General features: G+C 48.8%; 2 protein-coding genes across 2 annotated transcripts in view; one reads left to right on the forward strand and one right to left on the reverse strand.

Annotated features, from left to right (window-relative positions):
• Nucleotides 1–23932: 23932 nt before the first annotated feature.
• MUC4 (mucin 4, cell surface associated) lies at nucleotides 23933–55292 on the forward strand. Its single transcript, XM_057306667.1, has 28 exons — nucleotides 23933–26810; nucleotides 27591–29090; nucleotides 29306–29546; nucleotides 29871–29977; nucleotides 30216–31595; nucleotides 31939–32091; nucleotides 33381–33514; nucleotides 34419–34583; nucleotides 34838–34993; nucleotides 35990–36120; nucleotides 37737–37825; nucleotides 39575–39754; nucleotides 39937–40062; nucleotides 40858–40977; nucleotides 41333–41541; nucleotides 41983–42073; nucleotides 42494–42661; nucleotides 43214–43315; nucleotides 43731–43961; nucleotides 45206–45343; nucleotides 46774–46955; nucleotides 48674–48833; nucleotides 49765–49944; nucleotides 50375–50448; nucleotides 51845–51909; nucleotides 51993–52231; nucleotides 54087–54249; nucleotides 55097–55292. Exons 1-28 carry the CDS (start codon nucleotides 23957–23959, stop codon nucleotides 55290–55292), a joined length of 9534 nt encoding a protein of 3177 aa, XP_057162650.1. The 5' UTR covers nucleotides 23933–23956.
• Nucleotides 55293–64852: 9560 nt separating this feature from the next.
• The window catches only part of MUC20 (mucin 20, cell surface associated), an 8651-nt gene continuing 7662 nt past the window's right edge, over nucleotides 64853–65841 (reverse strand). The window contains exon 4 of the mRNA XM_057306687.1: nucleotides 64853–65097. Within this exon, the coding sequence (XP_057162670.1) occupies nucleotides 65029–65097 (69 nt within the window). The 3' untranslated portion in view covers nucleotides 64853–65028. The remainder of the gene's footprint in view (nucleotides 65098–65841) is intronic.

The following is a 65841-nucleotide window of genomic DNA, read 5'->3' on the forward strand; positions in this document are numbered from 1 at the left end:
CAACAGGTATAAGCTCACAACCTTTGAGTCAGGTGTTACTTGACAAAGATTCTTGGCTTGATTAGATCTTAAGCTCCTGAAACTTCTTCGAGGCCCATCTATGCTCTTCCTTGTAAAGTCCAGTTCGAGCAAGAACCCTGCTAATTCAGGTCAGCAACAGTGCTCCATCCTCAATATCTGATCACCTAAATGTCTGATCTGGTTCTTCACCCCCACCTCCCTCAGGTGACGTCTGCTCACCTGGCCTATCTTTAGCAAGAGCCCAGTTAGGTTGGTTTAGCCAGAATCCCACTTACCCCTGATGTGTTCTCTTTATAGTTTTCCATCCACGAACCCCCTTTGCACCCCGCTCCTTGGCTCTAAGTTTCCACTTATCCATATGCTGTATTTGGAGTTGAGCCTGGTTTTATCCTGAAGTCCTTTCCCCTGCTTCAAGAGTCCTGAAGAAAATCTGCTTTTGATGCTTTAACTACTGTCCAGCTCTGGTTTTTCTTTGTCATATTATCTCTGTTTCATAGATGAGGAAAACAAGGTTTAAGAGGCTGGGACTTACCTTGGGTGGCAGAGCTGGATTCAGGCCCAGGTGTCCGAATGCCCAGTGGAATCCCAGCCACCACGGTGGCCTCTGAAGAACCCTCTGTGCCTCTGGTCTTTCTTGTGTTGGAAAGTGGGAGGTTATCTGTGAGGTCAGGTCAACAATATGTTCAACTCTTCCTTTGGTCTAACCTGTAATGCTTTTTTCTACTCTGTAGATGGACAGTGTAGTCCAGAGTGTCACCAAACAAAACACACAGCAAGTTAATGGGAAAACTTGTGAGCAAGACCTGACACGGAAAAATGATTAAGAAGGCCAAGTTGGGCCTTGATGTCTATGTAAATTCTCTTCAGTGATCTCCTCCTCCTATTCTGTCTAGGTACTCTATGCCTGAAATCCTCCTTTACCTTCATGAGTTTCCTGCTCCCAGGAGAGAATGGGATCAACTCATCCATACAGAGGTAGAAGGATTGATGGGGACACCATGCTACTTTTCTGCAGTATCCGTATTATAACTGGAAAGTCTGGCCTTTGTGCTTTGGCTGTAATTGGACTTTTAGCTTCAGCAAGCAAGAAGCCAACAGGGTGGTGAGGCCTTCATGGTCCTCCGAGATGGCATCACGGTGTCAGCCATTTACTCCTCTTTGGATATGGCTCGCTCCACCTGGTAATGTAGAAATGCTAATTCCTCTTCCTGGGCTGTACGGTGTCTGAGAGCCTGAGTTCCCTGCTTTGGGACCAATCACTCCACAGATCCCCATACTCAGGGAAGAAAGTCTTGAGGAACCAGAAGCCCAGGTTCATGCTGTGGCAAGGGGTGGGGAAGATCTCCACTGTTGTCCTTTGTGGAGCTACACCAACTATGTTCCCTTCAGAAATGGGCTCGGCACACTGTCTGGAGTTCCTGCCCCTTCTTGGTTGTGGGCAAGTCCCAATAAGTAAAAATGGGGTGACCTGAGCCCTAAGATCTCCAGGAGAATCCTGCAATTCTTGTGGGGGCACTATGACTTCTCCCCAGGTTTTACCCTCAACCCCACTACCCATCCCAGATCCCTGAAGCCACTTTACCAGGTTGCCTTGGGCTCTCTGGACCTTGGCTCTGTGCTCCCTCTTGTAGAAAGAAGAGACCCACCATTTGGTGAGAATCTACCATGTGCCTGGTGCTGAGCAGATATTCTGAGCCTGACACCCCTTTCCAAAACTTTCATACAGGGCCTTTCTTTTCTTTCTTCTTTTTTTCTTTCTTTCTTTCTTTCTTTCTTTCTTTCTTTCTTTCTTTCTTTCTTTCTTTCTTTCTTTCTTCTTCTTCTTTTTTTTTATATTTTATCTATTTATTTGAGAGAGAGAGAGCGCATGCATGGGGGAGCAGAGAGGGAGGGAGAGAGAGAGGGAAAGAATCTCAAGCAGACTCTGTGCTGAGCACAGGGCTCGAAGTGAGGCTTGATGTGGGGCTCTATCTCATGACCCTGAGATCATGACCCTGAAATCATGACCTGAGCTGAAACCAAGAGTTGGAAGCTTAACCATAGAGCTACCCAGGACCCCTGCATACAGGGTATTCCTACCTCTCATCCCACATTGTTCCCGTCACTCCCCGTGTTTCTTAGGGTCTTCTCAAATCTCACTCTTCTCCAATTCGCATAGCCCCAGACTCACTCCCTCTTGGCCCCTTTGTTCTCCTTTCTCCCCTCCCCTTTCTTCTGAAACCACCAGCTGCCTCCCACTGTAGCAGTCTAAACCTCTGGCAGGACAGGGCAGTCTTTGGGGAGGGGGAGGGGAGGGCCCACTATTCCAGGCAGAAGGGTGGGCCACTCATTCCCAGTGTGCCCTGGTTTCTATCCCCCACATCCCCCTTCCATCCCTCCCCCTAACTGGCTCAGTCTGACCAGGCAGAGCAATAGGTGTATCAGTGTTTTCTTCTTTTCCTGGTGGGGGAAAGAGGTGGAGATTGAGGAAAGAAAAGACGGGGCAAGTATGATTGGCATGGGGCCCCGCCTTCTTTTGTCCTACTCCCTTGGTACTCTGGCCCCTCAGGGAAATACACCTGTTTCAGGCCAGCAGCCGGTGGGGACAAGTTCACCTCTATTCCTCACACCGCTGCTTCTGTGCTGAGGAGCTTTCCTGGGGGAGCCTGAGGGACTCTTTCTGGAGCCATGAGGAAGGCCTGGTGGAGAAGGGTCCCCTGGGTGTTCCTGAGCTGCTTATGCTCCTGCCTCCTTCGGCCAACGGTTCTGGGTAAGTGAGGCACCTGGGGCAGCCTTCTGGGGCAGGAAAAGGCTGACTTCAGGGAGTTGGGACTGTCATGGAGAGAGGCCGAGAGAGGTGAGGGGAGGGAGAAAGGGAAGGAGAATGAGCGAGGGAGAGAGAGGGAGGGAGGGAGAGGGAAGAGAGAGAACTGATGGGACAAAATGGGGGAGAGAGGTCGGAGAACACTAGAGAGAGAAAAGAGGAGAATGAGACAGTGCAAAGCAAAGAGGTGCATAGGGGGCATGATTTGGGGAAGGCCTGGTTTGGGGAAACCCATGGCGGGAAACGGGAGAAAGAGACAGGTAGGTGGGACTGCAGAAAGAGGGAGAGAGAGTTGAGGAGAGGGGCTGACAGAGAAAACAGAAAAGCTGGGTGACAGGACCTGAAGGAAAACTGACATAAAGATGCAGAGTCAGAGGAAAAGAGAGGTGAGAAGCAGATGAATCAAAGTGAGCGAGAGAGAGCAAGAGAGAGAGAGAGAGAGAATGGGGAAAAGGAGAAACTGAGGAGACACGAAGCCCTGACAGGGAGGAAGAGGAGACACAGACTGGCTTAGAAACAGGCAGGGACCTGAGGGCAGCTGAGGTGCCAGGCTCTTGGCTTCTTGCCCCTGGCCTGGGGTTGAAAAGCCTCCTCTTGGGCTAATGCTCTCAGGGCAGGGCTCGTAAGCCTGGGGTTGGCCTCGGCCTCCTCCACACAAACGCACTTCCCTTCTATGACTGGAGCTGGTGTGGGAGTGGAAGCAAGGCCTGTTGGAGAAGTCTGCCCTGCATCCCACAGGCCTCCACTGTCCAAACTGCCCCTCTCTGGCTCCAAGACCGGATATTATTCTCTATTTCTGGGTGTCTGCGTCTTCTGAGAGGCTCTGGGGGCCAGGAGAGGATGAAGGGTCCGAAGCCCAAACCAAAGAAATAATCACAGTTCTTTCCCCTGCTCGACGGGCCTGGGGAAGCTTTCAGCCAAGGGATCATTTCTTGGGAGTGGGTCAGAAGGAATATACTCTCTTATAGATAGTAAGAGACCCAGTACTGGTAAAGTGGAATGTTCTGCCTTCCTTGAAATGTGTACGGGCTTGGCTAAGAGCAAATGAAACAACTACCACCTCCCCAGCTCTCCAACCCTCCCACCACACACCCCCTTCACCCCCACAACATACTCATCACATAGTAAGGACACGGAGGACAGAAGGACCTCTAAAGCCTGCAGTGGCTGGTGACTTAGGAGTAAAAGAGAGGGATGTGGAAAAAAGGAGTGTCTGTGGGAGTCATGACTGTAGGCAATGGGGAGGAGGTGGCTTGGATTTAGGGGCCCTGGGGCCCAGAGTTGGCTTTGCCACTAACTGATCTGGTCACTATGTCCAGGTCCTCTTGTCCTCTCTCTCTCCAGGCCTCGGTTCCCCTATATAAAAGGTGGGGTAACGAATTGCATGACCTCTGGATTCCCAAGTTCTGAAGTTTTGATATTCTGTGATATAAAGTCAACAGATAAAGTGTTCAGTACCAGCTCTGCACCTAGCCCTACCTTAGGCGCCTCTTGCTCGGGGGAGTCAGGGAGTGTGTGGAGAAGAGCCCAGAGGGTGGGGGTGGGCAGGAAAAGCCATGGGAAGCCACGGGGTTTGAGCAAGAGAAGGAGGAAAGGACCATGAAGGTGAAGGCCTGGAAGAAGTACAGGGGTGTCCTGGAGTGCTGGGGTCTGTGCATTGTTGAGGGGACAAGATGGAGGCGGGCCTGAAAAGGAGGTGGGTGTGGGGTGGGAAGTGGTGCCCCAACCATCTGACTGAGCATTCAGAGGACATGGGAGGGAGAGACGGTCTCCACAGGACAGGTAGTTAGACCCCCAACATGTGCCTCAGGGAGCTTCTGGGCAAGCAGAAATGGGTCAGTCCCATTCCCTTGCATCGTTGAGGGTGACTGATGGGTGACCTGCCTGACAGAATCTAGGGCCCGTTTCCACACTTGCTGCCAGCACCCTCCCCCAGGGAGAGCCTCTGCGCCTGGCTGGAGGGAAAGCCCTGGGGTTTCCATGAAGGTGCTGTAGTAAGGGTTTCCTTAAGGAAAAGCTCTGGCTGTCAAAAGTCAAAGGGGAAAAGGAAGGTGGACAGAGGTGGGCTGGACAGGCAGCCAATGGAAGTAGGAGGTGATCAGTGGCTCCCGGCAAGAATGACTCAGAAAGAAGCCTGGCACCCCTGCTCCTATGCCCTACGGCAAGGAAACTGGGTTAGAATCAAACCCAGTCTCCAATCCTATCAATGTCCCAGTAATCGAGGGGCTGCCGCCCTGCCTGGGGCCACCATGGGGAGGTTACAGGCTGCCGCGAGTGCAGGCCAGAGGAGACCGTGTCACAGAAGGCCCCAGAGGGCTGGTCTCCTGCTCTTTCTCTCTCAGAGAACCTCCAGTTTGTCTGGGAGAGGCCTACCCAACTCGCCACCAAGGCCACAGGCCATCTGCTCCCACCCCCATGCCCTGCCTCTCGCTATGCCTGGGGACACGCAAAAGGAGAGAACCCCTGAACAAGAGGTCCTAACAAGAAAATAGATCAAATTTAGGCCGGTGGCTCAGCCAAAATGTACAGCAAAGAAAAGGAACTTCACGTCGGAAAACCTTGAGTGAATGTTGCCTCTTAGCCAGCCCCGGGGACATGAGAGGTGTCGCTCAAGCTTGGTGTCTCTATTGGCAGAATGAGTTAAATGTGAAGGGACTATTTCGCAGGGTTGTGGTGAGGATAAAATGAGGTTGTCTCTGGTATAAAGTAGAAGAGCCATAAAATTTTGTTTGAGGGAAGGGACTGCTCCCTTTTAGAGCTCGGGAGATTGGGGGTGAGGAGGGTGAAGCTGGGAATGGAATGGACATTGCTGTCGGTGCAGGCATTTCCATTCATCCAGGCATTTTTGAGCCTCTGAAAGGCCACCTCATCCTTTCTGTGGTTCGCAAGGGCTGGCTTGGCTCATTTAGAATCGGGCAAAGTCCCGACTAGAGCTGAGCCCACGGCTTCTCGGGGCCTTGCCCAGAGATCTCCCCACCCTTGATTTCTGGGCTTGGCTCTGGAGGCCGAGGCTGTCCTGGCACTGTCTGACGTGCGAGTGATTTATGCCTTTGTGACCAGGGGAGGCCAAGATGCAGTTGGCTCTTCATGTGCTCCAGCAAGTGGTTTTGCTGTCTATTCCCTGGTTTCGTGGCACCCCTAAATGCTTCGGACAGGCAACTACTGCAGCTCTCAGGGCCGCTTCTTCAAAGGCCAAGACTAAAGACTTTATAGGTATCTCTCCTCCTACTTCCAAACTTTCTCCTAGAATGTTCGTCTTTCCTTCTACTAGGCTGAATTCATGGCAAGCAGACCCTTGTCATCATTGTATGCCTATTCCCCAGCACAGTGCTGAGGAGTGGAGTTGAAATGAACTCAGTTTGTTATGCACTTTGTAGAGGTCCAAGTACTCAGCATCCTCCTTGAGACTCTGAAGAGGCCCCAGGAGCTGGGTGTCTGTGCTCGTGCATGAGGCCTCTGCAATCATGGCCCTGCTCAGACGGAGGGCACTGGCTTATGCTGTAGGCAGCTCAGTGTGCATTTTTAAGGTCTGCATCAATATCTATTCCCTACATAAATGCCCCCAACTAAAATAGCAACTTGAGTCCCAAAAGGCCTGTTGGCAATGGGCTTTGGGGACTTCAGGGTAGGAAAGAGCTTGGAGTTATTCATTCACTTGTTGAACTTCTACTCATGCCGACGACGCTAGACACAAAGATGAGTAAGTCATGTGTGGTTCCTGCCTGCAAAACTTTTTAAAGGTCACACAGCCAGTAAGTAGGGCCGCTGGGACTAGAATCCAAATTTCCTGACTCCTCATTTACTGGGTTTGCACTGCATAACAAAACCTTTTACAAACGAATCTCCAAACCAGCTCAGCCCATCAATGAGGACGAACTGAAGCACTTACAATGCCTGTTGAGATATTCATTCATTCATTCATTCATTCATTCGTTCGTTCATTTGTTCATTCATCTGTTCATACATTCGTTAATTAAACAACTATTTAAGGAGTGCCTGACATTGTTCTAGGGCAGAACTGTGTGTACACAGTGAGAGAGGGGACAGACAGGACCCAGCCTCCTGGAGCAAAGATCTAGTACACAGAAAGAAATAAAATAATTACAGAAAAACCCCCAACTACCAATGCGGTGTTATGTTGAACAAGTGTTCCGACGAGAGTGAAATAGGGAGACTTCAGTTAGATTAGCAAGTCCAGGAAGGCCTCTCTGACCAAATGCTGCCCTTTGAGCTGAGACTGAGAAGGTGGAGTAGTAAGCCAGGTGGAGGCAGGGGGGTGGGGGGGAAAGAAGCACAAGCCAGGCAGGGGAAGACATGCAGAGGCAGGAAAGAGCTGACCGGGAAGGACTGGAAAGAGGTAGGCCTGGTCTAGATCATGCCGGACTTTGTGAGCCGTGAAATGGATTACAGATTTTAAGGAACTAGAAAGGGCAGACAGTGAGGGGTTTTAGGTAGCGGAGTGACATAGTCAAATTTGAACTTTGGAGTGATTACTCTGGATACAGTAGAGGAAAATGGATTGGAAGTGGACAAGGGTGAAATGGAGGACCGGTTAGTTGCTGGCTGCAGGAGTCTGGGCAGAAGGTGCTATGGCTTGCCTGATGGTAGCCTTGGCGATCTGGGAAGGGAATGGACAAGTGAAAACAGCAGCAGGCCGCAAGGACTGCTGCCTTCACCAGGATCTCAGAACTTTGTAATGACCAAGATAACAGGCAGCACAAAATGCCATTTATTGAGCTTAGCTATGGAGCTAAGCATTTCACATGTAATGGGTATTACTGGTGTCTACCATCATCCCACTTTTACAGATAAGGACCTTGAGCCTCAGAGAGTTCAAGTAACTTGTCCAAGCCACACAGTGAATTTTGGTCAGTTTGACTCTAGAACCCACGCTTTTAACCACTCTGTGGCCTTGTCAGATTCTGCTGTTAATTGTCCATGTTGGGCTCAGAAAGGACCTAGTTAGGGGGTCAGAAGCACAGTGTCTGTGAGGAATCACAGCTAAACCAACCAAGTGACCACTAAATCACAGTAGTTATTACAATCTTGCTTTCTCGCTTCAGTTCCTTTTTCCCCAAGTCAAAGACCAGCTGACCTGTGTTCTGAGGTAACTGAGATATTGAAAAAGCCACTGGCATCATTACAGCTTCTTCAAGCATCTCCTTCCTTTTCCTCATTAGTAAATGGAGCCACCTCCTTTGAGCTGATCTCAAACATTTAGGTCAATCACACTGGAACAAAATTTAGAATCTGCCCTTCACAGTTGGCTCTGAGGCAAGAACTTTATCTTTCCTTTCCAACTATACCCGTTGAAGTCACACCACAAACAATGTCTATCGACTAGGCTTTCCTCACCTTGGATACCGTCACAGGTCATTTGACCTAACTTCTGCCAGCATGTGGGTAGCAGCAGCAAGGTTACACTGGTGAAAACCCCAGAAGTCAAGAAGTGTCAAAATCCAGCTTCGACCAGATGTTCACAAGCACAGCTCCGACTTCCTTTTCCCCACCCCTTCCTCTCCTCAGAAGTTCGATCTCCAGCCTCCATCATTTGGTTTTGGAGCTCATCACTCCCTGGCTCCCATCTGAGGCAGGCACATCCTCCTAGCCTAGAGTTGCCCTCAGGAGTTTGGCTACTTTCTGCTACAGTGGTGGTCATACATCTCAGGCTGCCGCCATTGTGTTTGCCTCCTCCTGGCCCCTGGACCACTGAGACAGTGACAGGAGAAACAGGTGCAGCCTTACACTCTCTCCGAACCTCAGCTGAAGGAACCAAAGACCAGGAGATGGAGACACATGAATTTATTTATTCAACAGATATCTATGAAGGGATCCCTGTATCCCAACCACCATTCTAGGTGCTGAAGATATCACAAGATCGGTAATCCTAAGGACATTCTGAGTTAGCGTCTTTCCTCATCTTGAATTCTAGGAACAATGGAGGAAAAATACTCAATGGATACAATACTGGTCACAGTTCCTGTTTCCTCTAAGATGAAAGTAGAAACACAAACCATAGCTACCACCTCCATTGTCACCTGTCACAGTCCCTTCAGCCATGGCCCCAACAGCCATTGTATCTATAATTTCACACCAACATAAGGTCCCTAAGGGGCAGTTCTGGGAACTCTCCAGCTCCCAAACCCTAACCACAGAGGGGCAGAAGCCTGAAATCACCCATAACCCAGGAACTGTTCAGAAATTTCATTCTTTGGTCACCAAGAATTTCTGAGGGAATGACAGTCTTCAATCCTGAGAAGCACAGACCCAGCTATGTGTGAGCAACAGTTTCCATGACCCAGTTCTTCTTCTGTGAGAGGGGCTGAGGCAGCACACAAGCCCAATTACCAGCATGAGGGTGAGAGCTGTGCTGATTCTGAGGCTGACACACACACAGATGGCCCTTGGCTCCCAAATACGGAGGTAAGACAGGCAGTCCTGACTTCCTGTGGCAACCTCTTGATAGCTTTCAGGGCACCTGCTGCCCATACATGAGTCCATTTTCTCTTCAAGACCATCCTCACAGTTGGGTGCTTCCTTAGCTCCCTACAGCCCCAGGCACAGCCTGGCAAAGAGCCCCACCAATCAGGAAATAGCAGCAGAAAAGTGAAACTTTGTGGGTGATATGGCTCATGGGTTCCTCACCTCCAATTCCAGGAATAACTCAAGACAAACAGACCAGGTACTAAGAATAAATCTCTACCCACAAGCACACACGTAAGACATAGGCTTTGTTTCTCTTCAAGGAGTGATTCACCACGTTGTGGGAATGTTATCTTCCACCAGCATCACCACTGCAGCCACCACTCCTTCAGCTGAGTCAACAACACACCCTTCACCTCCTCATACCTGTGGAGTCACCAGAGTGCCACAAAAGAGAAACAATGCCTATCAACACCATCAACCTCTGCTGTCCCTGTAGCCCTGAGAGGACTTACAAGTGTTAGAAACCTCCCCGCAGACACAGTTTAATAACTGCCTTGCTGAGAGCTCTTTCACTGCAGTGATAGCCAAGAAACCCAGGGAGGGTTCCAGGACTCTAAGGGAGGAACGTCCCACCTCAGTGCCAGCCCTGGTGCCCTCACTGGCTCTTGATTCAGGCTCCTCCTCTGAGAGAACTTCTTTTAAACTATCTGTTTTAGACAATATCACACTTGTGTCTTCTGACAGTTTGTCACCCCAAGGGGTCAACAACCATTGTAACTCACTGACATCATCACAGAAAAAGGAGACACGAGGAAAACTGGCAGAAATAGCCTGGTTTCACATCATTTGCCCCTGAAAATGTGCTGAACTGCCCCCAGGGCTCAGAACACTCAGCTTGTGGCAGACTAAGAACTCAGGGACGGTCAGTCACCTTTTCTCCATCCCTTACTTCAGCTTTCCTGAGGAACGATTAGAAGAGCCCAAACTCTGGAGAGGCCGTGCCCTCAGTAACAGTTCCACAGCTGAACAATAGCTCACAATTTCCAAGCCTTGACTCTTACCTCTGAGCCTCCACCCTATCACTTACAAGGCATGTAGTGTTGGGCAAGTCACTCAGCCTCTCCAAATCTGTTTCCTCATCTATGAAATAAGGGTACTATTAACTAAAAGAAGCTATAAAGCACTATACAAATATGCAGTATCAACATTTTTACTATTTATAGAGTAAAAATGTACCTAGTGAGAGAGGTACAAAAGAAATCTCTATCCCAACTGTATGGACCAATTAACCACAAATCAGTTGACATTCAAGAACTCAAAGAGGAAACAATGTCTCCGACAGAAACATCTTGGTAATGGGCATTCCTTACAGAAACCACTCCGCAGTACAGACAGACCTACGGACAAGATTATTGAGCAGTCTTCTCAACCACAGGATCAGCCAGAACCAAATGGCTTCCCTCTAAGGACACATGCTTCAGGACCCTGATTTCCTTATCATAGCTGTGAGAGGATGACAGGAACAATTCCAGTCACCAGTCTCCATGACCCTGATAAGAACTAGACCCATGCCCTCAGGATCCAAACAACTGCTTTCCGTGGAGGGCAATACAGGCATTCTCTCAAAGATCCCTGCTAAGAAGGTGATGAGAAACTCTCCTTCCTGGTTCCCGTAGCTGAAGATCAAGCCAGCAGTGGCTCAAGGTGGGGAGTGGAGCAATCAGGAGGAGAAGTTAGAGACTGCTGTATTGGGGCGCCTGGGTAGCGCAGTTGTTAAGCGTCTGCCTTCCACTCAGGGTGTGATCCCGGTGTTCCGGGATCGAGTCCCACATCGGGCTCCTCCGCTGGGAGCCTGCTTCTTCCACTCCCACTCCCCTGCTGTGTTCCCTCTCTCGCTGGCTGTCTCTCTGTCACATAAATAAATAAAAAATCTTAAAAAAAAAAAGAGGCTGCTGTATTGGTCAGAGTAACGAGGTTAACACAGCCAGGTGAACAAGAGACCATGATGGGAGCAATAATTCAGAGGAATAATAGTTGGCACCAAACTGTGATATTGGGGACAAGGAAGAGGAAAGAATCAAAGATGACTCAGGGGGTTTCTGTCCTGAGTACCTGGGGGACTGATGTTACAATTAACATTAGGAAGATAGAAGAAACGGTTTAAGGAAAAATTTCGCTTGGACATGTTGCATTTGACAGACCAGCCAGGAAATCACTGGAATGGTGAGTCTGGAAAAAGGGGTGTGAACCAGAGTAGAATTATAGATTTGTAAGGTGTGAAAGTAGATGTAGGCGAGCCAGAAAGAAAGTGCAGAAAGGAAGGGAAACGCTGGAGATGACACCCAGAAGACTGACTTCATCTGGAAGGTGAGAAGAGAAGAGAAATGGCCCAGGGAGCAGAAGGAATGGGGAGCGTATTGGACGAGCAGAATCATTCAGTTTAAGGAGGGCGATGCCATGCAAATATGAAGGGGACACTGGCTGAGGAGAGTCTTGATGCAGATGCTCAGTAAATACTTGCTGACCGGATGAGTGGATGGTGCCAGATTTCACAGAGACTAACGGGGGCTGAAGAACATTGGTTCTGGTGATTAGGAAGGAGGATTTTTTGGTGACTTTCCAGGGAAGTGTTTTTGGTGAGGTAACTGGGGCGGAAGGCAGAGTGTAAGGAGTAGATAGACGATAAAAAAGAGGTGGAGAGTATAGACCTGACTTTCAGGATGCTCATGGGTGAAACAAAAGAGAGGGGGGACACGAGATGGATGAAAGACTTATTTTAGGTCAAGAGAGACTTAAACCCATTTGTCAGCAGAAGAGAAGCAGACTCTCAGAGAGAGGTGAAGGGGTAAGCCACCTGAGGAGGGAGGAGGGGAGCAGACAGGACACCAAGTGTGTCTGTGTATGTCTCTCTGTAGCTTTTTGGTAGAGATTCAGTCTGTCTTCGGGGGCAGGATGTGGGACCTGGTGAAGGCAGAGACGTTTCCTGGTGGAGAGGGTTCTGGGACATAAGAGATCAAGTTAGATGGTCTTTTCAGTGAAGTAGAAGATGGATTGTCATAGAGAAAGGAAGGAGAGGAGAGGAAAAACCTGTTTCTCTGAAATATCAACTCTTCACACTCAAATCCCTAGCTCTCGGCTCTGCAAATATGTTATGTATTCGGCCAGGTCGAGAACGACAGGCTTCAGTTGTCTAACAATCTGATAGGAGCTAAAGAGCTGGGCTTGCATGCTGGTAAAAGAAAAGGTCTGTTGATTCCAGCAAAATTTGAACACCAAGAATAAGGCTGGGAATATTATCGAGAATCAAGCTTGGTCAAGCCCCCAGATTTCAGTGCTTTACAACTTCAAGAAGGTGGTTTTAGCTTACAAAAAAATCCTAAGAGCAGATACTATTATTTTATTTTAAGGTCAGTGTTCCTTAAAATGTGGTCCATAGATCATGGCTATCGAAATCACCCTGCACATGAGTTAAAGGCAGATTCCTGGACCCCACCCCACGGAGGGAATCAGACTCTGGTGGTGGGCCCCAGAATCCACTTCTGCAAGTTCCCCAGGGACTGAGATGCACCCTGTCTTCTGAGAACCACTTTCTTACCAAGAAGAGTTTCTTCTCTGGCTCTCTCCCCTACCAGGATTTCTTGCGGAGGAATAACCCACTCGAGTCAGCAAACTGTTTTCCTAAATTGCTGACTAATCCATTCAAGGAGTGGCTTAACATTTTTTGTTTAAATGGTGGTGACAGACAAATACGGTAGTGCAGTTTTGATATAACTAACGCTAATCTCTTCCTCCTAACGACAAGCCCGACAGATTTAGAGACTTGTTAAGACTGCGCCTCCTCCCCTGCAGGGTAGAACTGAGTTACCAGCCTGAAGGGGCTCACCCGCTTTCCCAGTCGCTGGAGCGAGGCTCTAGGCAACTCAGCCCAGGACTGGCAAGTCTTTTAAACAAGATTCAAAAGGAGGACACAGCCCTGTTTGACAAGATTTAAAATTGGTACTACCAAGTACAAATGTTTTCCAAAGGGAGAGAGTCCTGGAACACAGGTATTCTCTCAGATACTGCTAATGGGGCTGTAAATTAGCATGACTTCTCTGTCAAGAAATTTGGCAGTATGAATTAATGACGTGAAAGCTGTTATAACAGCATGAACCAGTAAGTCCACTTTCAGAAATTTATGTTAAGGAAATGAGCTGAAATCCTGAAAGCCAAACAAAATATTATACACAAAGATAGTCATCAAAGCATTGCTTATGATACCAACACATTGGAAATAGACTAACCGCCCACCCGTAAGTTAATTAGGGGCTGTCCTTATGATGGAATATTATTTAATGTATAAAAGTAACATCCAATATTCCATAGGGGCATGGACACACACACACACACACACACACACACACACTCCATCACACAGACCTACGAGCAACACATGGAACAAGCATTGAATAAGGTTTATTAGGGAAAAACTTACAAGCCAAGAATCAGTAGAGTGGGCATGATCCTTGAGCTCTCATTATCTCCAGAGGGATGTTTGGAGCTAACTAAGCACAGGGAATTAAGTGCTCCAGGAGAGACACCTGCCCCCATGCTGCACCATTTGTAGGGAAATGGAAATGAGAATGGTGACAATGAAAGTTTTCTGTGGAGGGAATGACTTTGTTGGGAAAAGGGGTCTCCGGAGCTCAGCAAGGGAACTTTACATACAACACCCAAGATCTTGCTGTTGGGCTTAGCTGCCCCAGTTCCCCCCTGCCCCACCTCCATCCTCCCAGCCAGCACTGCCTTGCCTCCAAAAGGGAGGAAAGAAGGAACTACCATCCAAGGCATAAAAGATTTGTCTCTCCTCAGGCTGTGTTTAGAAAGAATAAATACACAAAGAGATGCTCATAATATCAGGTCAAGTTTTAAAAAAATGGATGTAAAGTTACATATGCTGGGTAAGTTAAACTATTATATATTTTTAAAACAGAAAAAAATGCTGGAAGGACACATAATAATGTGGTTGTCTATTTCTTAAATTCCACATATGAGTGAAATCATGGTAATTGTCTTTCTCTGATTGAGTTATTTTGTTTAGCTTAATACCCTCTAGTTCCATTCACATCATTGCAAATGGTAAGATTTCATTTTTTGATGGCTGAGTAATATTCCATTGTATAACAGTATCGTAGGGGAAGGGAAGGAAAAATAAAATAAAATGAAATTAGAGAGGGAGACAAATCGTAATGGACTCTTAACTATAGGAAACAGACTGAGGGTTGCTGGAGGGGAGGGGGGTGGGGAAATGGGGTAACTGGGTGATGGGCATTAAGGAGGGCACTTGATGTCATGAGCACCGGGTGTTATACGTAATTGATGAATTACTGAACTCTACCTCTGGAACTAATAATATATTATGTTAATTATTTGAATTTAAATAAATAAAAGTAAAATAGTAAAATAATGTGGTTGTCTGGGTTTAAATACATAAAAATAAAGCGATAAAATAATGTGGTTGTCTGGGTAGTGACATTATGGAGTGTGGATCTTTCAATTATCTCTGTTTTGGAATTTTAAAAGAATGAGTCAATCTTCTTTAATATATTGCAATGAAGTAGTATAACTTTGTCCACGAATATTAAGCACATCTCTTGTTAGATTTAGTCTTAGGTATTTTGTATTTGTCACTATCATAAACACTATCATTTAAAAATATTTTCTTTTGCTGATATATGAGAATAGAGTTATTTTTACATTTTTGATCATATATGTAGAATTTTGCTAATAATTTGAAATTTGGGGGGGCTTTATATGTAAACAATTATATCATCTGCAAATGATCACAGGGTGTTTCTTCCTTTCCACACCAAAAAGAACTTCTCTATATCTTCACATCCTTGTTTATTTTTATTTTTTTGTCTTATTGCACTGGCTAGACCTCCAGCATAATGTCAAATAGAAGTAATCAACATAGACTCATTACAAATTTTATTTTATTTTATTATTTTTTAAATAATAATTTTTTATTATGTTATGTTAGTCACCGTACGGTACATCCTTAAGATTCTGATGTAGTTTCCATGATTCATTGTTTGTGTATAACACCCAGCGCTCCATGCAATACGTGCCCTCATTGCAAATTTTAAAGAAAATGTTTCCAATATTTTATCTTTAAGTATGACGTTTACTAACGATTTTTTATTGGCATCATTTGTCAGATTAATAGTTAACGTCTATTTTTAGTTTTCCGGGAGTTTTAACAGGATTGAGCGCTGAATTTGGTCATATACTTTTCCTGCAACTGTTGTGATGATTATGTTTTCCCTTCCATTTTGTTTATACGGTGGCTACATTAATTTCATATTTTTGTATTTCTGGCTTAAACTCAGCTAGATCATGATAAATTTTTTTTTTTTATAAATCCAATGTTGAACTTGGCTTGCTAATATTTTATTGTGGACATTTTCATCTGTATTATTGCTGAGTTTTCCTTTCTTATACTGTCTTTGTTTGGTTTTGGTATTAAAGTTATAACAACCTTGAGAAATTAGTTGTAGGGCATTCCCTCTTCTACTAAGCTCTGGAAGAGTTTGAATAAAATTGAAATTATCCAATTGCCTATAATATCATCTTGACCTACATTTTGTGAGAGGTGGGTTTATTTTTTAACTGCTGATTCAATTTAAAATAGTTTATATCAGGTTTCCATTTTTTTTTCAATTCATCTTATTTTTTAATTATGGTAGAACACACATTTTTAAGTGTACAATCCTATGACGTTAAATACATTCATGTTTTGCTATTGTCACCACCACACATCTCCAGAACCCTGTTTCATCTGTAAAACTGAAACTTCATACTCATTAAACAATAACTCATTATTTCCTTTTTTTCCCCAGCCTCTGGCAACCACCATTGTACTTTCTGTCTCTATGATTTTGACTATTTTAAGTGATTCATATAAGTGGCGTTTGTACAATATTTGTCTTTTTGTGACTGGTTTATTTCACTGAGCATAATGTCTTCAATCTTCATTCTTGCTGTAGCATATGTCGGAATTGTGTTCCTTCACTAAGGCTGAATCACATTCCATTGTATGTATTTACCACATTTTGCTTATCCATTCAATGGACATTTATCAATGAACACTTGGGTTTCGTTCATGTTTTAGCTATTATAAATAATGCTGCTATGAACATAGGTATACAAATACCTCTTCAAGGGCCTGACATCATTCTTTTGCAAGTGGGTATCCAGTTTTCCCAGCACTGTTTATTTAAAAACAAACAAACTGTCCTTTTCTCATTGAATAGTCCTGGTTTTCTTGTCAAAAATCATTAGACAATACATGCAAGGGTTTCTTTCTGGGTCTCTATTCTATTTCACTGGTCTGTAAGCCTGTCCTTATGCCAGTACTGCAATGTTTTGATTACTGTAGCTTTGTAGTAAGCTTTGAAATCAGAAGTATGAGCCCTCCAGCTTTGTTCTTCTTTTTCAGTTGCTTTGGCTCTTCAGGGTCCTTGAGATTCCATATGAATTTTAGGATGAGTTTTTCTATTTCTATAAAAAATATCATTGGGATTTTGACAGGGATGGCGGCATTGAATCTGTAGGTCACGGTGGAATGTATTGACCACCTAATAATATTAGGTCTATTAAACTTGGGATCTGTTTTTATTTATTTATGCCTTCTTTAATGTCTTTCAGCAATATTTTGTAATTTTTATTGTACAAGTCTTTCAACCCTTTAATTAATTCCTAAGGTTTTTATTTTTATTTATTTATTTTTTTAAAGATTTTATTTATTTATTTGACAGAGGGAGAGCCAGCGAGAGAGGGAACACAAGCAGGGGGAGTGGGAGAGGAAGAAGCAGGCCCATAGCAGAGGAGCCTGATGTGGGGCTCGATCCCATAACGCCAGGATCACGCCCTGAGCCAAAGGCAGACGCTCAACAACTGAGCCACCCAGGCGCCCCAAATTCCTAAGGTTTTTAAAAAAATTTTTGATGCTATTATAAACAGAATGGTTTTCTTTTCTTTTTTTTTTTAGGTTTTTTAAAAATTATTATTATGATATGTTAGTCACCATACAGCACATCGTTAGTTTCTGATGTAGTGTTCCATGATTCATTGTCTGCGTATAACACCCAGTGCTCCATGCAATACGTGCCCTCCTTAATAGCCATCACTGGGCTAGCCCATCCCCCCACCCCCCTCCCCTCTAAAACCCTCAGTTTGTTTCCCAGACTCCACAGTCTCTCATGGTTCATCTCCCCCTGTTTTCTCCACCCCCCACCTTCATTTTTCCCTTCCTTCTCCTAATGCCCTTCAACAGACGAATGGATAAAGAAGATGTGGTCCACATATACAATGGAATATTACTCAGCCATCAGAAGTGATGATTACCCAACATTTGCATTACCACCTGGAACTGGAGGAGATTATGCTAAGTAAAATAAGTCAAGCAGAGAAAGACAATTATCATATGGTTTCACTTATTGGTGGAACATAAGGAATAGTAGGGAGGACATCAGAATTGTTTTCTTAATTTCCTTTTTGGATTATTCATTATTAGTGTATAGAAATACAACTGATTTTTGTGTATTGACCTTGTATCCTACTAATCCTTCCATGATTTAGCTATTGTGGACAATGCTGATGGGTATTAAGAAGGGCACGTATTGCATGGTGCACTGGGTGTTATACGCAAGTAATGAATCATGGAACTTTACATAAAAAACTAGGGATGTACTGTATGGTGACTAACATAATATTAAAAAAATATTATTTAAAAAAGAAAAGAAAAGAAAAGAAAAGGATGGTGTTAGTTCTTCATGAAGTGTTTGGTAGAGTTCCCCAGAAGCCATAAGGCCCAGGGCTTTTCTTTGTCAGGAGATTTTTGATCGCTGATTCAATCTCCTTACAAGTTATAGGTCTATTCAGATTTTTTTAAAAGATTTTATTTATTTATTTGACAGAGAGAGAGACAGCCAGTGAAAGAGGGAACACAAGCAGGGAGAGTGGGAGAGGAAGAAGCAGGCTCCCAGCAGAGCAGGGAGCCCGATGGGGCGCTGGATCCCAGGACCCCGGGATCATGCCCTGAGCCAAAGGCAGACGCTTAATGACTAAGCCACCCAGGTGCCCCATATTCAGATTTTCTATTTCTTTATGATTTAGTCTTGACAGGTTTTGTGTTTCTAGGAAACACATTGACCATTTCATGGAGGTTATCCAGTTTGTTGGTGTATAACTGTTCAAAGCTTGCTTAGAATCCTTTTATTTCTGTAGAATTGGTGATAATGACCTCACTTTCATTTCTGTTAGTAATTTAAGCCTTCTCTCTTTTTTTCTTAGTCCCCCTAGCTACACTTTCATCAATTTTGCTGGTCTTCTCAAAGAAGCAACTTCTGGTTTTATCAATTTTCTTTATTGTTTTTCTATTCTTTATTTCATGTATCCTGCTCTAATCTTTATTATTTTCTTCCTTCTGCTGGCTTTGAGTTTAGTTTGCTCTTCTTTTTCTAGGTCCCTAAATTGCAAAGTTAAGTTCATTCCTAATAGTCTTTCTTTCTGTTATCTTCTTTTCTTTCTTTCTTTCTTTGTCTTAATTCACCTTGCCAGAAGTTTGTCTACTGTATCTTCAAAGAACCAACTTTTGGCTTTGTGGATTCTATTTTCAATCCTTTCTCTTTCATTATGTTATATTCTTTTCTTAATTAGATCCTTCATTCAGCTTTCTTTTCCTTTTTTCTTTCTTGATTTTTTTGTTCCCCTTTTCTCTGAGGGTTCCAGATTTATGCAGCAGATACTCAATTTACAGTGTCCTGACCTAAGAATGTGTCTCCTTTTCCTGTGGAGCCCTTAACACTCAACACTCTAGATTTCAGAGATTTGGGAATCCCGCAGGAGCACTGACTTACCATCTCAGGTTTCAGTTCCTTCACTCCTGAGTGCTTCCCTTCCTTTCTTCTGACCTCAGTCAGCTGAGGTCATATTATCTGCCATTTGCAGGTTTTGTTGTTAAAGGCTTATCTCTTCTGCCATATTGCTGGAAACAGAGTTGTACCACTATTATAAACAAACAAAAATATTTGCTTAAAAGAATTGGATTATGCTATCATGAAACTTTTGCTGCTGATATTGATTGTAACAGAGATGATGCAGGTTCTGAAGATATATTAACTGCCAAGAATCTATAATAAATTTAGTAAGTTTGGCATGTCTATAGCTTCTGTCTGGTGGCTCAAAGTCAGATAATAGAACAATGTTCTTAGGAAAATGAAATAAGGTTGATAATAATTGTGTAGGGAATGTTTTCTAATCTAAACCTTATCTGGAGAAACCAAGTTTTGAAACTTTGTTGAAGAGAGTTCAGGCATAGAATTGGAAGTCCTATAAGCAAATCTACTCATCATTCTGAATAAAGGAAGTCTCCTTTTAAAGTTGGAGGAGACTCATTTGGGGGTTAAGTAGGGATGCAAGGACCTCCAAGTTCAGCTCTGCAGCTCAATCCATGCGTTTGTCCCCACCAGTTTAGAAGGGTGTCACCTGTCATTAATTACTATTAACAAAGCACAGAAGCTTGCAAGCGAGACACTTATATTTTAATAAATTAGAGCTGACTCACAATCATTCTCACTAACCTGAAAGTCTAAATTGCTTTCTTAAGAAGAGAAAGTGGTAGAATTATAGTCAACTCCAGGGACTGCTCTCCAGCCTTCTTCTGTGGGAGTTCATCTCTGTGAACTTCGTCTGTTGGTTTGCGTGCCTCCCGCGAGCTTCCCAGGTGTAGTGTGAAACTGGCCCCTGCACTCAGAGGGCAGAGAGAGACCCAAGGAAGAGGCAGGCCACTCCAGGTTGGTAGGTGGCAGTTCTAATAATAGCAAAGGGAACTTACTTACATACATACATACAAGCCTGTCTTGGGCAGCAGCAAGATGAACAGATCCCTGCACCTACCTGCCAAATCTTAAAAGTTTATAGAGAGGCCCTTATGGGACTCAGTCACATACACCCCGCAGTTGTTTCCAACACCCCATCACCATCTCAAGGCTGTCCTTGGAGCAGCCTCTGGAAGCGGGAAATGCAAACAGAATCCACATTCCAAGGATAAGGGAAGGGGTGAGGAGCCTGCAAGTGCCCAGGGTCCAGCTCTTGGGTCAAATGGGGGGTGGGGAGCATGTCACGTCTTTTTGACGACGTTCACCAACATCATCCCTCCAGCTACTTATGAGCACCGAGGGTAAAAAAAAGTTGGAATACAGCTAGGGAGCTAATAAAAACCAAAAAGAATAAGGTCTTAAAAGAAAAAAAAAAAAGACTCAATGTTTCTTGGTTTCTTCTTTGGTTTAAAAGACTCAAGGCCCTTAAAGATACTGAGGCTTTGTCGGTGACTAGTGGGAACACACTCAAATATCTTAAACCAAACAGGTTATTATTTAAATATTCTGCCTAACAAGTAAATTGGGGGAAAAAATAGGCATGACAGTTAAATTAACATCATGTGATAACATGACCAGGGATAGAGTATGTACACTCACTCCTTAAGTTTCTGCTAGATTGGAACAAATGTTAAAAATGAGGGGGGAAAGTAGACATTTAATTTGTTTGTTTGTTTGTTTGTTTGTTTAAAAAAATATTATAGTTCAGGTTGCAAGAGCTAACATTTTCTCCCACCGGGGAGTTTAAAACAGTCTGGTAACCATTCTAGTCTAACCTTGCCCTCCTCTTCATAAGGAAGACTGCTGTGGGTTGTTATATTCCTGAGATATTTTATTTTGTAATAATCTGAGGCAGTCCTGATCAGGTGTCTTACTCTGTAGGGAATCCTGTACCTCCACTCCTTGGTCTTGTTGCAGAATTTTTCCTTCAAGTTTACCTGTAGGCATGTCTAAATCTCCAACCAGGAGCAGGTTTTATCATCCAGACCCAACCTCGGGCTCATTCAGCCTCAGTGCCACCTGGCTATTCGGGGATTTGCGCCTTGCTGTGGGACTGAGTGTCTTCCTTCCACATAGACGCTATTTCTTCTCCACAGGGAAGGAACTTGTCTTCATCTTTTTGGACCTCTCAGGGCTGTCTTAAGGGAAGAAATATTTGGCAACTTTGGCAAGAAAGACTGGCCACTTCAAATCAAATAAAAAATATGAAAGCTTAATTTTATTCTAAATTTCTTGAAAAAATTGATGATGTCTTTTTCATTTAAAAAGTACATTCACATTATAGGGTTTTCTTCTTTCTTTCTTTCTTTTTTTTTTTAAAGATTTTATTTATTTATTCGACAGAGATAGAGACAGCCAGCGAGAGAGGGAACACAAGCAGGGGAGTGGGAGAGGAAGAAGCAGGCTCATAGCAGAGGAGCCTGATGTGGGGCTCAATCCTACAACGCCGGGATCACGCCCTGAGCTGAAGGCAGACGCTGAACTGCTGTGCCACCCAGGCGCCCTTCACATTATAGGGTTTTCTGAAAATTCACATATGTAGTTGAAAAATTGACTGTTGGGACCCTGACTATATATGTCAGAGCCCTAAACCATCTAGAGAAGTTCTTTCTTCTAAATATTAATCTTACCAATGCTTTGAGTATTTTGAATTTTGCTACTCATGAAAAATCACCTTCTTCCAGGTAAGTATTTTTAAATTGGCTCCTGTCACTTTGGAGAAAAGAATTCTCTTCAAAGAAGGAGCAGTATCTTGGTCTTGATGTTCATAATACTTAAGAGAACAGCATCTCTTGGTAAATGGAAAAGGGTTTTCAGTAAAGAACCAAATACTGCAAATTTGTTGAAACCAGATTCATTGTTGTATCTCAACAACTGTATGGAGGAAACTAAAGATAGTTTTTGGAGAAAAAAACCAATTCAAATTACTGAACTAATGCAAAATATTAAATGAAATTAGATTGTCATCAATGAACTTCTACTGTGATGCCTCTTTACCAATGGGTCCACCCTTTTGTTGAGACTGTCTGGATAAAGGGCCACACAATGACTTTCATGGACCCTAGACACTGTTGTCTTCCTGGGCTCCTCACTTTGTTAAAAAAAAATTAAAAACTATTTTACAACTGTGTTGGATTAAAGACAAACATGGCCAAAGATGGATTAATTATTGTATATTCACTAGTATCACATTGATTTTTTTCCTTCTAATTGTTAAAAATAAATGAACATAAAAACAGTTTTGTTGATCCTAAAAGTAGTTTGGGCCCCAGGTCATGGCCCAGATGGCGATTCTAAGGTGGTGGTGTCTTTAGAAACAGCTTGCTGAGGTTTGTAGAAAGGGGGATGACCTGAGCTCAAGAACTCACATGATTTTGAAAATCAAACAGAGTTAATTCGACTTCTACTTAAAAAGAAAAAGTAAAGTAGGAAGGAAGAGTTCTGGATTGTAGGTAGAGGGACCACCCACAAGGAAGGTCCTCAGGGAGAGTGAAATGAAATAAACATAACTACCTGAAAAGAAAACAGAATACCCAGCCCCATGACAGAAACCCACACCATTCCAGAGAAGGAGTCACTTCAAACTTGACCCTCAAATTTTCTTGTATTACTGGGTGTACTTCCAAATGCTTAATACTGAATAAACAAGTTGTTTAAGCCAGTACAGGTGGTTGGCATGTTTGCTGTCAACAGTAAATGTATTTAGGCATGTCTAGGATTCAAACATATAAGCTCATCACTATTTGCCCATCCTTGCTCTCCAAAGAAGATTCTGATAGGCCAGTAAATTTTTTGTATGTTTCAGATGGGATAATAGAGAGAAATGAAGGAAGAAAAGAAGATCACAAGAATATCAGTAAGGGTGAAAACTGAAAAAGTTTTAATGGGATGAGGACACAGATTGAGAAGGAAACTGGAGGTAAAAACACTGGATTAAGGAGAAGAAAAAGAGTCTGTGGAAAGAAGAGAAGGCTACCCATCTCCTTTGCAGTGCTTGAGAAATATGTATAAAGGATACGTGACAATTTGAAATTTGTTGAGTACATGAACTGCGGGTAAATTTTAAAGAAAACATATATCGAAAGTGAAGTACAAAGATAATGGCTTGTAATCCTTGTATGAGGAAAGTAGGAGGTAAACTCCACCATTTTCCATTACTACACTTCCAAACTAATTGCTAATGGAGACAAAATGCTACCACAAATATTCCTTACCATATTATTTAAGACTAGTTGTCACCTATGTGAATAGAAATCTTAGCCATGGTTAAATAAAAATTCCTTATATCCATTAATTCCTGACAACTATGATACAGAGAGGGACATGTGCAAAAACAGTTATAAACTCATAGTCTCAAGAAATAGAATCTCATATCTCAAGTCCTTCCATCTTATATTAAAACGGTATGATACTCCAACCCCCACAGGTGAACATATTCTGCCAAATAGCATTTCTCACAGAAAATCCTATTCAACTGCCAGCCACACAATCTAACAATGTCAGAGAGCTAAGGGAAAGTAGCTCAAAAAACAACACTGTAAGAAACACAACACACAAATCACAACGAGAAATGGAAGTTTTACTCCAGTCACCTCAAAAGTTTCAATAAAAAATGGAAAGAGAGGGACACTCAAAAGTACACTCTTCTTCTTCTATTCCAGGGAATACAGTACCCAAAGAAAACACTAGTCAGACCATGGAGACCAGCAGAGAATCGCAAACCAGCACTATCTCACCAGGGATCACATCAACCCCTTCATCCTCTGCAAGTGGATACACTCCTATGGACGACATTTCCCAGGACACAGCCACCTCTGCGACAGCAAGCAGTCCATCTCCTTCCCGTGTCAGCCACAAGCCTTCCACATCGTCAGAAGTGCCCACGTCCTCAGCCTCCACAGGTGACATTTCATCCTCTTCTACTGTAAGCAGCACACCTCCCATGACATCAGAGGTCCCCACAGCACCAACTACAACAGACACGCCAGGAGGAAACACAAAACACACGTCACAAACTGAAACGGGAAGTTTTAGTCCAGTCACCTCAGCAGTCTCCATGACAACTGAACGAGAGGGCTCCTCAACAGCACACCCTTCCTTCACTTCCGCTCCAGAGACAACGGCATCATCTCAGCGCCACACGAGTCAGACCATAGAGACCAGCAGAGAATCGCCAACCAGCACTATCTCACCAGGGATCACATCAACCCCTTCATCCTCTGCAGGTGGATACACTCCTATGGACGACATTTCCCAGGACACAGCCACCTCTGCGACAGCAAGCAGTCCATCTCCTTCCCGTGTCAGCCACAAGCCTTCCACATCGTCAGAAGTGCCCACGTCCTCAGCCTCCACAGGTAACATTTCATCCTCTTCTACTGTAAGCAGCACACCTCCCATGACATCAGAGGTCCCCACAGCACCAACTACAACAGACACGCCAGGAGGAAACACAAAACACACGTCACAAACTGAAACGGGAAGTTTTAGTCCAGTCACCTCAGCAGTCTCCATGACAACTGAACGAGAGGGCTCCTCAACAGCACACCCTTCCTTCACTTCCGCTCCAGAGACAACAGCATCATCTCAGCACCACATGAGTCAGACCATGGAGACCAGCAGAGAATCGCCAACCAGCACTATCTCACCAGGGATCACATCAACCCCTTCATCCTCTGCAGGTGGATACACTCCTATGGACGACATTTCCCAGGACACAGCCACTTCTGCGACAGCAAGCAGTCCATCTCCTTCCCGTGTCAGCCACAAGCCTTCCACATCGTCGGAAGTGCCCACGTCCTCAGCCTCCACAGGTGACATTTCATCCTCTTCTACTGTAAGCAGCACACCTCCCATGACATCAGAGGTCCCCACAGCACCAACTACAACAGACACGCCAGGAGGAAACACAAAACACACGTCACAAACTGAAACGGGAAGTTTTAGTCCAGTCACCTCAGCAGTCTCCATGACAACTGAACGAGAGGGCTCCTCAACAGCACACCCTTCCTTCACTTCCGCTCCAGAGACAACGGCATCATCTCAGCACCACATGAGTCAGACCATGGAGACCAGCAGAGAATCGCCAACCAGCACTATCTCACCAGGGATCACATCAACCCCTTCATCCTCTGCAGGTGGATACACTCCTATGGACGACATTTCCCAGGACACAGCCACCTCTGCGACAGCAAGCAGTCCATCTCCTTCCCGTGTCAGCCACAAGCCTTCCACATCGTCGGAAGTGCCCACGTCCTCAGCCTCCACAGGTGACATTTCATCCTCTTCTACTGTAAGCAGCACACCTCCCATGACATCAGAGGTCCCCACAGCACCAACTACAACAGACACGCCAGGAGGAAACACAAAACACACGTCACAAACTGAAACGGGAAGTTTTAGTCCAGTCACCTCAGCAGTCTCCATGACAACTGAACGAGAGGGCTCCTCAACAGCACACCCTTCCTTCACTTCCGCTCCAGAGACAACGGCATCATCTCAGCGCCACACGAGTCAGACCATAGAGACCAGCAGAAAATCGCAAACCAGCACTATCTCACCAGGGATCACATCAACCCCTTCATCCTCTGCAGGTGGATACACTCCTATGGACGACATTTCCCAGGACACAGCCACCTCTGCGAAAGCAAGCAGTCCATCTCCTTCCCGTGTCAGCCACAAGCCTTCCACATCGTCAGAAGTGCCCACGTCCTCAGCCTCCAAAGGTGACATTTCATCCTCTTCTACTGTAAGCAGCACACCTCCCATGACATCAGAGGTCCCCACAGCACCAACTACAACAGACACGCCAGGAGGAAACACAAAACACACGTCACAAACTGAAACGGGAAGTTTTAGTCCAGTCACCTCAGCAGTCTCCATGACAACTGAACGAGAGGGCTCCTCAACAGCACACCCTTCCTTCACTTCCGCTCCAGAGACAACGGCATCATCTCAGCGCCACACGAGTCAGACCATGGAGACCAGCAGAGAATCGCAAACCAGCACTATCTCACCAGGGATCACATCAACCCCTTCATCCTCTGCAAGTGGATACACTCCTATGGACGACATTTCCCAGGACACAGCCACTTCTGCGACAGCAAGCACTCCATCTCCTTCCGGTGTCAGCCACAAGCCTTCCACATCGTCAGAAGTGCCCACGTCCTCAGCCTCCACAGGTGACATTTCATCCTCTTCTACTGTAAGCAGCACACCTCCCATGACATCAGAGGTCCCCACAGCACCAACTACAACAGACACGCCAGGAGGAAACACAAAACACACGTCACAAACTGAAACGGGAAGTTTTAGTCCAGTCACCTCAGCAGTCTCCATGACAACTGAACGAGAGGGCTCCTCAACAACACACCCTTCCTTCACTTCCGCTCCAGAGACAACGGCATCATCTCAGCACCACACGAGTCAGACCATGGAGACCAGCAGAGAATCGCCAACCAGCACTAACTCACCAGGGATCACATCAACCCCTTCATCCTCTGCAGGTGGATACACTCCTATGGACGACATTTCCCAGGACACAGCCACCTCTGCGACAGCAAGCAGTCCATCTCCTTCCGGTGTCAGCCACAAGCCTTCCACATCGTCGGAAGTGCCCACGTCCTCAGCCTCCACAGGTGACATTTCATCCTCTTCTACTGTAAGCAGCACACCTCCCATGACATCAGAGGTCCCCACAGTACCAACTACAACAGACACGCCAGGAGGAAACACAAAACACACGTCACAAACTGAAACGGGAAGTTTTAGTCCAGTCACCTCAGCAGTCTCCATGACAACTGAACGAGAGGGCTCCTCAACAGCACACCCTTCCTTCACTTCCGCTCCAGAGACAACGGCATCATCTCAGCGCCACACGAGTCAGACCATAGAGACCAGCAGAGAATCGCCAACCAGCACTATCTCACCAGGGATCACATCAACCCCTTCATCCTCTGCAGGTGGATACACTCCTATGGACGACATTTCCCAGGACACAGCCACCTCTGCGACAGCAAGCAGTCCATCTCCTTCCGGTGTCAGCCACAAGCCTTCCACATCGTCAGAAGTGCCCACGTCCTCAGCCTCCACAGGTGACATTTCATCCTCTTCTACTGTAAGCAGCACACCTCCCATGACATCAGAGGTCCCCACAGCACCAACTACAACAGACACGCCAGGAGGAAACACAAAACACACGTCACAAACTGAAACGGGAAGTTTTAGTCCAGTCACCTCAGCAGTCTCCATGACAACTGAACGAGAGGGCTCCTCAACAACACACCCTTCCTTCACTTCCGCTCCAGAGACAACGGCATCATCTCAGCACCACACGAGTCAGACCATGGAGACCAGCAGAGAATCGCCAACCAGCACTAACTCACCAGGGATCACATCAACCCCTTCATCCTCTGCAGGTGGATACACTCCTATGGACGACATTTCCCAGGACACAGCCACCTCTGCGACAGCAAGCAGTCCATCTCCTTCCCGTGTCAGCCACAAGCCTTCCACATCGTCGGAAGTGCCCACGTCCTCAGCCTCCACAGGTGACATTTCATCCTCTTCTACTGTAAGCAGCACACCTCCCATGACATCAGAGGTCCCCACAGTACCAACTACAACAGACACGCCAGGAGGAAACACAAAACACACGTCACAAACTGAAACGGGAAGTTTTAGTCCAGTCACCTCAGCAGTCTACATGACAACTGAACGAGAGGGTTCCTCAAAAGCACGCCCTTCCTTCACTTCCGCTCCAGAGACAACGGCATCATCTCAGCACCACACGAGTCAGACCATGGAGACCAGCAGAGAATCGCCAACCAGCACTATCTCACCAGGGATCACATCAACCCCTTCATCCTCTGCAGGTGGATACACTCCTATGGACGACATTTCCCAGGACACAGCCACCTCTGCGACAGCAAGCACTCCATCTCCTTCCCGTGTCAGCCACAAGCCTTCCACATCGTCAGAAGTGCCCACGTCCTCAGCCTCCACAGGTAACATTTCATCCTCTTCTACTGTAAGCAGCACACCTCCCATGACATCAGAGGTCCCCACAGCACCAACTACAACAGACACGCCAGGAGGAAACACAAAACACACGTCACAAACTGAAACGGGAAGTTTTAGTCCAGTCACCTCAGCAGTCTCCATGACAACTGAACGAGAGGGCTCCTCAACAGCACACCCTTCCTTCACTTCCGCTCCAGAGACAACGGCATCATCTCAGCACCACATGAGTCAGACCATGGAGACCAGCAGAGAATCGCCAACCAGCACTATCTCACCAGGGATCACATCAACCCCTTCATCCTCTGCAGGTGGATACACTCCTATGGACGACATTTCCCAGGACACAGCCACCTCTGCGACAGCAAGCAGTCCATCTCCTTCCCGTGTCAGCCACAAGCCTTCCACATCGTCGGAAGTGCCCACGTCCTCAGCCTCCACAGGTGACATTTCATCCTCTTCTACTGTAAGCAGCACACCTCCCATGACATCAGAGGTCCCCACAGCACCAACTACAACAGACACGCCAGGAGGAAACACAAAACACACGTCACAAACTGAAACGGGAAGTTTTAGTCCAGTCACCTCAGCAGTCTCCATGACAACTGAACGAGAGGGCTCCTCAACAGCACACCCTTCCTTCACTTCCGCTCCAGAGACAACGGCATCATCTCAGCGCCACACGAGTCAGACCATAGAGACCAGCAGAGAATCGCCAACCAGCACTATCTCACCAGGGATCACATCAACCCCTTCATCCTCTGCAGGTGGATACACTCCTATGGACGACATTTCCCAGGACACAGCCACCTCTGCGACAGCAAGCACTCCATCTCCTTCCCGTGTCAGCCACAAGCCTTCCACATCGTCAGAAGTGCCCACGTCCTCAGCCTCCAAAGGTGACATTTCATCCTCTTCTACTGTAAGCAGCACACCTCCCATGACATCAGAGGTCCCCACAGCACCAACTACAACAGACACGCCAGGAGGAAACACAAAACACACGTCACAAACTGAAACGGGAAGTTTTAGTCCAGTCACCTCAGCAGTCTCCATGACAACTGAACGAGAGGGCTCCTCAAAAGCACGCCCTTCCTTCACTTCCGCTCCCGAGACAACGGCATCATCTCAGCGCCACACGAGTCAGACCATAGAGACCAGCAGAGAATCGCCAACCAGCACTATCTCACCAGGGATCACATCAACCCCTTCATCCTCTGCAGGTGGATACACTCCTATGGACGACATTTCCCAGGACACAGCCACCTCTGCGACAGCAAGCACCCCATCTCCTTCCAGTGTCAGCCACAAGCCTTCCACATCGTCAGAAGTGCCCACGTCCTCAGCCTCCACAGGTGACATTTCATCCTCTTCTACTGTAAGCAGCACACCTCCCATGACATCAGAGGTCCCCACAGCACCAACTACAACAGACACGCCAGGAGGAAACACAAAACACACGTCACAAACTGAAACGGGAAGTTTTAGTCCAGTCACCTCAGCAGTCTCCATGACAACTGAACGAGAGGGCTCCTCAAAAGCACGCCCTTCCTTCACTTCCGCTCCCGAGACAACGGCATCATCTCAGCGCCACACGAGTCAGACCATAGAGACCAGCAGAGAATCGCCAACCAGCACTATCTCACCAGGGATCACATCAACCCCTTCATCCTCTGCAGGTGGATACACTCCTATGGACGACATTTCCCAGGACACAGCCACCTCTGCGACAGCAAGCAGTCCATCTCCTTCCGGTGTCAGCCACAAGCCTTCCACATCGTCAGAAGTGCCCACGTCCTCAGCCTCCAAAGGTGACATTTCATCCTCTTCTACTGTAAGCAGCACACCTCCCATGACATCAGAGGTCCCCACAGCACCAACTACAACAGACACGCCAGGAGGAAACACAAAACACACGTCACAAACTGAAACGGGAAGTTTTAGTCCAGTCACCTCAGCAGTCTCCATGACAACTGAACGAGAGGGCTCCTCAACAGCACACCCTTCCTTCACTTCCGCTCCAGAGACAACGGCATCCTCTCAGCGCCACACGAGTCAGACCATGGAGACCAGCAGAGAATCGCCAACCAGCACTATCTCACCAGGGATCACATCAACCCCTTCATCCTCTGCAGGTGGATACACTCCTATGGACGACATTTCCCAGGACACAGCCACCTCTGCGACAGCAAGCAGTCCATCTCCTTCCCGTGTCAGCCACAAGCCTTCCACATCGTCGGAAGTGCCCACGTCCTCAGCCTCCACAGGTGACATTTCATCCTCTTCTACTGTAAGCAGCACACCTCCCATGACATCAGAGGTCCCCACAGCACCAACTACAACAGACACGCCAGGAGGAAACACAAAACACACGTCACAAACTGAAACGGGAAGTTTTAGTCCAGTCACCTCAGCAGTCTCCATGACAACTGAACGAGAGGGCTCCTCAAAAGCACGCCCTTCCTTCACTTCCGCTCCAGAGACAACGGCATCATCTCAGCACCACACGAGTCAGACCATAGAGACCAGCAGAGAATCGCAAACCAGCACTATCTCACCAGGGATCACATCAACCCCTTCATCCTCTGCAGGTGGATACACTCCTATGGACGACATTTCCCAGGACACAGCCACCTCTGCGACAGCAAGCAGTCCATCTCCTTCCCGTGTCAGCCACAAGCCTTCCACATCGTCAGAAGTGCCCACGTCCTCAGCCTCCACAGGTGACATTTCATCCTCTTCTACTGTAAGCAGCACACCTCCCATGACATCAGAGGTCCCCACAGCACCAACTACAACAGACACGCCAGGAGGAAACACAAAACACACGTCACAAACTGAAACGGGAAGTTTTAGTCCAGTCACCTCAGCAGTCTCCATGACAACTGAACGAGAGGGCTCCTCAACAGCACACCCTTCCTTCACTTCCGCTCCAGAGACAACGGCATCATCTCAGCACCACACGAGTCAGACCATGGAGACCAGCAGAGAATCGCAAACCAGCACTATCTCACCAGGGATCACATCAACCCCTTCATCCTCTGCAAGTGGATACACTCCTATGGACGACATTTCCCAGGAGACAGCCACCTCTGGGACAGCAAGCACTTCATTGCTTTCTGATATGAGCCACAAAACTTCACCTTGGTCTGATGGCGTACAGCCATCCAAATCCCATGCTTTCTCTGAGTCTACTTCCTCTGGTAATTTGGCCTCTGCTGAGACCACATCGAATTTCTATAGTTCAACTAGTAATTCTTCATTCACTCAATTAGCTCCTGTCTTTGTCGTCACTTGGAACTCCACCACCTTGTTCTCAGGTCCCTCTACTCCTCTGTCTATTACCAGCACCCTCCCACCATCCACAGCATCTTCAAGCTCCGCTGTGAAGACTCAGACATCAGGTAGGTGTTGTCTCCAGCATCTTGGTCTCTCAGGATGGCCCTATTGGCTCAATTCAGCCTAAGCAGTGCTTGAGAACGGATGGTGATTTAACATTACCAGGCTAGGATTAAGGACAGGTCCACAAGAAGATGAAGTGAATGGGAGTGTGGTGAGTGACAGGTCACCTTTCCCTCTACCCCAGGAGACAGTTGCTTATGTGCAGGAAGCAGTTTGGGTGGGGCCAGAAGGTAGACAAGAGAGTTTCTGGCTGTCTCTCCCAGCTCCTAAAGTCTGTGACTCTCTTTGACTCTACTGCTTTCTGACTAGAAGACCCACTCCAGTTCTCTCTCCCTGCATGTCCAGGAACAATCACAACCTCACTGAGGATAGGCAGCCAGAGAAGGACAACACCATCAGTACCCTCAACAACCTCCCAGACCCATACAACCTTCTCACCTAGACCGTCCATAGGCACACACTCAACAGCTGCTCCAATCCCTATCAAGCCCGAGAACAGTAAGTGAGTCTGTAGGTCTGGGGTCCCTCCACTCTGGGATGGAGAAAATTGAGCCAGATATGGATGCTGTAGTTATAGCAGCTTGATTAGATCTACCAGTGAGGGCCCTTTTGGGTAGCTGGGGGAGCTGGGTCTGTGGATCTCTCTACTGCCTCATCTGGGCCATGGGATGTCCAGCTGCTCCCATATCCCCTTTAGAGGATAATGTAACTGAATACTCAGTCTCAGCCTGCTTGCTCATAGACCGCTCTCTCAGGTCTAAGCTCTCACGGGGAAGTATGAGACAGCCTCAGAGTTGGGTGCTGAGGGCTGGCTTTGTACATGGCCCTGGGCTAGGAGGTGGAGATAAGAAATGATCCAGGTGCTGTTTGGTAGGAGACAGATCTCCTGCCTTGTTAGGTGCAATTAGAGGAATAAATGTAGGGTGTTAGACAAGGACAATGGAAGGCCCCTAGGGGATGTAGGGATGTGCTCAAGGTGAAGAGGAGGGTTACTGGAAAGAAGGAATAGGAGCTGGGGCAGGGGAAGCATCCCAAGCAGGCAGGAGGGCTTGAAGAGCTGGAATAAAGGTGTAGACATGAAAAATAGTCCTAGTATTGCATGGGGAGGATATCCCCAAGGCGCTTGGGGGTGCTGGAAACAAGGTGAAGAGTATTGAGAAATGAAGCTGACATGTGAGGGAACCAGGGAGGACATGGTTAGATCTCTATTTATGAATGGTACTATGGGGTTTGGGGTGTTGGATGAATTTTCAGGAGATCAGGAGAGCTGTATACAGACCGCTGTGGTTTTCCAAGCAAACCAGGGGAGGGCAGCCAGGAAAGAAAGGAGGAGACCCATTTGAGAAGTATTTAGGACAAGTTTTCTCAAACTAGAGCCCAAGGACTTCTAAGGGGTCCAAGGACAAATTCTGGGGGGTCCACCAGTGTATCTAGAGAAATACCGTCTTAGGAAACAAGTCTCATTCTATGAAATGGTATTTCAATTACTGATCTTCACAACACTGGAGGAGTTTGTCTTTGAACCCTTGAAAGAATTTTGAGAACCATAACAGATGCAGAATAACTTGGTATTCTGACAGCAGGACCTGTTTTTCTTCAAAATGGTAGGATGAGATTTCCCACTAAAGGGGTAAAATGAAGAGATGGGTTAAATGTAAGCAGAGAGGGGGACAGAGGGTCCTTGAGGGGTCCCAGTTGGGTGGAGGAGCAGCTTGGGGAAGCTCTCTGTCAGCCCTAAAGAAGTCAAGGCCCTTGAGAATTTCCTGCCCTTCTTTGTACTGGCCCAGGTGTTTCCCTCTTCCCCTACGGGTCAAGTGTCGGAGACCGGGAGTTTGTCAAGAAGACCGTGGACTTCACTTCCCCACTCTTCAAGCCCCAGATTGGCTTCCCTCTTGGCTCCTCTCTCCGGGACTATCTCTATGTGAGTCCCCAGCTGCAGCTCAAAGGGCAGGACCCGTGACCTGTGTTCCCCAGACTCTGCTTCTTTCTCCAGGGGCTTGGAGATGGCCCTGTGACCATGACCCTGGCCCAGAGGAAGGGAGAATGCAGCAAGCAGCACTTGTGAGGCACCTACGGTGTCCCTGCCCTGGCGCAGTTTGCACGTACAGTCTTTAATGCCCGGCTGCCGGCTGAGGACCACTGGGAGCTAGGCCAGGCCCTCCTACCCTCATGGACAAAAGTGTGTTTACCTTAGTAGAGAGGTCTCGGGGCCCTGTAAGCTCTCCCCTGATCTCCGGGCCTTTATATGCGTAGGAAGCTCTACTTGGGAAACTGTCTTTTAATGCTGTTTCTATGAGTATCTCCTGGCTCCTTGGTCCAAGTACACCTTGTCTCCTGGCAGAGAGTTGGAATGGCAGTCGTGGCCCCTGTAGGTCTCTGTGGTGGGGGTGGGGGGCTGGGGCAGGACACACTAAGATAGGGCAACACAGCGTTGGGACTGAGGGTAGCAATCCTCTTAGCCTCGTCTGATGTGGATGGAGCCTCAGGATGGCTCTGCGGGGACTCACCCACAGGGCTCTGCTCTGTGATGGGACTGTCTATAGGTGGGAAGCAGGGCAAACCTACCATGTCAGGAAGGACTTAAAACAGAGGAGCGTCTGCAGGTGAGGAGCATTTGTGTGAGAACTGTGTAAAGGGGGCCCTCCCAGCCGGCAGCGAGATGAATGAGATGACCTTGCAGAAGTTGCTGACATCTCTACAGTTCTACCCAGAGAGGTCCTTGGGGGTCACACTTCTGAGGAGCTGGCCGAAGGCTGGGATGTTTTCTCCCTGCCCCCGTCCCTCTCTCCCTCCCTAAATACTAACCAGCGAACTTTTGTGTTCAGTTCACAGATAATGGCCAGATCATTTTCCCGAAGTCAGAGTATCAGATTTTCTCCTACCCCAATCCCCCTCTTAGAGGCTTCACAGGCTGGGACCCTGTGGCCATGGTGGCTCCATTCTGGGATGATGCTGATTTTTCCAGTGGCCGGGGAACCATATTTTACCAGGTGAGCCTTTCAAAGTCCAGCATTCAGGATCCCCCAGCATCCAGCAAGGAGAGACAAAGGGCTATGTGGAGGGTGTGCAAGTGCTCCTGCCGGCAGAGCCTGGGCTGTGTGGGCAGGGGGTGATGTTTAAATATGAGGGTGGGGAGGAAGCAGAGCAGGACTGTTACATAGACTTGGGAATACTCTTTCACGACCATGAGAAGGCCTGCAGGTGGGACCTTCATTTCCTTGTCTTATCTGCTTTCCTTCCCTAGGAATATGAGACCCTCTATAATGAATACAACCCGCTAGTCTGGCAGGTGGAGTCTTGGATTAAAGAGTTCACATACACCTGGAACTATAAAGCCATGTGGACCCTAAAGGTCACGTGGGTCAATGCCCCTGCTTATCCCTCCCGGTGGACCTTCGGGGTAAGTGGACCAATGGATAGCTCCCTGTGAACCATCTGGAAGTCAGACAGCCTAGAACCCTGGGCAGGGGCCATTCTTCTAACATGCGCTCTGATTCAGGGACAGATTGTGAGTTATAGCACCTTCTCACCCCACCGTGTTTGCTGAGCACTCACCTAGTACTCATTGGGTTGGAACATAGGAAATGGAGTTTTGTAAGTCAATTTTGTAAGTCAAAAAATGGCTGGCTATTGGCAATTTTATATGGCTCAACCTGATATTATTACCCACATTTTAGAGATGAGGAAGACAATGGTTAGAGAGGTTAAGCAATCTGCTCAAGGTCACCCAGCTACCAAATGACAAAGCCAAGCTTGGAACTGAGGCTTTCTGACTTCCAACTCCAGCCCTCAGAAGCAAAGCCATCCAGTGGCAATTGTCATCCCACACAGTGTCCTCAGTCTTCCCCCCTGGGACTCAGCTCTTACAGCCCTTGTGTGTGGTCTAAGTCACTCACTTCTTCATTGGTTCAACAAGGTCATTGGTTACCTACTTGGTACAAGCCGTGCTTGGCATCTGCCTTCAGAGAACCTCCAGTCTCACCTCTGTGGTCCATCCACAATATTCAGGTTGAGGGGACATTTGAACAATGTCCTTAAAAAATTCCCAGAGGAAGTTAAATAGGCCTCTCTCGGCTCTCTGGGGGTGGTGGATAATCTTTCTGAGTCCTGAAGCTTTTTCACACAAACTGTCTTCTCACTGGATCCTAATCCAGGGCCCTTTATCACCCCTCCCTGGACCGAAGTCACAAAGAAGGCAAATCCCACCATGGTAGGTGCTTTGACCCCTACGGTGAAAGCTGCCCAAGTTTGGCACAATTCCAAACTTGCTCTGTGTAGGCCAGGAAACAATGATGTGTGTGTCCAGGCAGGATGGTGCCTGGGGTGATGGGACATTGGGGAGGAGACCCCAGATCTCTCACAGGCATCCCTATGTTTGTCTCCAACCGACCTCCAGACCAACACTTACCAGGCCATCCTCTCCACGGATGGGAGCAGGTCCTATGCCCTGTTTCTTTACCAAAGTGGTGGTATGCAGTGGGACGTGACCCAGCGGCCAGGCAACCCAGTCCTCATGGGCTTCTCCAGGTAGGACGGGGATGGACAGTCAGCACCGAGCAGATACTAGAAAGTGGTGCAGGGTGGGGTTTTTGGTGCACACCCACTCTCACCCCCCCCCCCAGGACAAGGTATGAATCCATCTTGCTGATGTCTCAGGCTCACACCAACTCCAGTTCCCACTCCTTGCTGTTTTACATTAAAAGATGCCCATTCACCCGGCCATTCTCTTTCCCAACTCAATCCCCATGCTTCATAATAATTCCCAGAACTTTGACTTCTCTGATTTCTACTGACATTGGCCAACCTCTCTTGACCTCTCAAGTATCATAATAATAACAGCCAACATTTATTACACTAACTACCTTAATATGCATTATTTCATTCAATTATCACAACAACCCATGAGGGAGATACTCTTTACCACTCATTCTACAGATAAGAAAACTGAGGTAAAAGTAGATCAGTAATTGCCCAAAGTCACAGAGATAGAAGTGGCAGAGAAGGAACTTGCACCTGGCCATTTGAGGCTGAAATCTGCCCTCCTGGCTTCTGCTGGGCTGAGCATGAGCCCCTCACCCAGGGGCACCAACAGCTTGTGTGGGGTCAGTGGGCAAGGCAGAGAGTGGAGGGAGGGAGCCATGGATGGGACTGTGGATTCCTGTGTGTGAAGGTGACTCGGTCTCTGACAACAGCTCTCAACCACAGTGTTTCCAGATGCTGGTTGTGAAGATGCAATCAGTTGTGAAGGTCACATAGCATTTGTTACTGGTCATTGCTGCAAATTCTCTTAGTTGGTGTTCAGGGTTGCCCCTATAATTCCATTCCCTCCCTTGCTTTTTGACGTGCTCAGAAAGAGATAGGAGTGGAATTATCCAACCAGCTAGAGATTTCCCAGCTTCCTGAGTAGCCCGTGGAAGGTGTCACACCTGTGTGCCTCACCTATCCTGTGGCAGAGAGGAGGAAAGGTCAGGAGTCACAGCTCGGAGGCACGTGCCCAGACTCCGCTTTTCCTGGAGCAGCGCCGTGAACCTCAACACCAAGGGGTGTTCTCCCATTGTATCAGGTCCTCGCTCAGTTCTGAGGGGTCTACAAATGTTACTGCATTTAATCCTCGCCATGCCGTGAGGCGGGTGCTACTGTTGTCTCTTTTCTACTGTTGTGACAACTGAGAACCAAGGAGATTAGGCAGTTTCCTCGTGGCTACTGTGCTACTGAGTGCTGGGACCAGGCATGGAATCCATGCCCGTCTAAATGCAGAGACCAGCTCTTAGCATCATGACGTACGCTCCCCTACACAGCCCTCTGTCCAATCCCCCACTGAAGGGAAACTCCTCAGAAGGAGGCCTGGACTCTGTTGTGTTCACGCCCCTGTCTCATGACCAGCTTCTCAGAGTTAGCGGTCAGATGTAGAATAAATCAGAGCCTTCCCACCCTTCGCCCCCCGTCTCTGCCCTCTCCGGCTTGCGGCTGGGGGCCAGAGATGCTGGCTGGCTGGCTGATGAACTGACTGGCTGACTGACCGGTATCGAATGACCACCTGGACCGAGTGACTGTCCAACCGGCTGGATGAATGTATAACTCGCCGCCTGAGGGGAGAGACCCCGTGTGTGACAGAGGCCTGCGATTCTTTCCTTTGCCCACAGTGGAGATGGGCATTTTGAAAACAGCCCACTGACATCCCAGCCAATGTGGCAGAAGTATCTACCAGACCAATTCCTGAATTCCAACTCAGGTAACAGCGCCACCTCTCCCCACATGAGCTGGACTCAAATCCTCTCTGTCCTCAGCTCCATGAGTCATGAAAGTCCTAGCGAGGCAGCCCTCTAACATCTCCAACACCCCAAAGGGTGTCCTTGCACAACGGACCCCCAAGGGTAATCAGGACTTGACACTATCCAGGTGCACCTGGTACCTTCGGTGCCCTCACAAAGTACAGTCCCAGGTGGGGCTATGTCTCCTCCCTGGGAGGAGCCAAACCCAAGTCTCTTGGTGGGGGCCCAGACCCTGGAAGTGAGGACAGGGCTATGGCAGGAGGTGGGGATATGAATGGACAGTGAAGACAGTACTCGAGGTGTCCTGTCCCAGAGCAGGAATGAGAACCCAGATGATATCCCCGAAGGGAATCTACCGAGGGGAGGTCCAGAAGTCTGACATTCAGCCAGTCATCATTTATTGAGCACCTGCTGTGTGCTAAGAGCCAGAAATAGGAAGGGGGAGAAAAAAGGAAAAAGACTGACTATGTTTGCTCTCAAATAGCTCTCACTCTGTTAAGAAGGCCAGTGCTTCAGTATCAGAAGGCCCCATGGGACATGACTCTATCTATTGTCCAGAGGCCCCAACGGGACAGAAATAATAGTTCCCGAAATGTGCCCGGAATGAAGGACGGTTTAGCATTAGAAATCAGCCATGTAGACTGTGAAGCATAAACCCACTTCTGTTTGCTCTGTGACAAGAACTTTTGGTAAACAGAAGCTAAGTCAAATCATGGGTGCCATCTTGTGGAGAGAGCTGCCCTGTCAGATTCAGGGCCCTTCTATCAAGATGCATCTGATACAATATGGGGACACAGTATGATAGTGTGTGTGTGTGTGTGTGTGTGTGTGTGTGTGTGTGTATGTGTGTCTGTGTGTGTGTGTGTGTGTTTTGGGGGAGAATACCTGATTTTTCAGGCCATTGTAGAGAAGATACGTGAACAGATAATCATAAACAATAATTATTTTTTAAAAAAACCTTAACAAATTGTAGTTATCTTGATAATTTCTTCTTTTGTGTGGGAACAGGGTCAAAATCTAATACATTATGTCCTGTTGTGCTTACTGGATGCTGGAGCCCCCTTCTCACTCCGGGCTATTGGGGCCGGCAGTATGTAACTTACAGTTAAAGGTCAATTTAGACTCAAACCTCTAGCAGGGTTTCTTCGCCCAGTTACTTCTCGCTTCCAAGGATGGCCTCAGGCACGAGGACGCTTCCTCAGCCTCATGGTGCTGGAGCAAGCCCCCAGCCGGCTGCTGGGCATCGGCTTCTGTCCTGGCTGCTTCGGCCACTGACGTGTGTGCTGGGGGAGGGGAGGGTCGGGGATGAAAGCTAAGGGTCTGAGCTGGCGGCTGGAGGCGTCCCTTAGTGAGGTAGAGGATGCATGAGGAGGGACTGGTTTGGGGAGACTGGAAGGTACTGGTGGAGTTCAGAGCGGCAGATGGGAATGTGGGGAATCAGTGGATTGAAGCTCAGAAATAGGGTCTGGCTCCGAGTGGGTGTGGGTGAGGCCTCCTTGCCCAGCACTTGTCCCAGGGTTTCCCACTAAGATCCAAGCTTTAAGGGCTTCTGGAGGTCACATAAAAGGGGCCAGTCTGAACTTTGTCCCACCTGGGGAATTGCTGTCCACAGTGGGGGAGGTGGCATACAGAGGGAGCGTTTATGAGTTTGGTTGCTAGAGCTTGCGGCCTAGGCCCTGGGATAACCCCTCCTCCCTCTGTTCCTCTAGGCCTCCGGGGCCTGCAGGTCTACAGCCTGCACAGGGAGGAAAGGCCCAACTACCGTCTCAGGTGCCTGCAGTGGTTGCATAGACAGCCTCAGTGGCCCACATGGGGCTGGAACCAGATCTCCTGCCCTTGCTCCTGGCAGCAGGGACTATGGGACTCACGCTTCCAACCCATCAGCATGGGTAACACCTCCTTCCCGTCTCTTGGGGCATCCCCACTGTCCCCCATAAGCCCAGCCACCTACCCTCTGCTCACACCTGACCTGTCCTTTCCAGGACACCCTGGGCCCCTCCCCAGAAACGCCCCCCATTCCCGCCCCCCCCCCCCCCCACCTCTGGGCCTGAGTACTCTGTCCTTGTCGCAGGCTGGTGGGGCCTCGGCAGCAGGCAGCTGTGCAGCTTCTCTTCCTGGCGCGGGGGCGTGTGCTGCAGCTACGGGCCCTGGGGCGAGCTTCTCCAAGGCTGGAGAGTGCCCGCTCCTTGGCAGTTTGGTACGTGTGTCCACAGAGATCTCACCCCCACCTTCTCTGGAGCTCCCTACTCTTCTCTGTTGGAGACCAGGCCTGGGCTCCAAGCCAAGCAGTGGGACCCGAAGAAAGAAGCCTTTTGTCCCCATTCCTCCCAGCTGCCTCCCCTCTCTGGCCATTAATTTCCTGATCCTGGAACGTTGGGAAGCTTCCAACATCCCTTCCAGCTGACATCCTGGGGATTTACGATCGAGTGCCCTTTGCCCCATCTTCACCTGGCCCCATAGCCCCAGACAAGAGTGGGGGCATCTTTCGAGGGAAGAAGAGGGGACCAGTCTGACCCTGTCTCTCTGGATCCAGATTAGCGGGTTGTCCTCTCCCACAGAGACCCTCCAGAGGAGCTAGAGAGCACAAGGTTGGGGGACCAGCGTAATGTGCCTCTTCCCTCCACCCCCTGCCACCCCCCTACCCCCGACAATCACAGCAGTCCCCATAGTTCCTCAGACCATCAGTCACCCCCCCCCCACTACTGCATATTGAGAGCAGGGGGATTCGGCCCCACCCTTCAGGAAAGAAAGCTCTTGGGCCCCAGCCCCGAGCCCGGCCCACCTGGGGGCGTTGCCGCACACAGCTCCAGCAAGCCTGCAGGGGAGAAGGTCAATGGCCTGAGGCCACGGAGCAGGGCAGGATCTGCCCCGAGGTGTGCCCGATTCCCAAGCCATGCCTTTGCTTACCCGCATCATCCTGCCCCACCAAAGCTTCCGGCAGGAACTTCTGCAGGTCCTCTGTCTCCTGGCAACGTGCTGCTCTTCTCCACAGATGAGGACCTGGAGCCACAGAACTGGTGCTGCCGCTGGAACGACAAGCCGTCCTTCTGTGCCCTGTACCAGCAAAGGCGGCCGCGCATCGGCTGTGCGGGGTACCGGCCCCCGCGGCCCGGTGAGGCTGCTGGGGCCGGGCAGCGCGGAAGCAGAGCAGCTGGGGAGGAGTAGCTTCTCGGGGCCTGGACCAGGCAGCACGAGCTTCCTGGGGCAGGGCTGCGGCCACGGGGTGGAGATGGTCCAGTGTGCGCCTATGGCAAAGGGAGGGGCTTTGTACATGGCGTTGGGGAAGTGCTGGGCGGGGCAGAGATAATGATGCGAATTTGGGTGGGGGCGAAAAAGTGCAAGGGGGCCTCTGGGGATGGTTCTATATTCCATGTACATCTCCCAGGCTTGAGTCGGCCTAGAGGGGTTGGGGGATCTCAGATCCTTCCCTGGCCTGCTGTGCCATCGTGGTCTCTCCTTTCTTCCAGCCTGGATGTTTGGGGACCCCCACATCACCACCTTGGATGGTGCCAATTTCACCTTCAATGGGCTGGGGGACTTCCAGCTGGTCCGGGCCTGGGATGGAAACTCCTCGTTTCTGCTGCAGGGCCGTACCGCCCAGACTGGCTCGGCCCAGGCCACCAACTTCATTGCCTTTGCAGCCAAATACGACACCAACAGCCTGAGCCCCATCACAGTGAGTGCGGCAGGGGCCCCAAGGAGGACAGGAAGAAGGAAGAAGGGAACAGGGCAGCAGGGAGGGAGGACGCACCTGGCCAGTGTAGTGGTTCGAGAGTCAACCCTGGAGAGTGGGATTTGGGTCAGGGCTCCATCAGCCACGTGATCCTGAAGAAATGACTGAACTTCCAGTGCCTCAGTTTTCTTATAGTGAAATGAGGATCATAATATTACCTACCTCACAGGGCCGTTGTGAGATTTAAATGAGATCATCTGAGAAATGTGTCTAGCTCCAGGCTGGCCCATGCTGAGCACCCTAAAGCCGTTAGCTAGCACAACCGCATCATCACCTCCACCTCCCTCTTCCTCGGGGCTCAGGTCCAAACTCCCTGCAGCCTCTTTTCTCAGCCCCTGGGCCCACCTGCAGGACAGGCTTAGACTTCCTCTAATTCCCTTCCAGGTCCGATGGCTCCTTGAGCCCAATGACACAATCCACGTGCAGGTCAATAACCAGACTGTGGCATTTGAGATTAACCGTGAAGACCCAGAAGGTAGGCTGGGGACAGCCGTCAGCCACTTTCTCCTGCTTCCCTGGGTCAGGCTTCAGAGGGGCACGTGCCTGGAAGCCGTGCGGAGGCAGCAGCAGTGGGGGTGGGGAGAGGGGCTTGGCACTCTGCTTCACCCCCTCTTCTTTCAGCAGCTGGGCCTGGGTAGCTTCTTCACTCAGGAGCCAGGCATTAGGCTTTCCCTCCTCACTTCTCTCCTTCCTCCAAGGCCGTGACAGCCTCACCCCTGTCTCTAGTCCCCAGGAAGGGCAGGGGATGTCCTGTGACTTTGGCTTTGGGCCACTGGAGAAGGCGTCCAGGCCACCCCGGAGCTGCTCTCAGAGTCTCCCCTCTGCACCTTGATCCTTCACTACTGCCAAGTCTTGGAATGCTGGTTTCTTCCTCCTCTGTCTCCCAACCTTCCAGGCCGGGAGATATTCAACACCACTGGCATCATAATGGCCCGCAATGGCTCCCTGGTGTCAGCCACCTTCGATGGGACTGTGACCATCTCAGTGATTGCCCTCTCCAACATCCTCCATGCCTCCTGCGGCCTCCCAGAGGAGTATCGAAACTGCACAGAAGGCCTCCTGGGTGAGAAGCAGACAGGACTCTGTGAGACAGCAGCAGGAGCAAGAGCTTGGGCCCCAGACCATGGGGTAGTTCCTCGTCCAGTTGGCCTGTGGGTGTCCCAGGCTGAGCTTCCCTTCCTCGGCCTACAGGGAACAGAACTCCGAGGGCGCGGAGAGGTGGGGAGGGACAAGAGACCTCTTCAGCTTCTTTCAAGCCTCACTTCTTGTCCTCCTAAAACTCCAGTTCCATGGTAGCCAAGTGGGCTTTGAGGTTGGGCTCTGGGGAGGATAGAGCCAGCAGCTGCCCTTCCCCTCCCTCCAGCCCCCACTTCCCCTCTCTTCTTCCTCCATTTCCCCCTTCATTTTCCCCTCCTCCATCCTTGAGACAGAGGGGCGGGTGAGGTATGGTCCTCTCCCCTCCTCCAGAAGGACGGAACTGAGACTAGATGCAACTGGAAGAGGCTTCCCAGGCCCCCTCCTCCCCATCACATCTTGAGTGTGACTCATTCGGTGCTCCCCAGGGAAGGGGAGAGCCACAGTACCGGGGTGGCCGACCTCCTCCTCTGTCGCTTAGGAGTCTGGAATGACAATCCAGATGACGACTTCAGGATGCCCAATGGCTCGGCCATTCCCAGCAACAGCACCGAGGAGTTGCTTTTCCAGTACGGAATGACCTGTAAGTCAGGGCCTCCGAGTCCTCGGGGTAGACGTGGCCGGGCTGGGATGAAGGAAGCATTGTGTCCCTCAGCCTGTGGGAACCAGACCTCCACCCTCTGTGAGGGAGAGCTGGAAAGGCCAGGAGCAAATGCTGAGGATTCTGGTGCCTCCCCAGATTTGTCCCTTTCACCCCCATCGCACCTGCGTGTCTCTGCCTGAAAGAGAAGACAAGGGAGGGGGGGGCCCTCACTCACTAGAGTAGGGCTTTCCGGCCTCAAAAGCCAGAGTCACGCCATCCCTCCACATCACCCTCCCTCGCCCCAAGGCATGTGAAGTGAGGGGAAGGGGTGGACACAGGGGAAGGGGTGGACACGGCGGAAGTGTAGCTGGAGACTCAACCCTGATACCAGGCCATGGCCTCCCATGTGTTCTAGGGGAAATCAATGACACAAGACTCCTTGGCAAGAGAGATGGCCATCTGCCTGCCAACTTCACCCCTATCTTCCTTTCCCAACTGAAAAACAAAACCTTGGATGAAGAGCTGGTGGCCGAGTGTAATGGAGACATGCAGTGCCTCTATGACAGCTCTGTCACAGGAAACGCAAGCACCGGCCAGAGCACTAAGGTGCTCCTCCGCAGCTACCGGCGGCTGAACGCCACCCTCAGTGAGTGGCACGAGGCGCGGGGAGGCGTTGCAGCGTCAGGTGGCAGATGAGGAGCCCCCCTTTCATGACAGTGAAGCCACGCATTTTAAAAATTTAACAGATGCTTTTTTTTTTAAGATTTTATTTATTTATTAGAGAGAGAGAGAGAGCATGAGTGGGAGGGGGAGGGGCAGAGGGAGAAGCTGACTCCCCGCTGAGCGGGAAGCCCGATGCGGGGCTCCACGCAGGGCTCCCAGATCATGACCTGAGCCGAAGGCAGACGCTTAACCGACTGAGCCACCCAGCTGCTCAATTTAACAGATTCTTTTGCTCATGTCATTCCTCCCATGACTCCCCAGCTCACTCTGTGATGACCTTCGAAGCCCTTTCCAACCCGACCCCAGCATCTCTCAAACTCTTCCTCTACTTCTCGTCTCCCTGCTCCCTCCTCTCCAGCCCCACTGGCTTCTCTGTGTTCTTCCACCACACCAGGCTCACTCCCGACTCCGGACCCCACACATGCTGTTCTCCGCCCGGACGCCCTTCCTCTAGACAGCCCCACGCTCGCCCCTCACCTCCTTCAAGGCTCTACGCAAATAGAGTGCCCTTCTCAGCATGCCTTTCTCGGCTGGCCTGTCTAAAATTTCACATCTACCCATGCTTCCTATTCACCTTCCCTGCTTTCATTTTTCTCCTTACCACTTATAACTATCTAGCCTATTTTCTCATTTTCAGAGACCTCTTTTTTTATTATTTGCTTACTGCCGTGTCCTACCTAGAACAGTGCCAGCCATATGGTAGGTGCTCAATCAATGTGTGAAGTGACTGACTGAAGGAACAATGAAATGGAAATAGCATTTCCACTGTATTCCTCTGTTTCCTGACAAATGCAATGCCTATCTGGAGATTAGCCTCACGGTGTCCAGCCCTCTTCCAAAGGCAAAACTCTGTGATGGTCTGAACAACCCTGTTCTCTGATTCACGTCGTACCGTGCCCAGCATAGCACTCTGATCAGGAAAGAACTGGACCTGATTCCTGTCTGGGGGGAAGATAAAGAGAAGCTTAAGGATTTGGCCAGGCGGGCAGTAGAACCCCAGCTGCTTTACGGAGATCTGAAGGCAGGTACACAGAATAATTCCTGCTTCCAGAAGTGGGTCACAGCCCTGAGAACGCCTCACACAAACCAGAGGACTAGACAGAGAGGAGGCCCGTGAGGCAAGAAAATGTCCTGCCCCAAGCCCCGAGTCCCCTCTTTGTGTTTCAGATAAGTACCCACCCTCTATCGAGGGTCAGCGTGTGGTGGAAGCCTACGTGGGGCAGACCAAGCAGATTCAGTACAGAAGCCACTCGGAGAAGGTCACATTCGCTCTGAGGCACAGCAGCGCTGACTTCAGGCTGTTTGGTAAGAGCTTGGCCGCAGGTGGGAAGGATGAGGTCAGAGTCAATCTTTAGGTAATTTTGCATCAGTATACACCGGACAGCTTCATGTCACTTTTCCTTCGGAATACCCAGGAGCAGCATTTCTTGGAATGATCGCTATGATTCCGGTAGGTGCCCGCGGTGAATAGCAGTGATGGCCTTATGGCAGTCCGGCCAGCGAGCCACACGGACTCGGGGCCCATACAACTGATTCAAAGGTCATTTCGCCTCAAATCCAATAACGTGCAATCATCTTTAACCAGCTTTATGCAATCATCAAATTATTAGAATAAAGTATAACAACTAAAAAAAATTACTAATCTAAAGCATTCTCAAATCTCTTAAAAGAAGGATATCATATGGAGCAGGATTTAAAGATACAAATAGCTTCATTTGGTATGTTTCTCATTATTTTATGTTGGCCAACCATGTTTGCCTAACTTTGCCTCCCCTCCTTGCTTTTCTGCGCTGGGACCAAGCAAAGCCTCGTCTCTCCCTGTCCGTAGTGGTGGATAACCATGATCTGGGTCAAAAAGTCAAAGTCCACAGGATGCAGCTTGCTTTCTGTGACTGGCACCATTTATGCTAGTGACTGATCTTTGCTAAACCAAAGCCATTAGGGACCTTATTTTGAGCTCAGAGCACCTCTCTCTGCCTTGTTTTCTTTCTCTGTGCGTAAGAAGGGGCTTCTTTCTGTGCGCCCTTCGGCTCCATGTGGCATCCTCCCAGGTGCTAGCCAATAGCATCAGGAGAGTTTCTCCTCCCCTGGGCTTCTCTCCTGAAGAGGGATAGCCTGGAAGTGACTCTCATCTGTCCCCTACTATCAACAACTCTCAATCTGCTCTGTTAAGGAGAACTGCTTATTTTCCTGGACACTGTAAGATAGGTTTGGATCAGAAGAGTCCTTGCTGATAAGTAGCAATGTTTTCACCGTAGTCTGGTGTCTGGAGGTCAAAGGTCCATGAAGCGAGAGGGGTGCGCAAGAAATCGGGGCAAGAGATGGGGCTGCTGTGAAGGGGAAGCGTGTTTTGTCTGCAGTGTAGCCTGGGGAAGCATCCGGAAGATCCTGGCCTTATGGCCTTACTCTCTGTCCTTCCTGGATGTCCCATCCTGGTGCAGGCATAAGGAGATTTGCCCTTTGGGGTCTCTTCAGGGCGCAACTGCCTTCCCCTCTGTGGAGTTCCACCCTGCCATCACTTAGTGGGGCTCATACTACCTCCAGCTTGGGGTGTAACTGAGATCATTCCAGAAAACCAGCCTCGCTCAAGGAAATGCCTGATGACATTTGAGGGGTGGTCTGAGAGAGGTGGAGGGAGGCCAACATAGCACTCGGGGTGTTAGATGCCAGGATGTGCCACACGGCACAACAGTCAAGTCTCCCAGCTCTCAGTGGTCTTATCTTCCCTGGGGCAGAGAATGGGACATTGCTATGGACACCAAAGTCGTTGGAACCATTCACTCTGGAGATTCTAGCAAGAAACATCGAAGACAATTTGTCATCTGTACTCCAGCCAAAGACAGTGGTCTGTGCTTGCAAGGAAGAGAGCCAGTGTTTATACAATCAGACCAGCCGGGTGGGCAATTCCTCCCTGGAGGTGAGTGTTGGGAGGAGGGTCGGGGGGCGGTTTCCTTGTTAAGGGGAAAGGCAGTGGGAACTGAAGGGATGTCATGCTTCAGTCCCTCTGTGGTAGTGTGTGTATTGGGAGCTGGTAGGTGAGGAGAGTCAACACCAATCTCAGGCCATAAACTTATAAGAAACAGAACTTTCTTCACTGCTTATAGCTCAACTGAATTTTTGTCTCCTAGCTCCCATTCTGCCAGGCTGACAGGAGACATCCACCTCAGCGTTCCTTAAAGCTTCCCAGGGGTCCCCAGCTTCACAGTTCTAAAGACTTATTCATTTATTTGAGAGGAAGACAGAGAAAGCAAGTAGGGGGAGGAGAAGAAGGAGAGGGAGAGAATACGAAGCCGACTCCCCACTGAGCAGGGAGCCCAACGGGGGCCTCAATCTCACGACCCTGAGATCATGACCTGAGCCAAAATCAACAGTCGGGTGCTTAACCGACTGAGCCACCCAGCCACCACCCCTACCCCCCACCCCCAGCTCCGCGGTTCTAGAACAAGGCATAGAGAGATGGGGGCAGGAAGGCATCCTTGTGGTCCCTGTGCAGGAGCCTACGCAGATCACAGGCTCCATGCTCCCTCCTCTTCAGGCCCAGGGAGGTGCTCTGCGGCTTCCGTGCCTAAGGTCCCACCTGCCCAGAAGCACCACACAGCCGTTTCTCTCTGGGTTCTCATCATTGTGGTGTTGGGAAGAGAGGGGCAGGTCCCCTATGACGTTGACACCCCCAAACCCCTTTGTTTTCTCTTTTATTGTCTCTTTCCAGCTAAAAGAAGGATCTCTTCATTTTGGAGAAAATCTTTGTTCATGCAAGTTTTAATCAAGATATTTGGCCTTAGTCTATGAATCTTGCCCCTATTTGCTTTTAAAAAAATTTTGTTTTGTTTTTGTTTTATTTTGTTTTGGTTGTAAAGCAGGAGCCATAAAAGAAAGTGTTTGGCTGCCAATACCCCACCCCCCCTCAGCCCTTACACACACCGTTTTCCTGAAGCGTGAACAAAGAATTCCCACTGGGAAGGGGGAGAGGTAGAGGAGCCCAGGGGGTAGAAGATGGAAAAAGGTAGTTACTGGGAGAAATAGAGATTAAAATCAATATAATATTTTAGGTATCCCAAAATATCCACTCTTGGAAGTAGAAAGCGTTAGGGAGGTTCATTTTAGGGAGATTTTCAGAGTCATCTCTGTAGGGGTATCAGAATAGAGAGACCAGGGGGCTTGGCAAGGTTTGGGGAATCGGTACCTCCCTGTGTCATTTTTCTGGTTGCTGTGCGTTCTCACTGTGCTTAGCAGTGAGGCTTCTTGGTTTGGGAGTCAGCAAGGAAAGATCCAGCAGGAAACTGAGCTTACGTAAGATCCAGCTTTCAAGGGGTAGTAAAATATTTATTTAGCCCCTGTCTTACTCTGTAAAGGGTTTCAGGCAAGGAGATATGGTGTAGCTGAGATCCCAGGGCTCGCACCAGACAGACGGGCGCTGGGGGAGGGGGGAAAGAACGGCCCGGGGAGCCCTGTCGGCTTGGCAAGAATGAACAGGAGCACAGCCTGGTCAAGAAGGTGCTCAAGTAGATGCTGGGAAAATTAAGACAAGGACTCGAGGTCCATGGGTTCTCAGACCAGAGGGGTCAGAACAGAAACACCCAGAAGCCTTTAATGGTTCAGCCTCCTGGCTACCCGGTAATCAGCAACCCATTCCAGGCGGCCGACTGCAAGTGTGACGGGAACAACTTTGGCCGCCACTGTGAAAGCTCCAAGAACCCCTGTGATGAGCCGTGCTTCGGGAATGTGCAGTGCTTTCCTGGGAAGGGCTGTGGGGCCTGCCCCCCAAACCTGACTGGGGATGGGCGTCACTGTGCCGGTGAGCCGGGGACAGGGCCCTGACAGGAGGAGGCTCGGGGGACGGTTGATACCTAGAGGGCCTAGGGCCTGGGGCAAACCATTTCTTTCCCCTTTCCTGCAAGTCTTTAGAATACTCAATACAGACGGCTATGGTGAGGGGGTCAGGACGTCTGGTGAGGTGTGAGGCTGAAGAAGAGATTGTGCAGGCACGGGGAGCGGCCAGGGCAGGGCAGGCTGACGCGCTGATGGGGAAAACTCAGGGCGAAAGACTGAAGATGGCCTGGGGACAGGGGCAGATGTCCAGCAGCCACCAGGGAGCCAGAGGCAAGCTGAGGCCCTCAGGCTCCTCATGTGTCTTCAGAGACACAAAGCTCAGGGTTTCCACATCTCAGTTGGGACATCTGGGGGGCTGCCATGGGCATCTGGTGGCAGGGGCGAGTCCTCCCTTTGAGTCCTTCTTCCACCACCTGTTCTTGACCTCTGAGCAACTGGAGTCATGATGAGGGAGCTCACGGGAAGCCTTCACTAAGCCCCCTAGAGATCCTGAAGGAAATCTGGAGGCCACTGTGTCTTCTGAGCGGAGGCCAGAGCGCGTAGAACCACAGCTTTAATATGGTAGAAAAAGGGATGGAAGTGAGGAAAGCAGGCCGGCAGGCCCTGCTCCTGCCAGCCTTCTGGGTCCTTTCCTGATGCAGGGGGTCTGATAAACACGCCATTCCCTCAGCAGAAGTGGGAGCATACCGACCTGGCAGAAGAAAAAGTTTTCCCAGCAGAGAACTATCTGGAAAAGGGAGAGGATAGTTGGGTGTTCAGAGCGACTCAAGAGCAGAACGCAGACTGAGCGGGCTTTGAGGGTGAAAGAAACGAAGGCCATCCTAGAAGCTTTCTGGGGGCTGGGGCTCCCCACTGCTGCCCAGCCTGGTCTGCTGACCCCCCTGCTCCCCCTGCAGCCCTGGAGCCCTCTCTCCCCTGTCAGAACCGGTCCTGCCCTGTGAATTACTGCTACAACCAGGGCCACTGCTACATCTCCCAGGCTCTGGGCTGCCAGCCGGCCTGCACCTGCCCCCCAGCCTTCACCGACACCCGCTGCTTCGTGGCTGGGAACAACTTCACTCCAATCCTCCTTCAAGGTACCGTCAGATGCTCTCTGCCTCCGCATTTCTGTCACCCTGAGGGGAGATGAGGGACTCGGGGGAGAGGGGGCAGAGTGAAGTTCCTCAAACTCACGGAACTCCAAATCTCTCTGTGCTGATGGTAAGTGGCCGGCTCTGGGAGAGGGTGGGGGGCAGCTGCCACAGCACGAGCCCCAGGCCCGAGCAGTCTGCTGAGGGAAGACTGAAGGGGGCCTCGTGGACCAGAGAGACAAGGGTCAGGAAGCCTTGACCACAGTCGAATGGGTGCTAGGGTCAGGGTCAGCAGACTCAGCCACTGCTCCTGATTTCTCTGGGGACTTTCTGTCACTGTAGAACGGGGCAGTCTCCCTGAGCTTCCCCAACGACCGTCTTGGGTAAGTCTATGAAAACAGTGAGGTGATTGTGAATCTGCTTCTCCCATTTCCAGAGCTTCCTGTAAGAAGCATCCAGCTCTGGCTCAGTGAGGAAGAAAATGCCTCCGTGACAGATGTCAATGCCTCGGTCAGTGCTGCAGGCCACCTCTGGGTGGGGAGGGGTCTTGGCAGGGTCAGGGCAGGGTCTCAGCCCTCATTTATGTGTTCTGCCTCTAGTCATCCATCTGGATTCAGTTGCCACAGGAGGCCGGAGCCTCCGGCCCCTGGTGAGGGTTGGGGGTGAGGAAGGCAGGAAGCCCCAGGACAGAGATCTCCAAGGGGACTGGAATAACCAGACTTGGGTCTAGGGGGGCCAAGTCACCCCAGCCTCTCCTTCTGAGTGTCCCTAGAGACCTGCGCTTGGGTATTGCGTGGTAGAAACTCAAGAAGGCATTTCACCTCCAGGAAGCCTTCCCTGACTTCCCAGAGCAAACTGGCAGCTCCCTCTTTTTGGCTCCTATGCCCTTGTCCATTCCTCAACCACAGGCAAAGTCACACAGTAGTTGAATTACTGTGGTTCTAGAACCCTACATACCCGGGTTCAAATCATCGTTCTACCATTCTCTAGAGCAGGTGTAATCATTAGACAATTTGACGTCTCATCTGCAAAGCAGAAATAATAATAGTACCCATGTCAGTGGGTTGTGTCAAGGTCTAAATGATAATGTACATAAAGCATTCACCACGGTGCCTAAAATACAAGTGTTCAAAAATTATAATAAGAAGTATTATTACTACTGGGGCACCTGGGTGGCTCAGTCGTTAAGCGTCTGCCTTCGGCTCAGGGCGTGATCCCAGCGTTCTGGGATTGAGCCCCACATGGGGCTCCTCTGCTGGGAGCCTGCTTCTTCCTCTCCCACTGCCCCTGCTTGTGTTCCCTCTCTCGCTGGCTGTCAAACAAATAAATAAATAAAATCTTTAAAAAAACAAAAACAAAAACAAAGGTAGGTTTTCTGTTAAAAAAAAAAAAGTAGTATTATTACTATTGCTACCACCACAGCACTCCACACTCTGTAAGGTCAAGGCCGCTGATGCTTGTCAACTTCACCAGACTATGGGTGTTTGAATATGGACTGTTCCCGAGTCAGCTTGACCCACACCCCCAGCACCTGACCATCCCCAAGGTCTGGCTACACATAATCAAGGTTCACTGTCCATGTGGGGAGAGAATGAGTGGGTGAACCAGGGAACAGGGGCAAAGGTAGGGGCCATTCGTCTCAGATTCTCCTGTTGTCATTGGAGGCAGGGAGGTAGGCCAAGTCCTTTACTCACCAACAAACTTTTACTAAGCAGGGACCCAGGGCCGGTCACCAGGCTAGGCTGGGGTGTGGGGATGCAGAATGAGGTGAGAAGCTCTCTGCAGGTCCTGGCACTCACGAGCAAAGAAGGAGCCAGACGGGGAGAAATAAATGCATTGAAGTGGGAGGGGTCTTCTCTTTGGACTGGACCTCACGGTCACCCGTCGCCCCCATCCTCTGCCCTAGGTGGCCTACAGACTGGGAAACCTGAACGTGCGGGCCTTTCTCCGGAACAGCCTAGTGACACAAAGGTAAGTGGGACTGTCCCCACCCGGTCCCCAGGTCTCACCCTCCGCCTCCACTCTTCGTCCCTCACTGTAACCCTCCCACACAGTGATTCTGGGACAACGCTGGCCTCCGGAAGTTTACTTAGACGCTGGAAGGTCATCTCGGAGTTCCAGTACCTCCCTCGCGGTCCTGTCATCGACTTCCTGAACACTCAGCTGCTGGATGCAGTGGTGGAAGCGTTCTTACCCCAGGCCTCGTGGAGGCGGTGGAACGGAAGTGAGGGGCCCAGGACCAACGTGAACTTCCACTCCATCTCCAGGGAAGACGTGGCCAGTTTGTCAGCTCGTGAGTTGCTGTCCTGGGGATTGTCACTGGGATAGCTGAAGGAGGAGGCAAATGGGGGAACCTATCACAGATCTTCAGCCCACACAAACCCATGGTGGGACGGTTTCTATGGAGGGCCACAGATAAGCCAAAAGCAAGTAATTTAGGCTTTTTGTTGGTCATTTTTGAGAGAGATTGTTAAACATTTTACCCACCAGCTTTCTAGATTTGAGAGTAGAGCACAAAATACTGCTTGAGGAATCCCCAGGGAGACAGCTTCACAGAACATTTACTCTTAATTGCCACCTTCCTGACCATGGCTGCTGACAGTTTTCTTTCTTTCAATAAAATTATTAACGATTTTGTTAAAATACCATTGCACTTTATAAACATCAACAGGGACTTCCCTTTTGCCTTTGCCCTCCCGCTAGAGGATATTAAGTAGTGATTGTCCCTGATTATCCTGGAAAGAGACTGAGATCAGTTGCTAAGTACTCTGGAGAAGGAAAGGAATGGACCACCCTATTTTGGGAGTGAGGCAGAGAACAGGGCAGTGACCACGCCAAACCCAGCAGAAGCCGCTCTGTGTGACTCGAGGGTGGGACCAAGCAAGAGCTGCTCGGATCCAGGCTGTGCCTCCTCCCTTCTCGGGGCAACAGTGTGCAATCCTCCAAACTACTTTGTGTGTGTGGTAGGGCGTTAGGGGTGGGGATAAGGGAACCACCCCAGACCTGACTATGAGTTTCGTTAAAGAAAACAAACCAAAAAACTCCACAATTTTTATTATACAAGTACAATATGTTTATTGTAGAAAGTTGAGGAAACACAAATTAACAAAAAGAAGAGAAAAAAATCACCTGTAATTCCAATCCCCAAAGACAAGTCTGTTTTGCACACATCCTTCTGAATTTTCTTCTATGCATAGGAATCTTCACTCATACCAGTATTTTTTATAATAAAGGGATCAAGCAGGGCAACCCTCTCAGGTCCCCTCCCTCTTCGGGAGCTTTGTATTAGCGCTCAATAAACCGCTTTGCAGCCCACCAAAAAAAAGGGGGGGGGTCGAGTGGAACCTAATGTTTGATAACCTCATTACTTAAGCAGTTGTGAACATATTATCTTTTATATTGTGTATGTGTTCCCATTTGCTATATTATTAAACATTTTAATATAGTATACTGTATTCTATTTAAAGATTTATTTATTTATTTTAGAGAGGGGGGAGCAACAGAGGGAGAGGGAGAGAATCTCAAGCAGGCTCTGCACTGAGCATGAGCCCCATGAGGGGCTCAATCTCATGACTCTGCAATCATGACCTGAGCCAAAATCAAGAGTGGGACGCTTAACCGACTACGCCGCCCAGGCGCCCGTGGTGCGCTATATTTTAAACAGAAGGTTGTACCAATAGTGACCGTGTATTGATGCTTACTGTGTTAGGCAACGTCATGAATACTCCGTATATTTTATCTCCTTTAAAATTCGCAGCAAGGTAGGTACTATGAGTATCGTTTCCTTTTAAAGATAAGGAAACTGAGGCTGAAGGAGTAAAGGAATTTCCCCCAAAGCACACAACTAGTTAGTAGCAGAGTTTGAATTTCAGCTTAGGTCTGGTTTACTTCAAAGCATTTGCTCTTCACCAATGCATTTTCCATCCCATGGTGCTTCCTGGTTGCACAATATTCCTTGGTTAACAAACCCTGCCTATTGGACATGGCTGCTATTGTAACCGTGCTGCTCTGGACTCCGTGAACGTACACATTTGTGTGCGGTTCCAGTGATCTCTCAGGATGGATGCCTGGGAACAGGAGCCTTGATGGGAAGGTATGGATTTGGTGTTCCTGATTGCTCTCCGTGTTCACTGTGTCCTTCCTGGCAGTGAACGTGAGCGTGCTGGGGGATTACTTCAACTGCAGCAGCTACAAGGACTACCGCCTGGTCTACAGCCCCCAGGGCGGCTTCACCTGCGTGTCCCCTTGCGCCGAGGGCTACTGTCAGCACGGAGGCCGGTGCCAGCACCTGCCCCAGGGGCCCCGCTGCAGGTGAGTGGGGAGACGGCAGGGAGAGCAGAGCTGGCGCATCCGAGCTGGGTGGGGAGACTGCAAGGGGGGCCCAGAAATGCCAGCATAACTTGTGGGGTCTGAAAGTTCGGATGGTTCTTTTATAACTGAGAGAACAGGGATCACGGAAAAGACATGAGTGCTTACTCTGTGCGGAGAAGAAAGACGCTATATTACCTCTAAAACTCAAACTCAGCTACGGGGTGGGTATTGGGACCATTTTAAAGAAGAGAGAGGTAAAGAGCCTGCTGCCCAAGGTAGCCAGGACCCTGTCGGGGGATGCGGGTTCCAAAGGCAGACTCTTCCACCCGATTTGGCTTCTGGGGTGAACATTCTGCTGTCTCTTTGTGGGAAAGGCACCCACTGCCTTGTGTCTAGGCCCGGCCCTGCCCCTCCTTAAGAGTACGGGTCAGGGGAGGCCCCCTCAAACTGGTGGCTTACGACCCCTGGTTCATCAGCAGTCTGAGGGGCTCCCGTGAGGGGAGTGCGTGGAGTCTGCAGGCCTGCTAAGGAGGAGAAGGGCAGCGCCTCCCCGGGGCCCTCGAGGCCCATCGGTGCCCTGTGTCTACCCTCGCACCCCCTGCCATCCCAGATCCCCCCAGCCCCTTCCCCTCCCAGGTCTGAGGAGGGCTGGGAGGAACCGGGGCTTCTGCCTGCACCTGCTCCCCGGCAGCCGGCCCCGCCCCGCTGGCCAGGTGGAGCTGAGCCCAGGTGAAGTCAGTAGCCACGCTTCAGCTCCGCCTCCTTCCCTAGAGGGGAGCCCAGACTGTCGTGGAAAACCTCCCGGGGCCTCCCCACTGTTGACCGTGTCCCCTCTCTCTGTGCGCAGCTGTGAGCCCTTCTCCATCTACGCGCCCTGGGGCGAGCGCTGTGAGCACCTGGGCCTGAAGCTCGGCGCCTTCTTCGGAATCCTCTTTGGAGCCCTGGGCTTCCTCCTGCCGCTGGGGGCCGCGGGGTTCGTGGTCCTGCGCTTCTGGTGCTACTCCGGGAACCACTACTCCTACCCCCTGGACTCAGAAAGCTGAGGCCTGGCCCCGACGGGGCAGCTGTGGCTTAGGATACCTCAGGACCCACCCCAGCCTCACCCACACACCTGCCCGAGGCGCCGTTCCCTGGAGGAGACTGGGAAAAAGAAGGTGCTTGAAGTCGACTCAGGATTCTTCAAGGCAATGAATCATAATAAAATCAGTAGACACAGAGACAGACAGGAAGGGGCCATAAAGACCACCTACTTAACGGATGGATTCTCTCACAAATGTACCCACAAGAAGGACATGCACACATCAGAGTTAATAATGGGGCGATGGCTCTAAGTTAAAAACCAGTTGTATAAAAAACCAAAAAACTCCAGTTTACTTCTAATTAAAATCTATTTAAGTAAAATCCTGACTTTTTGTGTTTCCAAAGCCATGGATTCCACTCGTGATTTTCCTCTGGTGGCTGGAGGGCTAGGCACAGGGAGTGGAGGAGCAAAGGCGGGCAGGACCCAGTCCTGCTTCGGCCCACAGCTGCTCTCCGCGGGGAAGCTTGTTGCTCTAGCCCAGGTGGACCCTTGCTTCAGCCTCCACACATCACTGTCTTCTCCCTCCCAGGGGAAGAAACACAGGCCAAAGCCTGGCCTTCCCAGGAGGATGGTGGAGACACCCCCACATGGAGTAGCCCAGACTCACCCAGGAACCCTTGCTGCCTTGCTGGTCTCTGTCCGTCAGTTCCAAGTGCCTTTACCTGTCAGGTTCTTGTCCCCACTGCCTGTGTTCCCTGGAGGAGGGATTAAACCATTCCAGCTCCCTTTCCAAGAACCAATTTGAGAAGCATGCCACGCACCCCCCTCCTTCGACCTGGAGTAGCCAATTCCTAATATACTTTCTGTCCTTTCCTGAGCCCCACTGGAGTCTTCTGAGCCTCTCCACCCCGCAGTCCCTTGGCCCCACTCTGCCCATTCCCAGCAACCTGACAAGTTTCCAACTCATCTTCTCTCCTAGCAGGCAGAACTTCACACCTCTCTGGTATAACGAGTCCAGTAAAAACTGGTCCACGACTCCTGGGTCTAGGATACCTTAATTCCAACTCTATGGAGAAACTGGGTAGCTGCCTCCTGGTCCTAAATCCCAAATCCCTGAAGGGAGAATCCGATTAGTCCAGCTTCTATCAATTGTTCATCACCGGTCCAGACAAGTGTAGGGTAGGACAGGAGGTCACATGATCTGAACCTGGCGCTCAGCCCACTCTCGAAGGTGAGCAACGGTGTTGGAGGAAGTTCAGGAGAAGAAACATGATCTCTCACCTGAGCAGAGACTCCAAACTGTCTGCTCTTCATAGAGAATGACTACTCCCAGTAGGCGAAACCCCTCCCGTATGTGCAAAGTTTTGGCTTTACCCTCAACTGCCCCAAAGAGTAATCAAACCTCCATATAAACCACATTTATTCAGGGTGCCTGGCTGGCTCAGTTGTGAGAGCATGCAGCTCTTGATCTTGGGGTCATGAGTTCAAGCCCCTTGCTGGGTGTGGAGTCTACTTAAAGCACACACACGCACATTTATTTAATCCTAGAGTTCATTATTTTTAAAAGCTTTTTTTAAAAAGATTTTATTTATTTATTCGTCAGAGAGAGAGAGCACAAGCAGGGGGAGCGGCAGGCAGAGGGAGAAGCAGGCTCCCCACTGAGCAAGGAGCCCCATTCAGAACTCGATCCCCGAACCCTGGGACGTTTAACCGACCGAGCCACCCAGGCGTCCCTAATCCTAGCATTCATTTAACAAGAATTAAGCTCATAGCCCAGATGGATTCACTGGTGAATTCTACCAAACATTCCAGGAAGAAATTCTACCAGTTCTCCATAATCTCTTTCAGAAGGCTGAAGCAGAGGGAATACCTCCTAACTCATTCTATGAGGCCAGCACTACCCTAATACCCAAACCAGAAAAAACAACAACAACAAAACTATACAGCAAGATCGCTCAGGAGCATAGATGCAAAAATCTTCAACAAAACATTAGCAAGAAAAATCTGACAATGAATAAAAGGAATTATATGCCATGACCAAGTCGCATGTATTCCAGGTATGCAAGGCTGATTCAACATTCAAAAATCAATTAATGTAATCTGTCACATCAACAGAATAAACAAGAAAAATCATATGATTATACCAATAGTTGCAGAAAACACATTTGACAAATTCAAACACCAAAATTCTTAGCAAGCCAGGAATGGAGGGGAACTTCCTCAGGTTGATTTTTTTAAAAACCTTACAGCACAGGGCACCTGGATGGCTCAGTCAGTTAAGCTTCTGACTCTTGATTTCGGCTCAGTTCATGATCTAAGGGTCATGGGATCAAGGCCCGCACTGGGCTCCACACTGGGCATGGAGCCTGTCTGGGATTCTCTCTCCCCCTCTCCCTCTCCCTTTGCCCACCCCCTCCCTGACCTTGCTTATGTGTGCACGCACACAATCGATTTCTCTCTAAAAATAAAATAAAATTAAATTTAAAAAACCTACAGCTATCACACACTAGAGGAAAGGGGTGCTGAGGGGTGGGCAAAATGGGTGGAGATGAAGAGGTAGAAACTTCCAGTTATAAAATAACCCACGGGGATGTAATGTACGGCATAGAGAATATAGATAATAATATTATATTAACTTTATATGGAGACAGATGGTAACTAGACTTACGGTGATCATTTCATAATATGTAAAATGTCGAATCACTATGTTGTACACCTGAGATTAATATAATATTGTATGTCAATTATACTTCGTGTTCAAAAAAGAAGAATGAACGCTAATGTAAACTGCTGACCTTGGGTGATAATGACGTGTCAGTGTAGGTTCATTGATTGTAACAATGCACTCCGGTGGGGGATGTTGATGGTGGGGAAGTTTGGGAGTGTGTGTGGGGGAAGGGGATATGTGGGAACTTCGTACTTTTAACTCAGTTAAAAGTTTCATTGTGACCATAAAAGTACTCCAAAAAATTAGGTTTATTAATTTAAAAGATTGTAAACATTTAAATAAAAAGAATTAAGCACATATGTCGCTAGAGAGAGATGGAGTGGGCTGGGGGGCAGTGTCCAGCAATTAGAAAAAAGGGGCTGAAGGGGCAAGGCAAGCATGGTGGACTGGTGAGATGGCCTTTCCAGGACCATTGTAATCTCAAAACTAAGTTATGCAGTGAGGACTTTGTAACATGACTCAAGGTTTGGGAGGGGAAGGCTCGCTTTGAGCATAAGGTCCAAAAATTACATTTCATCCTCAACCCAGTGAGGACCCTTGGCAAGGGATTGACCCACGCTGGGCAAGACGTGGTTGGTATAGATACTGGGTATCCTCAAGCATGGGAAGACGGAACCTAAAAGAAAAGCAAGATTGTAAATGGAGCAGCAAGACCACCCAAACCCAAAGTCCTTCTTCCCCCATCCATCTTCAGACATTAAGCTTCTTCTCCTCTCAGCGGGCAATGGTGGAGGGGTGGGGGTGTGGGAAGACAGAAGAAGTATGGCAGAAAACCCTGCCAGAGGCAGCAGAGACATCCGAAGCCTAAGAGAAGCTCAGGAGCTTACTGCAGAGAAGGAAGACCCCAGATTGGGAAAAAGAGGAGTGGGGACACTGGTTGAAGAGGAGGCCTTGCAAGTAAGGCTGTCAGATTTAGCAAATAAAAATACGGGAAGCTCAGTTAAATTTGAGTTTCAGAAAAATCACAACTAATTTTTTAGTATAAGATGTTCCATGAAGTGTGTGGGATACCCACGTTTTAAAAAAGTATTCATAGTTTATCTGAAATTCTCATTTAACTGGGTGTCCTTTATTTTAACTGGTAACCTGGTCAAAATGGCTGAAGCACTGGGCATGTAGAGAAAGGGTGTCATGAAAAAGGAAGGAGGCTGGGGTGCCTGGGTGGCTCAGCGGTCCAGCATCCTACTCTTGGTTTTGGCTCCAGTCATGATCTCAGGGTCATGAGACTGAGCCCCACATCGGGGCTCTGCTTCTCTTCCTCTCCTCTCTCTCTGCCCCTCCCCTTGCTTGCGTGTGCATGCTCTCTCTCTCTCTCAAATAAATAAATAAATAAATCTTTAAAAAGAAAAAATAGGGAGGTGTCTGTGTGGCAAGGAAAGGCCACTTGGTGAGTGGTGCAGTCAGATACAGAACACGACTGCGCATTGTCATCAGCCCACCCGCCGGATCTGTGTGATTTGGATTCTGTCACTTATGCACCTGAAATAAAGAACTGATGGGCCCTTCTTCAGGGTTCCAGGCATGTGTTGGCTTGGCGGAAGGAGGAAGCCTCCACCCCCATTCCCAGCTGGCGGCAGGCCGCTGAGACACCCTCAGTGGGTGGGGGGCACCCTTAGAGGGAGCTGCCTGGCGAAATGCTTAGCCAGAAACACAGATTCCCTTGCCCATCCTTCCCTGCCCTTAAAGGAGCCTTCCAGAAACTCCCTCTGGGCTTAAGGCAAGCAGCTTTTAAGGACCAGATGGCAAACAGTAGATAACTGGTATGATGTACCAACATAAGTATTTATTGATACCAAAATATGATGCCCACTCATTGGAATTTGGGGGACACCCATGGGATCAGTTAGCATTCACTGCTGTCCACTCACCTGTGGCCGGTCCCCCTCACAGAGGTTGAAGGAAGGACTGGCTGTGGCAGGAGCTTCAGCTGAAGTCTCTTGGGAATAGGGCCACCTCACGCTGTCCTCATCACAGCCTGTGTCTTTGCCTTCTGAGTCACCGGTGACTGTAGACAGGCTATCTTGTTTGGGTCCACACCCACATTTGTCTGCACGAAATACGTGCCATTTTCACCTCATAGACACACCCTTAAGATTTAAGGTTTAAGATTTTATTTATTTATTTAAGAGAGAAAGACAGCCAGCGAGAGGGGGAACACAAGCCAGCGAGAGGGGGAACACAAGCAGGGGGAGTGGGAGAGGAAGAAGCAGGCTCCCAGCGGAGGAGCCTGACGTGGGGCTCGATCCCAGAACGCCGGGATCACGCCCTGAGCCAAAGGCAGACGCTTAACGACTGAACCACCCAGGCGCCCCAGACACACACCCTTGAGTCTTAAATAACTGGAGAATTTTCCCCAGGCCTTCTGGTTTGGAACATTACTTCTGCTAATTCTGGTCATTTCCAGTAATTCTCTCCTCTCTCTCTCTCTCTCTCTCTCTCACACACACACACATGCAAGCGTATTTACACATTTTAATTCCCAAATGCTTCTAATTGCTATTGCCTATATTTTACGAACTTTGTGGCTTCCAAGAACGGTCATCAGATTTGCATGTACACGGGTGTCCTTATATGCATGTATTTAAGATTAATTATCTACTCTATCAGGTATCCCTGATTCAAATAAATGCAAAGCAAGAAAAGAAAAGCTATTTAAGAATGGAATTTATGGGGGCACCTGGGTGGCTCAGTCGTTAAGCATCTGCCTTCGGCTCAGGTCATGATCCCAGGGTCCTGGTATCGATCCCCACATCGGGCTCCCTGCTCAGTGGGAATGTTGCCTGCTTCTCCCTCTCCCACTCCCACTGCTTGTGTTCCCTCTTTCGCTGTGTCTTTCTCTGTCAAATAAATAAAATCTTTAAAAAAAAAAGAATAGGATTTATGTAACAGGTATTACATACTTACGCAAACTGCTCTCCGTTCATGCCTCATTATAGTGTAGCTTATTAATAATGATATCACTAGATTTGACTTCAACACTGAATACCATTTTCTCAAATTTCAGATCCCCGTGCCCATATTTCCGGGCCACCTGCTCATACGGCCCCTCCTCCGTTGTTCGGCAACAGTTGAGTGCCGTCCATGTGCAGGACTCCACGCTAGGTTCTCTGGCTACCGCGATGAGTGCTACACGGCACTCGTCCTGAAGCATATAGGACTTCACAAACTTGTAAGCAAATAAAGCGGATGTAGCATGGTAAGACTAAGAAACTAGATCCTTCTCAGGGGATTTGAGGAGAGCCACCACAAGGAGGCACTGAAGGAACTGGCCTTCCAAGCATGGAGAGAAGTTTTCCAGATGAAGATACCAGGGAGTGGGTGGACCTTCCGGGGGCAAGAATCATGATGTGCAAATTCTGGATCAAAGCAGGTGTGACTGAGAAGTAGTGAGAAGTTTCCCGTGGAAGGAGCACAGGACATAGGAGAAGGGTCTATAGGACACAGAGCTGAGAAAGTTGGCCAAGACCATATTATGAAGACTCTTACATACAAAGCTAGGGGTTTTATTCCTTTGGTAGGAACAGGACTAGCTTTGATTTTGGAAAGGGAACCTCTAAAGATAGTGTAAAAAGTATTTGGGAGCAATCACACACACACACACACACACACACACACACACACATACACACACACACAACACTATTATTAACCAAATGACTACACTGGGATATCCTGTGTTTTGTCTTGTCTTTTTCCTTTATTGGCTATTACAAACAGTTCTGTAATGAACACATTTATTATTTCCACAGATTCTTAATTGTTTCCTTAAGATAAACCCTTTGGAATGAAATTGTTCAGGTAAAGGGATGCACATTTTTAAGTCTTTAGTCAAATTGTCCTCCGAAAGGCTGTACCAATTTCATTCACACCAACAGTGTTTAAGAGTGTTCTTCCCCCATACCTTCATCATGGAAATTATAATTTTTGTAAGTCCTTACCTATTGACATGCAATTAGCAGTATCTCACTGTATCAATTAACTTTTTTTGTTATGAAGTTTCTTTTTCATGGAAAACAGGCACTTATATTCCTGCTTCTGGACAACATTTATACTCCTACTTTCCTATGGGCATGTTTGCCTTGTTATTGCTTTGTAAGAGCTCTTTGTGTATGAAGGAGACTCTGGTTTTGCCATGTATGGTGTGAATAAGTTCTTTCAGTTTGTTTTTTCTGTACCCGTCTACCCTCCCCTGTTAAGTTTAGCCCCTGTGGGAAAGAGACCTCTTTGAATCCCCCACGGCACACAACAATTCTTTGTTCTGGTGTAGGAACTCAGCAAACATGCTGGGAAGAATGTTTGAATTATTTTGTCCAACCTCCTTTATAAAACTCATTCTGCCTCCCTCTGCAAGAGGAAGGGGATCAGTTGAATACACATACTCCCCTTGTTCACAGCAATATCAGAAGTTGTCTTGTGTCCTCATTCATTTCACAAATACTTACTGAGCACCTTTTCTGTGCCAGGCATTGTGCTAGATGCCAGGGATACTGGAGTGAGCGAACTCTTACATTCTAGTTGAGGGAGACAGAAAATAGGACAAATAAATAAAATATGTATTATGTTAGGTTGTATGCAGCGTTAGGAAGAAAATCAAAGCAGAGGGGCTGGCCAGGTGGACCCCCTGAGACGGTGAAAGGGTAGAGGTGTTACCGAGTGGATACCTGCAGGAGAAACGCTCTGAGCGAACCAAGCAACGTGCTCCCCCGGCAGGAGCACGCTTGCAAGGCCCGATGGATTCCTGGAACAGCAAGAAGGTCAGCGTTCCTAGAGTGCTGGAGCAAGCTAAAGAGGCTGGGGAGGGGCATAGGTCGCACATAGCTTTGCGGGCCATTGTAGGACCTTTGCTTTCTATCTGAATGAGACGGGAAATGTACCTTCTATTCCTACACTCTGAAGGGTTTTAATCAGGAAAGGATGCTGTATTTTGTCAAATGCTTTTTCGGCATCGATTGAGAGGATCATATGGTTCCTGAGTCTTTTCTTGTTGATATGATGTATCACGCTGATTGATTTGCGAATATTGAACCACGCTTGCATCCCAGGTATGAATCCCACTTGATCGTGATGGATAATCCTTTTAATGTATTGTTGGATTCTATTAGCAAGTATCTTGTTGAGGATTTTGGCGTCCATATTCATTAGGGAAATCGGTCTGCAATTCTCCTTTTTGATGGGGTCTTTGCCTGGTTTGGGGATCGGAGGAATGAAACATGAGAGACTATGGACTATGAGAAACAAACTGAGGACTTCAGAGGGGAGGGGGGTGGGGGAATGGGATAGACCGGTGATGGGTAGTAAAGAGGGCACGTATTGCATGGTGCACTGGGTGTTATACAGAACTAATGAATCATTGAGCCTTACATCGGAAACCGGGGATGTACTGTATGGTGACTAACATAATATAATAAAAAATCATTAAAAAAAAAAAAAAAAAAGAAGACAATGCCAAAAAAAAAAAAAATGAATGCGACGGGAGGGTTTGGAGCCAAGGAGTGGCAAGGTCTGCCTTTCGTTGCAGAGCCTCGGCCCTGGCTGGTGTGCCGGGACTACCGTGGGGGGTGGAGAGTAAAGGCAGAAACAGAGAGACCTGTTAGGTGGGTATGAGTAATGCTGGTGGGAGACCATGGCCGCTTGCGCCAGGTGAGAGCAGTGGAGACGGTGAGGAGGGGTCAGATTCCGGGCGTGTTTTGACAACAGTACAGGCAACAGCGTTCTCAGACGAGTTGGACAGTTGGCCGAGTTGGATGTAAAGTGAGTGTGAAGGAAATAGGGGACTAAAGACTGGTTTTGAGGATTTGGCTCGAGCAGCAGGAGGATGCAGCAGACATGATGGAGAAGACGCAGGCAGAGCGGGTTTGGGGGAGATTAAGACCCTGACTTTGGAAATATTGAATGTAAGGTGTCTCAGACCAAGCAGAGAGGTTGCATAGCTATATATAAGAAGTGGGATTTTAGAAATGTTTTTCTTTCTCTTCCACTCCTCTTTCCATTTGTCTTTTTCTCTTGGTCCTTTTGAATTTTTCAAAACTGCAAAATCATAAGCAAGTTTTTTTTTTTATAATAGGAAAAAAGATTAGCTACAGTTAGTTTTTTTTAGGGGCAGGGTAGGGGCAGAGAGAGAGAATCTTTAAGCAGGCTCCCCACCCAGCACTGAGCCTGAAGCGGGGCTCGATCTCACAGCCCTGAGATCATGACGTGAGCTGAAATCAAGAGTCGGACACTTAATCGACTGAGCCACCCAGGCGCCCCATAACCACATTTAATTTTTAAAAAATGATAACAACTTGACTTATGAGCTAGAGGGGAGGAATAATTGAGTACTGCAGACCTTCTTGTGATCTGCTGTGTCCAGAACTTGAAATTCAAGTCGATCCAACAAACATTCACTGATCCCACTACAGGCCAGGCACTCTGCTAGGTGCAGGGGATGCTGAGATAAATATGGGCCCTGCTCTGAAGGAGCTCAAGTTCAAAAGGCTCCAGGGCCAGCCTCAGTAAGTGCCGTAATCGAGGTCCAAACCAAGAACCAGGGGAGAATGAAGGAGGGAGGGAGTAGGGAGGTTGCACAAAATCCTTGTATCATAAAAATGTCAAAAAAAACCCCGCCCCATATGAATCAAATAGCCTCTGGGCCACACTGTGTGTAATTTTAATGTCTGATAGAAGCACAAAGAAGGTGGACAGATAGGTGATCAGATCACTCTTTACTGAAACATAACACATGTGGCAAAGGAAGTCCAAGGACATCTTTGAACAAGGGAAGCCCCCACCCCCAACCATCTCTCTCTCTCTCTCTCTCTCTCTCTCTCACACACACACACACACACACACACACACTGAGGCACATGGGAGCCAGGGTCCTGCTGCCATGTCTGGGGTAAGGGCTTAGGCCAGCTGACCTCCTGGAAGCTTCCAGGTGTATCTCAACACAGTAACGCAGCTCCAGTCTGTGCATGTGGACAGTGTCCCAGGCCTCAGACAGCACTGCCTCCTCTGGCACACAGCCAAGCCTGGCTGCCGCGAACGTTCCTTAGCCCCTCCTGATGCGCAGCAGAGAGACGTGGATGGGAAGCACGTGGGTATGCAGTTCATGGCAGAGCTGGACGGCAAAAGGAGCGGGAGGTACTTCCAGGCCAAATCTGGCCCCTGAACTCACCACAGGCCAAGGACGGGAAGGGACAGTGGGAGAGGATGGACGAGGAGGCCAGCAACACTTCCCGAGCACCTGCCCCACCCCCCAGGCTGGGCATGGACTAGAGGCTTCATGCACATTATGTCATTTAACCTCACAATAACCTTATAAAGCAGGTAGTAGTAATTTCATTTTATAAGGGAGGAAAATAATATGGAATCGCTTACCCAATGTCACCGAGTTAGGAAGTGGAATTCACCCCAGATCTATATGGCTCAAAAGTTTGCTGTTTGTCTGAGCTCTGAACTCTGTGTCTGTGTCCCACTCCCAACAAGAGCTCATACCCGACACCTGCATCGTCTGCTTGCTGCCCCCCAGCTCCTGACCTGCTCCTTTCCCCCTGGCCTTTTTCTGACCCGGGAAATAGTTTCCAGTTTGAGGGCTCGGATCTGGCACCATTCTGGCTTCCCTCTTTTTTTTTTTTTTTTAAGATTTATTTATTTTAGAGAGAGAAAAAGAGAGAGGGAGGGGCAGAGGGAGAAGGGAGAGAGAGAATCTCAAGCAGACTCTGCACTGAGCACAGACCTCAATGGGCAGCTCGATCTCACAACCCTGAGATCATGACCTGAGCTGAAACCAAGAGGCAGACCCTTAACCGACTGAGCCATGCAGCTGCCCTTCCGGCTTCCCTCTTCGAGCAGGACTCACACT

This window comes from Ursus arctos, unplaced genomic scaffold (genome assembly GCF_023065955.2).
Source record: "Ursus arctos isolate Adak ecotype North America unplaced genomic scaffold, UrsArc2.0 scaffold_4, whole genome shotgun sequence".
Taxonomy (NCBI): domain Eukaryota; kingdom Metazoa; phylum Chordata; class Mammalia; order Carnivora; family Ursidae; genus Ursus; species Ursus arctos.

Excerpts from the sequence above, each read along its gene's own strand:
- MUC4 (XM_057306667.1), top strand. The coding sequence starts at position 23,957 with ATGGACGACATTTCCCAGGACACAGCCACCTCTGCGACAGCAAGCAGT. Across the intron at positions 29,547-29,870 it reads CACGTCCTCAGCCTCCACAG|GTGGATACACTCCTATGGAC; the intron begins GTGACATTTCAT and ends CATCCTCTGCAG. Across the intron at positions 29,978-30,215 it reads AGCCTTCCACATCGTCAGAA|AGACAACGGCATCCTCTCAG; the intron begins GTGCCCACGTCC and ends CTTCCGCTCCAG.